The 52,366-nt window shown below is 39.4% G+C and overlaps 1 protein-coding gene across 2 annotated transcripts; it reads left to right on the plus strand.

Moving 5' to 3' along the window:
* Positions 1-12,240: 12,240 nt before the first annotated feature.
* APOO (apolipoprotein O) lies at positions 12,241-48,284 on the plus strand. Of its 2 annotated transcripts, none has more exons than XM_069873761.1 (9): positions 12,241-12,290; positions 17,708-17,818; positions 20,373-20,492; positions 24,115-24,169; positions 25,242-25,337; positions 28,071-28,162; positions 34,347-34,454; positions 44,893-44,988; positions 47,967-48,284. In XM_069873761.1, exons 1-8 carry the CDS (start codon positions 12,282-12,284, stop codon positions 44,959-44,961), a joined length of 660 nt encoding a protein of 219 aa, XP_069729862.1. In that variant the 5' UTR covers positions 12,241-12,281; the 3' UTR covers positions 44,962-44,988; positions 47,967-48,284. The 2 variants fall into 2 exon arrangements, with proteins under 2 accessions (XP_069729862.1, XP_069729854.1); XM_069873753.1 differs by lacking the exon at positions 12,241-12,290 and adding an exon at positions 15,864-15,908.
* Positions 48,285-52,366: the final 4,082 nt, after the last annotated feature.

Here is a 52,366-nt window from a genome sequence, read left to right on the forward strand (position 1 = left end):
AAATAAAATATTTTTAATCTTTAAACACTCTTGTGTAAACTTTGTAGTACTCAGACTGTTGTGGGCTCTGAATTATTTTCTACAGAACCTTAGAGTTTGCTTGGTTAAGCAGCTCTTCAAAATGTTAACTGTTGCTATAATTCATGATGTTGTGTTAAAGTTATCCCAAGTAGAAAAGCTGGGTGTCCTTATATAGCATCAAGATCATGTCTTTATTTTATAATCTTCCTGATTTTGGTTGTTTTAGTGCTTTCGTATCTACTCTGCATTTCAAGCTTGCAATCATGTCCTGAGTTGACTTCATTATTACATTTGTGACTTGGTGTCAAGACTAAACGTGGTGTTTGTCAGCTGCCAGGAGAGGAGACTGTTCCCTACTGTCAAATACACGGAATTAAGGGCTCTGAGACAACATGTGGTTACCCCACACTTCGACCTTGAAGTGCCAGAAGTCCAAGTCATACTGCTTTACATTTCCTACAACAGGAAGGGGAAAACTTCATGAGAACAAGATTGAGTACCTAGACAGGGGTAGGGCAGGGTAGGCAAGTAAAACAGGAGGTTGTGATCTTATTTTCCCAGGCGCACTGATGAAAGCCTGCCTTGTCAGTTCCTTGCTATGCTTATCTTTTCTTCCACTATTTTTCAGCAAGTCACTTGCCAGATCAAAGCCCCTAGTTTAAAATTTTACTATCAAGAATGTTTGTAAATGGTCTTTTTTTTTTAATATTGAGTTCTGAAATAGCATTTTAATTTTATTTTAATACTCCGAATGACTTAAAACTTTATTTGCATGAAGTAGCTTTTTCTCCCCTCCCTGTGTTAAATTGATTTCATCCTACGCTAAGTAGTACTGTTTAATAGGAGACTGCTGTGGACAATTTGTGTTGGTCCTAGTGGGATGTGTCTTAGAAGAAGAAGGGCCTCTTTTAATTGTGATGTGTCCCCACTTTTTAGTTCAAGAGGAAACTGAATGTATTAGACTGATGCAATGGAAAGGAGGATGGCATCAGTCTTTCCACACTGTACATCTGTTATTTACAATTATTTTTGCTCATCTTTTTAATTTCCCTTCTCTGTGGACCAGGTTGTATTTTTGGCAATATCTTTCATCCAGGATGCTCCACTGGCAGACTTGACTTATTAAGCACCTCTATAGTTGATAAGGAATCTCAAATACTAGTTCCATTATTTCACTAAGGAGAGCTCTCTCATTTTAACTGGTTCATAGTTGCTCATATCAGATTCTTCACTTGTTTTGAATATGTGGCCTTATTGTTTAAGCTGTAGTTCAGTCATCCATGTTCACTTGTTCTGTGTTCCATGAAATTAATGTTAGTTTGACAAAGTTGGGTTTTTTTTCAGTTAACTCGTTCCAGCTGGTGTAAGTCTGGTATTTCCTTTGGTATAAGTTATCCAGCCTTGTTGACTTGAAATTCTTAATTTCAACAGATCTTCCCCCTTTGTTACAGATTGGGGTTTAGGGGTTTTGGTGATGTGGGTTTTTTTTGGTTTTTGTTTTGTTTTTTTTCTGATTCCATCAGCCTCATAATATGGAAAGGAAAACTGTTAACTTTGAGTGTCACACAGATTCTGTATTAGTTCTGTACCTTTTGAGCTCATAACATACATGTGGACTTGCCCCCACCCAGTGATGTCAGTGTTCATAGCAGTTCTCTTTTATGGATAAATCATAGAATCATGGAATTACTTGGTTCGGAATGGACCTTAAAGATCGTCCAGTTCTAACCCCCCTGCCATGGCCAGGGACACCTACTACGTTCAGTTTTCTCAGTGCCTCATCCACCCTGGCCTTGAACACCTCCAGGATACAGATCCACAACTTCTCTGGGAACCTGTGCCAGTGCCTCACCACCCTCACAGGAAAAAACTTTCTTCCTAGTATCTAATCTCCCCTCTTTCAGCTTAAAACTGTTACTCCTCATCCTGTCACTGCATTCCCTGATCCAAATGTTGCTCAATAATTGGTACTGAAAAAAATATTTGTTTTCTAATGAGATGGGTATTTTTAATGGTTAACCCTTTTGTTGTCCTATTAAAAATTTTACCCGATGGGTCTGTCTTTGGTCTGAATTGGCAGCCTCCTTCCCACACCTGTTTCAATATGTCCTCAGCCATGTTTTAAGCATTGGGGTTTTTGCCTTTTTAGTCTTGTGGCTTATCTCAAAAGTTTGAGTTACACCAAGCATATCATTGTTTTTCTGAGTGAGAATCCTTTTGTCCTGTGGTGAATTGTGCATTTTACAGATGTGTTTATATGTATTCAGGTACTACCGATGAGGCTTTCTGACTCTACCACCCCTTCTCTGTCAAAAGAATTGCATAATGCTAACTGAAACCCAGTTTTTCCCCGATGTTCAACTTCATAGTCTCAGGGGAGAAATTCTGAGGTGGTCAGTGTATTCCTCTTGTGTTCACCTTCCATGATTGCTGAAGTCCTACAAAATGCGTGGGATTGTGCTTGTGGTGGTGGCACTGGTGTCAATGTGAAGCATGGCCTAAGCACTTTCCCCTATGTTAGTGTAGTGTTGGCCTTCATTGTCATGCCTGGAAAGCAAGAAGTTGATCTACTGTACTCTTGCACCTCTCAGAAAGCCCCACTGGCTAATTTATTCTCAAGGTGGAGTTCTAGTTACTTGAGTATCCTTGGTCAGCTGTGGTGTGTTCCATGGGATTTGCCTTATGTAACACATGCTCTCACTTTCTCTGGCTCTTACAGGTAGTTCTGGAAGGTTTCATCTAACACAGTTGGCAACTTGATACCAAGAACTGATTTTAACTTCTGATGATAATTTTTAGGATTATAATGAAACCAAACACAGAAAAGTTAAGTTTCAGAAGAAGATATTTTAGAGTGCAAAAGCTTTCTTCCCCCTCGTAATTCTCAGTTCACTTATTGCAATCAGTTGCTGTCAAGTAATAGTTTTTCCTTCACTGTTTCTCCTGACATTATCCAAAATACTGAAATTAATAATAGAAAAAAAAGTGGTGATAATTAACTAAACAATAACTTTTAATTTACTAACTTTTCTTAAAGCTGGGATCTGATTCAATTAACGACCTTATTGAAAGTGTTTTAGCTGATTTCTGGAAGAGGTTGGTTTTGGCTCAGTACTGTTCTCTGAGAACAAGGGGAGTGAGGCTGGCCTCTATGTAAGTAAAATAAACTTAATAGTTCAGCCAAAGAAATCTCAGTACAAAATTGTTAACATGCAAATAGTCCACCAGCTGTACAGCATAGAAGTTATGAACCTTAACAAAATGATCACAGCTGCTTGGTTTTAGTTTTGTCCTAGCTTTGCGGTGCAGAGAGTTTTAATTAACTACAAGAATGTATGGTTTGTTAAACTCGTGTTAAACCAGTGTAGGAAGCCGTGCTTTCAGATTTGCAGCCTTGTTCAAGGCAGAGCAGAATGCACTGAAGTGACTAGAAGGCTTAGCAGTTTTCCAGTGCCTTAACTTCTGACGATTTATGCATCTGCTGTGGATGGAAATCATCCAATATCCTCCAGAGATAATGCCTGGGAGCAGGCATACAATTTACCTTCTTCATATTCCCATTCTTCTATAATAATAGACTGATCCTCAGGCTTTTCAGTTTGTGAAATTGTCGTCCCGTGACGTTCTGCAAAGTTGCTCCTATTTGTAAGATCCAGTTTCTGTACCCATATAACACCATGCATTGTTACACACATACAGGGGTAACAACCTACTTAAACACGCTTGAGAAATACAACATTTTTCTCATCCATTAAACTGCCAAAGCAAGGTAAAGCATTGTTTTCACTTGTGCCAGCACTATATTGTACTAATTTACAAGACTGGAGTAGTAATTTTAAACGCTCAGCTAGAGAGAAAGGGTTAAAAGTAAAGACACGGTCAGTCCGTGCATCGCTATCCTGTGCCCCTTCAGTTCCAGCACGTTAAGCTTGAACTGTGCCAGCCATGGGCCTCCTCTGGAGGGCGTGGGGCAAAAATGACTTCACGTTATAAGAAATAGCAGGTAATAACGTATGAGAAAGATGTAAGGGTGCCAGTAATCACTGGGGCAAAATGTCTAGATGACAGTTTTAATTAGTGATTGTGAAAGAACCCTGAAACGTGTCTTAGGGTTTCTTAAATGTGTGTCAGGAATAAATGTGTTTGAGGTCAGGTGTTACTCCTTTGTGGAAAATGCTCCCAGAATCATAGAATAACCAGGTTGGAAGAGACCCACTGGATCATCGAGTCCAACCATAATGGTAGCAGAATGGTAGCAGTAGTTGAAGGTACCAGACATGGTGTGTTTGGTGAATGTGAGATGAAGGAATGGAAAGGTGCCAAATCGGCCTGGACAAATGCCACGGTACCAAAGAGCAAGGAACTGTAGTGGGACTTACTGGCTAATGAGTATTCTCCACGGAAACACAGGATTATGTCCTGAAAAGGGCATCTCGCTTCCAGTTTTGCCTCATACCTCTCATTCTCTCTCATTCAAATATGCCCTTTTAATTTTTGCTGGCTTCTTTCACTTGAGAAGAGCAGTGTGTTGGCTGCATGGACAACACAGTGAACCACAAAGAGTAAAATGAAGAGGTGACTAATAAATTGTATGCAAATGAAGATCTAGAAGAGAAAGTATTGAAAGCTAAATACAAGCTTTTCCTCTCAAAAGGAGTGTTACTCTAAACTGAACAAATAAAGCCATGAAATTAAAATCTGGTTTCAGGAAATAGAATAATTAAGGTTTTTGGTTTTGCTTGTCTTGTGTTGCATCAAATGATGGCGGCAGCATCAGCAAAGAAGTATGGATGATTTTTCATGTGCTACTCAGGTCTTTCTCCCTTCTTGTTCAAGCTGAACAACAAATCTCTGCGGAATGGTCTGCTGCTTTTCTGATCCCTAGGATCCTGTAGGGCTTCAAGCCCCAACCTAGGGGCTTCATGGGGAAGCAAGTCAGAGCTTAAGTGAAAGTTAAATAACAACATAAGTATAGGCTTCCCTACTCAAGTACACAATTCTTTGCCTATTTCTCAATAACGTGTATCATGCAAGATGTCACACAGCAAGCAGTGGTACCTGCTGCATTCTCCAGCTGGTCTCTGTGCATGAGTGGGTACGTCCCATGGACCTCACTGTAACTTCTTTCACTCTTACAAGTGTATATGGAAACTGTTAGAAACATTAAAATGCAATTTCCTAACAGCAAATGAAGACGCTAGAACACTTTCAGAGTAGTAATCCTGTAATTATATATCTATATGCAGTAAGGACATAATGCTTTCTACTTCTCGTTGATGGGAGACCTACATCATTTTTTCTGGTACAAAATAAAAGAGAAATGAAAACCCTTCAAAAATTACCATCCTAAAAGTCAGTTCTAAGTAACAAAGAAATCTCAGCATGTCACTTTTAATTATTAAAGAGGCAGCACAGTAAAAAGAGGGAATGCATGCCTTCAGAAATTATTTGGTAGACCTAGAAACTGTCATTCAAGTAAATAAGGTATTACATCTTTTTTATATATATATATATATGAAGTTACCAATGTCAATACACGTATAGGCAAATTAGGTAAAGAAATTCACATCTTCCTAAGAAGATAAAGATTACCGTGAAAATATTTTTTAAAGTAAAAGTATTCGATGCACTAAATACCTAAAGAGCCTGGCAATGGATGCAAGACCTTTCACCTTTTATCTGCAGTTAATTTCCAAAATATATCCAGCTCAAGGGAAATCTGAGATACATTTGAATTATCAAAGGAGTTGGACTTTGCTGTGATGAGTGCTTGAGAGCATCAAAAAGGTGTTTGTGTTCTCACTGCTACTAGTAGGTATATTTGTGCTTGGAAGACAATTGCTACACCACTCGTTAGCAGACATCTCTGTTGTTAGTATCAACAACTTGTTAGCAGAGGAATTATTCATGGGTGCTGGAAGGGAGTAATTGAAAAACTACTGCAGTGAGAAGTCAAATATTTGAGTTAGGGAGGGAACATTTGGGTGTGTTGTGGTTTAACTTGGCAGGCAGCTAAACACCACCCAGCTGTTTCCTCACACCCCCGGCCCAGTGGAATGGGGGAGAGAATTGCGTGGGGGGAAAGGAAGTAAAACTCGTGGGTTGAGATAAATACAGTTTAATAGGACAGAAAGGGAAGACAATAATGGTGATAGAAGAATATACAGAAGAATATACAGAATATATAGAAGAATGTACAGAATACACAGAACAAGTGATGCACAATGCAATTGCTCACCGTCTGATGACTGATGCCCAGCTTGCCCCTGAGCCATAGCACCCCCTGGCCAGCTCCCCAGTTTATATATTGAACACGTCATATGATATGGAACATCCCTTTGGCCAGTTGGGGTCAGCAGTCCCAGCTATGTCCCCTCCCAGCTTCTTGCACACCTCATGGCATGGCATGAGAAGCTGAAAAAGTCCTTGGCTTAATGTAAGCACTGCTCAGCAACAACTAAAACATCCCTGGGTCATCAACGCTGTTGTCATACTAAATCAAAAACATAGCACTATACTAGCTAGTAGGAAGAAAATTATCTATCTCAGCTGAAACCAGGACAGTGTGTTTAACCACGGCGATACCAAAAGTGGAACTATATGTAGTTGGATTACACTGGGGTTTTTTGCATGATATGTTTCTCTTTTCTACCTGTCCCCTGTCTTAGAATATAGGATCTTATTTTGAAAAGCACTAAGTATATTTTAGGTGCTGTCAGAATGTGGCAAAGCTGATGAGGGCACATACTGAAATACAAGTACTGGTTTATCCCAAAACGTGAATTCAATAATGCCTTCGCTGCAATTAGAGGTAGGTCAGTAGGAAAGTACAAAGAGCTCCGCAATGGCATCTGTCTTTAACATTATTTACTTTCTGAATGTATGGCTTCAGAGCCCAGAGCTGCCAAAACAGCACCTCTGACAAACGTTGAAAAATGACACACCTTAAGTATGAAAAGCAAAAGCACAAGGTAAGTTTCACTCTAAATAAAACAGTAGTTAAAACTCTGTTCAACCTCCTTTTTTTTTTTCCTTCAGTTTGGGGAATGAATAAAGTATAAAGAACGAAAGAGTATTCTTATGAATATGTGAACTATGCTCCCTTCATAAAGACCCTGGAAAAGTCCATCATCACGCACCCCTAGAAAAGCCATTTCAATTAGCTGTTCAACAAATATGTGCTAAAAGTGATGGGAACATGAGAAATGCATTGCGTGCTTTGGAGACCGACCTAGAAAAGCTGTATACCTGACACATCACTTCCAACTGTGCTTTGTGCAGAGCATTTAGAAAGCCAGGCTCATGGTGATGGGTGAAGCTGCTTAACTGAAAGTTTGGTTTATTTGAGCATTTGTTGTTGTGTATTTCCTGTTAGGTACAAAATTTAAAAATAATTTGGAAGGAAAAGCAATCTGCAAAGGAGCATTTTTTTAACTTAAAATATACACAGAAGCTGTAAGAGCCAGAAAAGTAACTTATTTTAAAAATGAGTTCTAAACAGGCTGGCAAAACTGTAGAGGCAAGTCATGGTATTAAACAAATCATCTTAGTGAAGAAAAGGTACATGGAATTCTTGGGTTTGTTTGTTTGTTTGTTTTTTTTTTAAATGTATAAGATTTATCATAAAAGAGAACATCAATATAAGCCAGTCTGTCAAAATCAGGTTTTTCAGTGTCAGTAGGTAACTGCACTGATATTTAATGGGCAAATGTTATAAACTCACATTTTACCAGGAATGTGCAACAAATAATTTTTTTTCTGCTGTACCTATAACTTTGTGGCAAATAACAGTGGATGTATTGCTAATGAAGGAATATTCTTATTTTCCTGACAACAAATTAAACTGTAAGTAAGCAATTTAATACAACATGAACAATATGAATGCTCAGACTGTAATGGCTAAGGCAAAGGATTATAGATCAAGTTTCCTAAATTGTATTTCTGCCTGGACTGATAGAGTTTATGAACTGTGACAACATTTTCAAGCTTCTCTGAGCTGCAGATTTCTAAAGGAAATATTTCTTGCACAAGAATTAAAAAAAAACAGTTAGCAAGGAAAGGGAAATCACTTGCATGCGGAATAAAACTGAAACGTGGTACAGGTTCTTACATTAGAAACAGCCAGGAGTCAATCATGCCAAAGCTCTTTATTCTGTGGCCTCAGCAGCAGAAACTTCAGCTTCTTTTTAATTCTGTCTGACAATGTTTTGGATTGTGCATAATCCGTTATGGCATGTATTATCGTCATACCAGGGAAATTTTGCGGAGACAACCTTCTCCAACAGTTCTTCCTGCCAGCAAAGTATGCAGGGCTTTCAACCAGATTACTGGTAGACTGTAGGAGAACAATACACCTACATGAAAGCTAATATATTTTTATGGTTCTTCTCTCTAAAGATTTTTTCCATTCTTTTTAACCAGTCATATCAATCAATTTAAAAATTGACTTCCGCGTTGAAGACAAAATGCACTGAAGATGCTGAAGATGATAAAATAGTTAGGTTTAAAAAATTTTATGTAAAACAACTATCTGTTCATCAGATGTTTGTGTTACAAAGTTGTATCAATAATTGCTGTGTAGTCAATGAATATAAATAGATCACAAAAATATGTAATGTACACACCATTGTATGTCCAGAATCAATGGTATTTTATTTAATGTTACTGACAATCCACTTGAAATATTCTTATCTTTGTCTTCTGTAAAACTGGGAAACAGCAGGTCCCACCCACAGCCTGGGATTGAGCTTCGGTTGAGAACTAACCAGAGCAGGTGCTGTTATTCACCTCAGTGCCATTGCTCCTCTCGTGGGTTCTCCTGTCATTTTGAGCTTTGAACATTTTCTGCCTCTAACAAAACACCTTGAATGTGAATAAAGTGCATCAAGAAATGTGACTGCTTTGCAAACTGTTCAGTCACGCTCTCACAAAGCTGATATAAAAATACTGCAAAATCATTTCTCCACAAACATTTGCTGCATCCTGGCTGCTTATTTTCCATAGCTATAACCAACTGCTCAAAGCATAACACAAAGGTGAGAGAGCCCCATTAGCATTCTTCACCCACCAGTCATTTAGGTATGCTTTAGATATAACCCTTTCTTGATAAAGAGGGAATCTTCATAACTAAAGCTGTAATAAAATATCAGAGAACATTTCCTACATGCCTGTAGTCTTTCATTGTAGCAACGTCTGTTTATCATATGGGTTTGGAACTGGAGCCCATCTTGTATCATTTGCTCATGGTATTTCTGATATCCTGTTAACTAACAAGCATCAGCTGCTCCCTGCAAAACACAGCAGAAAAATACAATAAAACTTTAAAAAGAAAAGGCACAAACCTAAAGTATTCTTATTTAACCTCAGATTGCTCCTCTCAGTAATCCAATGTACCAACAAACAAGGACTGTTTGCTAATTTTACAGAGAGCTTGTTGAGAGGCATCACTCAATTCTACAGTGCAAAGGTTAAACACCCCTCTTAGTCTGAGAAGGACTTGTTCCTGCCATAGTTGGCTCTATCAGGCCTATAAAGTGACTGCAATAAAGAAATGCAGGAATTTTCTTGAAGAGGGAACAACAAAAATTATTATCACAAAGAAATTTTAACATTATGAGGGAGTGTGTACCTTGTCTGTCTTTCCACGATGCCCTTCCTGGTGAATTATCTCCTTCCACATTCTTCAAGTGCTTTTCCTTTTACATAAAAAATATTTTTATTGACATTTTCCAGGAATAATAGGAAGTTATTTTTCATATTGTAAACCCAATGTTGACTACTTGAAATTGCTGTAGTTTGAGACGGGGGGAGAGATGACAATGACACAGGTTACCCAGGGAAGCTGTGGATGCCCCATCCCTGGAGGCCAGGCTGGATGGCGCCCTGAGCAGCCTGATCTAGTGGGAGGCGTCCCTGCCCATGGCAGAGGGATTGGAACTAGGTGATCTTTAAGTTCCCTTCCGAACCAAACCATTCTATGATTCTATGTTTCTCATTTGATGGACTTACATGCTTTTCCTGCTAATTTATTTGTTGCCTTGGCCTCGAGTGTTGTGAAAGATGCTAATCACAGAGAGGCAGAAACTACTGACCAGGAAATCTGAAGAAGCAAAGCAGCAGTTCATTAACTGATGCTATGAGAACAGATTTCCAATGACTTAAAGTAGAACAAAATATTGCCTCAGTTTATCTCATCTGACAGGAAATTAGTACTCGTTATGTCTGATGTTCTGCCACTGAGTAACAAGTCAGACAGCACAGGATGGATACGAGACCCTACCAACAGCAGATGTCGGTGGAGAAGACCTTGCTCCTGTCTACCTTCCCCAAGTGAGCTGGAGATGCTGCATCCTGAGCTGGAGATCATTGCATCATAGAATCATAGAATGGTTTGGACTGAAGGGGACCATGAAGTTCACCTAGTGCAACCCCCCTGCAGTAAGCAGGGACATCTTCAACTTGATCAGGTTGCTTAATGCCCCATCCAACCTGGCCTTGAATGTTTCCAGGAATGGGGCAACTACCACCTCTCTGGGTAACCTCTGCCTGTGTTTACCACCCTCAGTGAGAAACAATTGTTCCTAATATCCACTCTGAACTTCTCCTCTTTTAGTTTAAAACCATTTCTCCTTGTCCTATTGCTACAGGCCCTGATAAAACATTTCCCCCCACATATTATAAGCCCCCTTTAAGTATGGAAAGGCCACAATGAGGTCGCCCTGAAGTCTTCTCTTCTCCAGGTTGAACACCAGCATTCCCAGTAGATACTCATTCTGGGCTGCACAAACCAGAGTGTTAAGATATGGTGATACATGTAGTTTTATTGTGTTAAACTTAGTATTTTGATGTCAGAAAGGCTTGGAACCCTCCCTTGATCATAGAATCACTAGATTGGAAAATACCCACAGGATCATTGAGTCCAGCCATTCCTATCAATTACTAAACCATGCCCCTCAGCACCTCATCCACCTGTCCCTTAAACACCTCCAGGGAAGGTGACTCAACTACCTCCTTGGGCAGCCTGTTCCAGTGCCCAGTGACCCTTTCCATGAAAATTTTTTTTCTGATGTCCAGCCTGAACATCCCCTGGTGGAGCTTGAGGCCATTCCCTCTAGTCCTGTCCCCTGTCACTTGGGAGAAAAGGCCAGCTCCCTCCTCTCCACAACCTCCTTTCAGGTAGTTGTAGAGAGCAATGTGGTCTCCCCTCAGCCTCCTCTTCTCCAGGCTAAACAACCCCAGTTCTTTCAGCCGTTCCTCATAAGACTTGTTTTCCAGCCCCTTCACCAGCTTTGTTGCTCTTCTCTGGACTCGCTCCAGAGCCTCAACATCCTTCTTGTGGTGAGGGGCCCAGAACTGAACACAGGATTCGAGGAGCGGTCTCACCAGTGCCGAGTACAGAGGGAGGATAACCTCCCTGGACCTGCTGGTCACACCGTTTCTGATACAAGCCAAGATGCCACTGGCCTTCTTGGCCACCTGGGCACACTGCTGGCTCATATTCAGTCGGCTGTCAACCAACACCCCCAGGTCCCTCTCCTCCAGGCAGCTTTCTAGCCAGACTTCTCCTGGTCTGTAGCCCTGTAGCCTGGGTTGTTGTGCCCCAAGTGCAGGATCTCCATACTCTTATCCCCATCCAAATTGTACCAGCACTGAGACATCTCTGAACAGCCAAATATCATAGAAACATAGACTGGTTTGCATTCGAAGGGACCTTAAAGACCATCCAGTTCCAATCCCTCTGCCCTGGGCAGGGACACCTTCCAGCAGCCCAGGCTGCTCAAAGCCCCATCCAACCTGGCCTTGAACATCTCCAGGGATGGGCCATTCACAGCCTCCCTGTGCAACCTGTGCCAGCGCCTCATCTCCCTCACGGTGAATAATTTCTTCCCAATGTCTAGTCTAAATCTTGCCCCCCCTCCAATTTAAAGCCGTTCCCCCTCTCTCCCCCCGCCCTTCTAACCCCCCCCACCCCGTTCCCATTCATTCCCGGCCGCAGCTGGAGGACGGTCCCTGGCACCACGTGGCCCTAAGCCCCGCCCCCCCGCGTTGCTAGGAGACCGCGGCGCCAATGGCCGCAGTTCGTCGTTCACGCGGGCCCCGGCGGCTGCGGCGGGCGGGGGGATGGGCGGGGCCCTCTCAAGCCCCGCCCCTTCCGCGTTGCCAGGTGACGGCGGCTCCAAGGGGCGCGGTTCAAACGGCCCCGCCCCCGCGGCGCGCGGCGGCCCCGTGACGTCACTCGCCGCGACACGCCTGGCGCCGCCATGTTGAAGGTGAGGGACGCGCTCGTTCGCCCCCGGTCTCCGCTCCGGTCCCTGCCCTCCCGCGGCCTGGCCCGGCCCGCCGCAGCCCGGGGCCCGGCAAGGGGCTTCCCCCCCAGCCCGGCACTCGTCCCCGGGCCGCGGCTGCGCGGCGGGAGGCTGCCGGTTGCGGCGGTGCTGGCGGGGCGAGGCCGGCAGGGGGCGGGCGGGGAACGCGGGCCGAGGGGGGCGTTTCTTCCCCCTCTCTTGACCGGGGTTCTGTCACTCATAACAGTGGTTTGGGTTGGAAGGGACTATAAAGCTCATCAAGTTGCAGCCCCTCACTGTGTCAGGGGCTCAAAGCCTCATCCAGCCTGGCCTTGGTCACCTCCAGGATGGGGCAGCCACGACTTCCCTGTGCCAGTGCCTCACCACACTCACTGCATACGATTTCTTCCTAAGATTGACACTGAAAATACCAGCAAATAAACTCCCTAAGACTCGTTTTGAAGTTATGGAAAGCAAGCAGGCTTTATCGGGCCTAGGTAACATGACAGAGTGATCTCCATCAATTGTGTGCAGCAAGACAAGAGCTGGGGACAGAATATATTTTCCACTCACACATATATATATAAATTCTCCCAAAAATCTTATGCACATTCAATTATTTCCCAAGGTTTAATTTTAATGTTATTGTGGACTTCACAAAAGTCAAATCTCTTGCTAATTTGGAGCTTTGGAGCAAGCTCTCTGCCTGACCTTGTCTTTGAGATAGGGAGGGATGCCAAACAGAGGTGATTACAGAAGTCGCATCTGTTCAGCAGTGTTCAGACTGAACACAAGATGTTATGAAGATGTTACCTCCAAAGAATGAGCAGTGCCCTGAAAAACACTGGAAGAAAGCGTGCAATCAGAGGGACGTTCTGTCTGACTTCCAAAAAATACAGTTACTTAGGTGAAACTTAACTCTACTTTGGCTTAAATAAAAAATATTCCAATTTCTATAATAATAACAACTACTTCTTGTATCAAGAGCTAAGCTAAATCTCCCCACAGCTTACAAGTGTTTCCCCTCATCATACTGCTGCATTCCCTGATAAAGAGCTCCTCAAAAACCCTGATGATGTTACCAGTGAATGATTTCCATGTTTCACCTAAAACTGTTCTGAAATACATATTGTCTGGTAACAGCTGTAGCTGCATTATTTTGCAGCTATTATTTTGCAGTTAATTTTACTCTTGTTGAGACAGCATAATTTCTATTTTTTAAATATTTCAAAATTGAGTCCACTATTGCAAAAAAAAAAAGAAAACTACATGAAGAGACACCCTGTTTGTTATTTAAAATTACATCTGGAGTGTTGATGTAATCACAGGATTAATACAGAAGTAATCTGTGATATAGAAGCAGCATGGAGCTGTGAGGTGGTGTCACTGGAGAATTTGGGTTTGTACAGTCTTGAAGGTCCTCGTCCCCTTAACTGCCTGTGGGTTGTCAGCAAAATCTTTGAGCAAGAGGGAACGTGGGTGATCGGGGCTCAAATCGGATAATTGTCTCAGAGGTCTTGGCCTCTGGTAAGAAGAGCCCCAGATCCCTTCAGGCTAAAAGCAAGTTGTATGTTTTCATCAAAAGGTTGTCATGACTTCTCAAGAAGCTGGAAGTTGTTTTGAAAACAGGTGACACGATTCTTGAAATTCTTTTTCCTTTATACCTTTTTTGTTTGTCAAATATTGATAATATATCAATATACTGAGCATTCTGTGTTCACATTTCTCTTGCTGCAACTTAATTCTTTTTTGTATTTTAATGTTGGGGCAGTTACTGGAATTCTTAATTATTAATTTTCTCTCAGAATCATTGAGAATTGTGTAAATGATGCTGAATTGTCTATTAAAAATGTTATATATGAAGTTGTGGGTTCAGGTACTATGCAAAATATTAGTACTTTTATACAACTGTTGTGGTTAGGCAGCTTCCAGGCCTTCAGGCCAACCTAATTTTTGCCTGTAGGAGCAAATGGGGAAGGTGGTTTCTTGTCCTTGATAGTTGTACTTCAGGAAACAGGAGTGCTTAGGAGTTTGTTTGGTGCACCACCTCACAGCTCTGTGCTGCTTTTTTTTTTTTTGTTTTGGTTGGGGTTTTTTTCGTTCCTCTCTATAGAAGGAAGAATGGAAAGAGAAAAATGAAGCAGCTTCATGCATTAGGACAAATATCAGCCCTCACTAAAGTATGATTAAGGATTGTTTTCCTTTTGTTCTTCCTTTCCCCAGTTTTGACAGACTGGTAGTAACAATAACAGATGACAAAAAGACAAAAGTTCTTGTTAATGCTTACCTTCCCCCCCTAACTTGTATTGAGATGTAACGTGATTTGTTCTTCCCAGAGGCATTTTTTGGTTAATAACTTAGAAAAGAATTAAGGACTTAGTAAACAATTAAGAACAGCAGTAAAACAAGACGATAGAAGATAAAATTTGGTAGTATTTTTTCCTCCAACTTTCAGACAGGTTTTGCTTATGAGTGATTTGATGTCTACAGATACAGTTGAATCCTTTAGCGGGAGAAAAGGATAAATCGAGTACTTTTTTTACTTAAGGTAAATGGAGAGCATTGCCTAGAAAGAAGAATGTCAGCTCTACTTTTTTGGTATCAACTGAGTAGCTGTAAGACAAAGTGGACTGAAGGCACAAGTCAATGTAGAGAGCTTCTTCTTGCACTTTTAGTGGTTAATTTCATTTTGTGTAAAATGTAATTATGAAAACCTTGGAAAATGTCTGCACTTCAGTATTTGGCTAATATGGTGTTCTCAGTATGAGTAGTTCAGTCATCACTGATACTTGTTTGTGAAAGCAAGGTGGTTTGATTCTTGTACTCTGCTATTTGCTTGTATCTTTATATACAAATCTCAAATAATAAAAACATTAGGATTTACTGTTTCTGCTGGTGACATGGTGTTGAGTAGCAGCAAAAAAGCCCACTTATTGTTTAATACAGCAGACTGGATTTATTTTTCCTAAACAGAGGTTATCAATAATGAATTTTAATTGAAGTGCTGCTTTTCAATGTTGTTATTGTGTTTTTTTCTGTGGTTTATTTTTTGTTTTTTTATCCTGCTAGGGACACTGGTAGAAATGTTAATTAGAAGATGTAAAAACTGTGCATGCCTATTCATGTAACAGAATTTTGCCCTGTTCAGTAATTAAGTTTTAGATACTTGCCTCTGAGTTGCTGTCTCAGAAGCTGTGTTTTTCAAGGCTTATTTCAAAAACCTCCTGTAATACCAACTTCTAATTTAGTAGCTGATCTACCAAAGGTATTTGTAGTTTTAGACTTGTTTGAAATTTAGGCTCTCATGAAATATTTGCACTGAATGTGGCTGTTGAGGCAACTGGTTGTTGCAGTTTAAATAAGGTTTAAGCTGCTTTGAGTTTGAGCTGCTTTAAGTGAATGGAGTAGAGAATGTCTTGACATCTTTTCTAGGTGTGTGCTTCATTCTTAAGCATTCAAAAAAACTCACAGGAAGTAATAATTTTCCAAAAGCATATTTTTCAGAATGAAAGTGCATTTCAGATTTCTGCCTTTTCAGTGACAGACAGTTTTGCAGTGGAAAAAGAGGAAAGAATGAGGAAATGTATTCTACAGTTGTTAATGGTTAGTGGCATTCATGTTTTCATCTTGGCTAATGGAAGTATGTGAGTAGTCTTTGTTTAAGGAAGATTCTTCATTTCTTTCCTTGGCTGTGAAACAGAGATGATCCGGTCATTGTTGTGTTTCATTGTAGTGCTGTGATAATGAGTCCATAAATACAAATAAGGAAAAACTTCCATATTAAGCAAGTTTTTCCATACCTTTTGATCCACCAGATCCCTTATGTCTTTCCGAAAAGCAATCCTATGACCTAGTTCTTGTGTGCTGTTTCTCTACACATAAATGAAAGTTATCAAAGAAGTTTGACAACTACATAGTCTGGTTTTGAGTTTGAGGAACCCACTTGGTTACGTTTAATAAATACTATAGCTGCTAAGCAGTGGAAGAAATTTCAGCTGCAAAAACTTCAATCTGGATGCAATAAACATGTAGTCTGAATAATTTTGAAGCGGTTTTCTAACAGTTCTGCAATGGGCAGAAGCAAAGATTTGGTGTAATTGTCCTGTGGCTGGTTCAGTTACCACCATAATGGCATGAAGGATGTAAAGGTTTGACCAAGGCTTCAGTTTCACAAGTGGCTAGGTCAATGTAATGTACCCTTACTGTTTCTGAAAAGGAAGAGGGCTTGCTGCCTTCTCCTTTTTCATCCCCTCTTCCTTGGCCACGGTTCCTTTGGCTCTTGTCAAGACAATTTCACGGATGGGTTCAATTTGCTAACCCAGCACAAAGCTCTCAACTTCTTTTTCAGGATTAATCTTCTGCCAAGTTGGCGAGGTGAATTGCCTCGTGGTGGAAGCGTCCGGCCACCAATGCTAGGGCAAGGTGAGCAGCAGGACTTCTGGGAACAGATGCCGTGGGCAGAACCAGACCTCTCCAGTTTGGTGGCCGCAGGCTGTTAGATCTACTCACCCTGTAACCTGATACAACAAACCACAGGCTCTCATAACTCTGCACATGTTTCTCTGAGCAGTAACATGAATATGAGACATTGAAAGGTTTCCCATGGGAACTACTGTTTCTCAGGTTAAACCTTGCTGTTAGTAGGGATGTGCATTTGTTGGAAAATACTTTTTCTGCATTCTTGATTTGCTACACAGCTAAGCTTTTTATCTTCTGTTTTTTTTTTAAACTAAAGCAGTCTCTTCTGTTAAAAAATAGAATTTAGAAGAATCATATTCACCTTCCACACAGTTGTTCTTTTGTGTGACTGGATTTAATCTGAAGCATTCAAAACCAGTCAAGTATCTGTCATGAATTCATGTATCTCACAGAAAAGTAGGAGATGTCCCTACAGTGACTATGCTCCAATACTTTGAACTGCAGGTCTCATTTTATTCCTGAATCTAGATGCAGACGATAGCTAGAAATAAAATGCTGAACTTTTTGGTGCTAATTATGATAAGGTTGAGGTGTTAATGGACATTCACAAAGTTGTTCAGAATGTGAATATAATGTTTTTAGTATCTATACTAAGAAAGGTGACAAAAATTGTTTCAGGTGTGAGAAAACTGCAGATCTTTTTGTGAGATGAAAACTGATGAGATTAACATCTGTATTTACTGTCTCCCTTAGCTTTAGGCTTTTCTGAATACCATCTGAATAATTTAGGTGTTACCATTTGAGTGCCTGAGAGCATTACATTGTGTACCACTGACTCCCCTTTCTCCTAACTTCCAAACATCTTGATATATCACTTGTTAACATAAACATTGGATATGAACGTTGTCTGCGTGGCTGTGTTGAAACGTGTTGCTCTTTTGTTTGAACTTAATGGTTTACATCTCTTCCTCTAACATTTCTAGGTAATTCGACTGGGGACTGCCCCTGTTAGCTTGAGCTTGCTCTCTATCCAGGTTTATGCTTCCTCTTCAGAGAAAGAGACTTCCAAAAAGGAGTTGCTGAAAATTGAGGAGGTTAGTATGGTCAGAGCTCTGGTGCTCTTTTGTCTGTATGGAAATAACTACAGAATTCTGAAAGACATTATGTTTTGATGTGTGAAAGCATTTAGCCACATATCTTTACTTTTTGTATTCTTGCCTTTCAACTTGCTTCTCTATTTTCAGTAGTAGACATGTCAATATTATTTTGCCTCAGTTACCTGAGGGCTGCATTTGATGCCCTCTGTGTGATAGCATCAGGCTTGTTTGTGTGCAAGATCTCTTTGCTACATTAAAGCATTCTGATCTTTATTCAGAAATTACCTTTTCATGTTTGTAGCTTTACTTGTTATATTTCAAGTCCACAGGAATATTTTCTTTGCTTTTTATTCAGATGACATCATGTATTTTCTATTATAAGTACTGTTGGCAAATTATAATAAAAATTCATTTATGTTTTCAAATAAAACAGCAAATCAGAAGTTTTTATTTCTAAGAATATTCTCTTTTTACAGGCAACAGTTCTTGTCTGGCAATTCTTTGAATCCAGTAGAGCGGCCTTCAGAATTTTGTCAGTTTTCCCTTTCTTTACAGCATTCAGACCTAAGCAACAACACATACAACAAGTGGTGATAATAAAAACCTGTTACTTTGTTGTTTCTCTAAGGTGTTATAATATCTGGGTTATATCACCCGCAGAGTTTTAAAACACCCTGTCAAACTACAGCCTCACCAGCATTGTTGCGTAGGCTTTTAACCGTCTCCAACATTTTAAAAAAACACAAGCAAACTAGTTTCTAAGTAAATACAGATTTGTATCCATGAGAGTTTGTAAATGTTTAAAATTTTAACACTTCAACTGAAACTGAAGTGTTGTTACACGAGCAGTGAAAGTAATGAAACGTATTTTTGTACATACTTAGGTCTTTAGGATGTGTTTGCAGGGGTGGTTCACCTGCATAATAGGAGAGGATCAATCGTTGAAGCAGTCTCCTGGCTTCAGCCTGGTGAAGTAACCTTAGCTTGGGCAGGCGTATGCCCTACACCACTGCTGGCGTGAGTCAGTAATGAGGCAGCAGTTTGAAGCTGTGTGTGTGCTGAATAATTGGCTTGCCCATCACCTTCCGTGAAGCAGAATGTGCAAGCCGTGGAGTTTTGCCTGCCCTTCTTAGCATTCCTGATGTATGTTTGTTTGGATCTCTACTCTGTCAGCTGTCTGGTTTTGTAAAATGGATGGCGATTTCCTTGTCTGTGTGACTTCTGCGCTTGTGCCAGACGTGGCTGTTGGGTTGTCTAACAGGGTCAAAATTTGACTGATTGTGACTATCATGGCCAGAGATGACTGCATTTCTTAGGCAAATAAGGATTTAAAAGTCTTATGGGAGATCCAGCTGCATGAGTTACCAAATTATTTGACAACTTCTATCATAGAATACATTCATAGAGTGGGTTTGGCTGAAAAGGACCTTAAAGATGATCCAGTTCCAACCCCCCTGCCATGGGCAGGGACACTTTCCACTAGATCAGGCTGCCCAAGCCCCCATCCAGCCTGGCCTTGAACACCTCCAGGGATGGGGCAGCCACAACTTTGCTGGGCAGCCTGCTCCAGTGTCCGCCACCCTCATCGTGAAGAATTTCTTCCTACTATCTAATCTAAATCTCCCCTCTTCCAATTTAAACCCATTGCCCCTCATCCTATCACTACAAGCCTTTGTGAACAGCCCCTCCCCAGCTTTCTTGTAGACCCTTTCAGGTACTGGAAGACTGCTGTGATATGAAAGATAAACTCTTTATACTGAACATTAACATGGTATATAAATGCTAGGAATTTTTAACAGTTTTTAGTTTGATCTGGACATTGCTGTTTGTTTTCAACAGTACAGACTTTGATCGTCTTTTTTTTAATGAGATAAAATTTTAGATATGTTTAAGTAATCATTATAAATATATTGTGATGCTAAACCCTAAATATGGTCTTTTAGTATATATTATGTGAAGATGCCCACTGCTTTTCAGGTGGTAGATGTTACAGTTCCTATTTGCTCAGCCTTGTGGTGCTGTTAATGCTGTCAGTTGCTGATGTGCCTAATGATGTCAACATTGGGATGTCATACCATTTTTCTGCTCAGTAACAGACAAATTGGTATTGGATGTTACCTTTGTTAGAAACTACTTAGATGCTTTAATGATGGCTTGTGCAAATATAGAAAATGATTGATTGTGATTATTTTAGAGTTCTAGTACATTTAGTGTGCTAACTGGGAACCAGATGTGCTGATTAAGACCAGAAACATTTCTCGCAATTATGTTTTGTGTTCTCATTAAACTAGTTTAATATTATTTTATAACCTGTGACTTGGATCATGTAGCAGCTATGGATGAATTGCATAGCAATTAGAAGTCATCTTCATCATAGTATATAATTAAACTTTGTTCATAATGGTTGTCTCAGAGCTGTACCTGAATTTTTATTATGCATTGTTTATGTAATGAGCACCGTGTTAGGTGTTCTCTGGTTAGATTGCTTGTGCCCTGAAGACCTACACAATTACACCTTTGTTTTTAACCTCTTGTCTGCTGATATTCACAGCTGTCACTCTACTCCTCTCCAGCTCGTGAGACTAAATATGTGGAGAATCCACAAACCCAACTGGAAGAGGGGGTTTCGCGTTTACGGCATGTTATGGAGCCATACACATCCTGGTGTCAGGTACAATGGTTTTGTGTCACATCTGATAGTGCCTCAGTGGTAAGGTTTGACCTGGGATTTTTTTTACACAGAATTAATAGATAGCAGCAAAGTAAAAGTTGATAGGTGTTCAGTGCTGCATTACTTAAAATTTTCTACAGTTTGGGTCATAATATTTACCTCCTCCTCACACAAAAGCAGTTGTTTCTTTCTACTAATTTGCTGAACTAAATACCTGCTTTTTCACATTTTGTATCCCTTCAAAAGAATTAAAAGAAAATTAACTAAAGCTTAGAACTGCTATCTGAAATAAATTTTAAGCTTAAAGATATCTGGGGGTATCTGGATTTAGTAATGTCTTGTGACTGAGGAATACAGGAGAGTGATGGAATTTTCATTTGCCATGCTCAAGGAGAATTCCATAGAAGAACAAGCTGTGTGTTTGTGGCAGTGATACAGAGTTGTCCTCACTCTAACTGTGATACAACACAACTCTGCAGAAAACATATCAGTATTTACTGAACTGGAATGCTGAGGGAAGGAACGTGGTGCTCTGGGAGAGAGAAAATCCCAGGCTATTAGTAGTGGCAAGCCTGGCCCCAGACCTTACCCCAAAAATGTCTTACATATTTTATTAGGTAGCATGTTTATGCTAAACAGTCATTGAATACAGAAGCAGTCTTTGGAGGATAGAGGTAAGCCAAGATCTTTGTAATCAAGACCTAAACTATTGATACTAGACTGCAGAGTTATATGATAGCTTTCCTCCTCGTTCCCGACCCAGCAAATGTTGAGGTTTACTTCTGAAGTGAGGGTATCTTTGTCATCTGGTTGCCTCTTTGCAACTTTAGGTAACTCTCTGCTTTGTGCTCTGGCTGTTTGTTGTAAATCCTCTTCTGAAGCTCTTTTTCCAGTTGTCTATAGAAAGCCAAGCTGTTCAGTTCAGGGTGTCCTTTCTGCCTGGAAGTTCTGTGTTCTGGTACTCACCTTTACCAGTGCTGTAACATTTATTCAGAAATACTCAAGGTTACTCAGTCTAGTGATGCGATTTTAAAGTACCAACAGCAGGGGTACTGACTATCAGTTTTGAAGGAGAAGGGGGATTTTCCACAGTATGAACTCATGGGTTCTGTTTGGTTGCCTGCTGTAACTGTAACTAGGAATGAAATTTTAGACGAGGTTAGTTGCCCATTTGGACTGATTGCAGGTAAGCCTTGAACAGTGCTTTATGTCTCACTGGCCTGTTGTCTTCCTATTTGCCTTATTTTTTGTCATTGTGGTGTTGACTTACATAAGATGTGCTCTTCTGCTCACACATGACAAGCCATTTCCTGGCAGTGGTTTACTGACTCATTTTATGAAGTGGGCATGTAAATTTTATGGGTTTGGGGTCATCTTGCTTGCCTAGCCGTAGTCAGAGATAGTTTTAGTTCTCCCTCACCTCTGCTATGTTAAAGAAAATAACATCTCAGGTGTCTCTCAGTTTTCTTTAAAATAAAAACATAACCCAGGATAATGAGAATAAAATTGGTTCTGCTCATGCATCCATTTTACATTTTCAAAATTGCTTGCTTAATCGTGTGGAAAACCAAAACACAGATGTTCACCATCCCTGGAGGTGTTTAAAAGGCGAGCAGATGAGGTGCTTGGGGATATGGTTTAGTAGTGGACAAGTACAGTTGGACTCCATAATCTCAAAGGTCTTTTCCAACCAAACGATTTTATGATTTAAATGAGCCAGTTATGTGTGGGCTATGACAGAAGATCAGACTTAACTCTGTCTCTGGGGTCTTTAGAGCATGTTCTTTGTTAATTGGCTTTTAATAAGGCCAACATCCATTTAGAGTTACGTTGTGTGTCATGTGCTAACACTTTTTTTCCTAAGTTTATTTCATAGAGTCATAGAATAACCAGGTTGGAAGAGACCCACCAGATCATCGAGTCCAACCATTTTAAAGCCACTCATGCCAGTGAGGAAATGAAAGTTCTGCAGATGTTATCCACCATGCAGTGTCCTAAACAAATGCTTTGACTTCTGCACGGATACAGCTCAAATGCTATTGTGAGACCATTCTCTGCATTGGCTTTGGGCACACGTGTTTATGAATTTGTTCCCTAATTGATACACAGTCTTGCACTGTCTCTTTGAAGGATTATTAGCATAACAATTGGCAGGGTTGCTCTTACTGGGGTGTTTCATTCTTCTTTGATAAAAGGCATTGTGAATTCTTTTACTACCTGCATATTTTCAGTCTTAGAAAAAATCTAGGACTAGTTTGTGGGGTTGATGCAGTGCTCTTTGATTTATTTTGAGCATTGTATGGATGTCTTGTTTTCCAAGTCACTTAAAAAATGCAGTTTTGTTAGCCTAAGTTTGTCTCTTAGAAAGCAGAATTTATCCCTTTGCAGAATGAGTCATGTACCCCTGTGAAGCGCTAGGAAGGAGTTTATTGCAGTGTTGTACTTTCATTCTTTGCATCAACTCAAGTCTTTTTGTGGTACGTATGTACACTGAGAAACCTGAGGTAATCCTGGATTTCAGCTCCCTGATCAGGAACTCAGTGAAATGCTGAAGTTCATTTCTCTGTTTTGAGGTATTATAATTCATCTGTCTCCAAAAACTACTTTGAGAAAAAGCTGTAGGTTTTCATAGAATCATAGAATAGTTTGGGTTGGAAGGGACCTTAAAGATCATCCAGTTCCAACCTCCCTGCCATGGGCAGGGACACCCCCTACCAGACCAGGCTGCCTGAGGCCCCATCCAGCCTGGCCTTGAACACCTCCAGGGATGGGGCAGCCACAACTTCCCGGGAAACCTGTGCCAGTGTCTCACCACTCTCATGGTGAAGAAATTCCTCCTTAATGTCTAGTCTAAATCTGCTCCTTTCCAGTTTATACCCATTGCCCCTTGTCCTGTCACTACATGGCTTTGTAAACAGTCCCTCCTCAGCTTGCTTGTAGCCCCCATCAGGTACTGGAAGGTCGCTATAAGGTCTCCTTGGAGCCTTCTCCAGGCGGAGCAAGCCCAGCTCTCTCAGCCTGTCCTCGCATGGAAGGTTCTCCAGCCCTCTGATCATCCTTGTGGACCTCCTCTGGACCTATTCCAAAATTCCATGTCCTTCTTACGTTGGGGTTTCCAGAACTGGACACAGTACTCCAGGTGAGGTCTCACAAGAGAGGAGCAGAGAGGCAGAATCACCTCCCTCATCCTGCTGGCCATGCTTCTTTTGATGCAGCCCAAGACACGGTTGGCCTTCTGGGCTGCCAGCACACATTGCCAGCTCATGTTGAGCTTCTCATCAACTAGTACCCCCAAGTCTTTCTCTGCAGGGCAGCTCTCAATCACATCATCCCCCATACTATATGGAAATCGGGGATTGCCCCAACCGAGGTGCAGGACTTTGCACTTGGCCTTGTTGAACCTCATGAGGTTATGCCAAATGTAATGTTGAGCAAGAGTAGCCCTGTCAGTAAAGGGTGGAAGTGTAAATAAAAATAAGTTATTTTAGGGATGCTACACTTCTTTTTTTTTTTTTTTTGCCTATTTTCTTTGTCAGATCAGTCAAAACCTGTAGTTAATATTTTACTTACTTGATATCTGTTTACTATTGTGTTCTCTTTTTTTTGTTTTTGTTTTTTTTAGGATCTTTATGCCAAAGCTATGCCCAAGTTAGAAACAGCTGTTGAGCATGGTAGAGGTAAATCAGTTTAGTTTTCTTAACTAGCAATTTAAAATGCAGGACTGTGATATATCTTCTCTTAAAAGGGAATTCCGTTAAGCATCATTATATAGATATAGTTTCTAATGCATTTAAGACTGCTGTATTTGCACTGTGTATGTGTTGAAATTTTCCTTGTAGGTCATTATGACACTACATTTCTAAATAAATGAAGTTCAAGACCTGTATCTATGTTGACCAATGTCACTAAAAATGATAGTTATGCAAGAAAAGGAGGGAAAAAGCCTCACAATTTATTTCCAGCCAGTGGTATTTGCTTTACCCTGCCTAGTAACTGAAACTTTCTGCAATGTTTATTACCCATTGCAAGTGTTAGTTTTTTTGTTTGCAATGCCTAACCTTTTCATTTTTTTTTTACTACCTTGGATCTCCTAAGTATTATGAATTAATACAAAATAGTCTGTATTTATTTTTGTTTTGGGAACATCCTTTTGTACTTGGGCTCATCAGGACTAGGCATGGATACCATGCAGAGCTTGTTTCAGATAATGCATCTCTGTTCTATAAACTTAAGTCTCAGTTTTTTGAACTCTGTATGGAAGGTTTTTCATAGTTTGGAAGGTTTTTCATAGTCTTCCGTTCCCCCATCAGGCTCTCATCTTGGAATGAGCTTTGTTTGTGCTGTGTCTTTCCTTTGTTCTGTGATTTGACTTTTTTGTACAGTGTCATACTGAAACTAATTCCTGTAACATATAAGTGTGAGAATCCATTTTGCAAAGGTTTTTAAAACTAATTTGAAAAAGAGATAATCAAGATGCAAAAGAGTGAAACAAAACAGATGGCCCAGGAGCAAAGGCAAAAGCTTCTATGAAAACTGGTAAATACAATACGATGTGCAGTTTCATTCATGTGTCACTAGAGAAAATCGCAAAGGCTTTGAATTTTATGCCAGCAGATCTAAAATGTGCATGATAGTTAAATGTGTTTTGATAACTTTGTTTTGTAACAGTTGCCAGCATGTGTTGATGATTCCTTATCACAAAACCACTTTCACATTACATTAAGGCACTTTGTTCTGACTTCTTTTCAGAGGGCTTTGAATTTCTCCAAAACCCCCCTGCTGGATTTTATCCAAGGCTTGGTGTGATAGGTTTTGCTGGAATTGTTGGATTGTTTCTTGCTAGAGGTAAGTGGGAACCTTTCGAACTGCTTATGTGATTTTGGATAAATGATTTAGTTGTAGGTTTTTGCATACTAATTTTTAACTGCTGTGATGCATGAGATCTGATTTAACTGTACAAGCATGTTTCTGCAATTATAAACTACATGTAAGAGGTATGTAATAACCATCAATTATTGTTCACGAATACTGTATTTGTTACTGGAATCTATTCTTTGATCTTTTCCAATTCTAGCTTCTTACAGCAAAGTAAGTAGAAAAGGATTTTTCTTTTGTAGCCTAAAAAGTTCTTGATCACAAATACATCACAGTAGAAAACTACAGAGGAATAAATTACAGTAAAATACAGGGGTTCTTGAACTATGTGCAAGTAGTTCTATATTCAAGTTCCTTCCAAGTTTTGTGTGTCCAGGCACAGAGCTGCTGTAGATGGTGATACTCGGCAAAAATGAATACTCTATGTTAGTATAGTACTATAAATATGTGCATGTTTTGTGCTATAGAAATGTGATACAGTTAATTTCATCACAGTAATTGAAGAAACTAATATGTTTACAATTTCATAGGAATAAATGTTATTTAAGAAATGTTAATTGTGAAGAAGTGTTTTATGTTTACATTAAGATGTTATTAATGCATTGAAACAAAGTAACACAGAAGGAAATCTCATAGGTTACAGAACTGTAAAGTTCTAAAGTTTAAATACTAGTGAGGACTTGCTTTGGATAAAAACACACTTTCATGGGGCCTGTATGTGTTGTGTGCTTCAGTATGTAGAAATAAAAGGCATTATGTGATTACATGGACTTACGAATCCAGTTCTCAAAGTACTTAATTTTCCAATGAAGACAATGAAAGCAGGACTTGCTTTTCTTAGCATAGTTTTTTAAATGAAAAAACTTTACTTACTTTATGTTCTTTCTCTTCAAATTTTGCTTCTTGAGTTATGCAGTTATGATTGAGATCAGTTTCCAGCCTTTACAACTGTTAGGAGAATTGTGAAGGGGGAAGTCTCGGGGCTGGATGTGGAAAATTAGAGAGTCTTAAGTTTAATGAAAATAAAAATCCCTCATAATACAGATATTTGACTTACGAATCTTTCAGGATGGGAGCCTTAATTTTTAAACTTTCTCTAATTATAGTTTACAGTACTTTTTGGAAATAACAGTCAGTACACAAACTGTTGAAGGAAGAACCACTTAATTTTGATGCTACAGAAAGTTAGAACCAAATTTCTTCTTTTTTGATCCCTTTTCCCCTTTGTTCTCACTGGACGAATTGCCCTTTTGGAAGATACAGATAAAATCTCCCAGATGTAACCATAAAAGCTTGAAGATACAGCTGCCCACTCGGTAGAATTTACAGTGCTCCGAGTTTTAATCGTGACTATTGTGCAATTGCCCAGCTTGATGTAAAATGCTGCTGAAGGTAATTTTTTCTAACCTTTTTGAGTAGTACTGGAAAATCCATGGGAGTATTCCGAAACTTTCCTCTACTGGGTAACTCCAGCAGGTAGCAGCCTGCTGTAAGCCATTAATATCTTCAACTATTACATTTATTCCTAAAGTGATGTTGCAGGTACACTGACAAGCTATCAGTAAGGAAGATTTCCCCATTCCCAGAAATAACAACAAAAGTGTAGTTTTTCTGGCTGTAAAGAGGTGATGAAGCTTGCCTTTTTTGTGCTTTCTTACAGCTAATTGGTATCGATGCTCTTCACAAGAGCAGCAACATCGCTTTATGAGTGTGTGTTGTTTACTGTTGATTTTCTCATGTCATTAGGAGCATGTGCTAGTGGAAACACTAAACACTTCTAATACGCATTTCCTCATCAAAATGCATTATTCTTTTATTTGAAGCACACGTGGCTTCACATATAGAACAGGCTGTTCTATGAGGAACAGAACTACTGCATCCCAACTCCTATATATCTGTTCTATGGCTGCTTGCTTGTACTGCTTGCTTTTCTCCTTTACTTGCTCCCTTCTATGTTCTTTTCTGGATAAAGTGCAGCATGCAGTGATGCATATTGTCACTGGCCAGCAAGGATACACAGGCTGTGGCCAGCTGTGGTAAGAGGATGGACTTTTCAGGCAGTTAAATTATTTTAGACTTGTAGAATTGATTAGAGAGTTAAAATTGATTGAGAAGCTCAAAATTTACTTGGGGATTGAGAAACAGTAGGTGTGTCATATTAGTGTAAGTACTTCAGTTTAAAAGTACTTCCAAGTGCTTTGCAAATTCCTATAGTGAATCAAGAAAAAAATATTCTTAAGAGTGGTTGTGGAAGAATCAATATTTATGAGTCAAGGTAACTTATAAACTTCGTAGTGGAATGTCTCTTATTCTGCTTGATATATGAAAAGAATTCTGTCCTAACTTCTTTTTGTCTGAGTTTTTCCTTTTGATTTAGAAAAGAGTATCAGTTGGTATGATCCTATTAAATATCTCCTAACTATGACTTTTACTTGAAATTATGTATTACTGCAGTAGATATGGATGTAACGTAACTTCCACTACGGAAAGATGTCAGTAGAAATATTCTCTTAAAAAGATTGACAGACAAATTACTGATCAGAATAATCATGTTTCTTAAGAAACCAATTGGGCTGCACAGTAAATAGGCTAAACTTTATTCAATAAAATTGTTTTGATTATAAATAAAAGGGTTGGGCCATTCAGCTTTCTTGGTTAACATATAGTCTAACAATGTTTTGGGGTTTTTTTGTTATGGAACAGGCTCAAAAATAAAGAAGTTAGTGTATCCGGCAGGTCTTATGGGTATCGGCGCCTCCATGTATTACCCTCAGCAAACGGTGTCTATTGCAAAGGTGAGTGATGATACCTTTCTTGGGAGGAGTGTCTTTTACTTTGATTATTGCTGCCTTCAAATTAACTGGCAATCCATTTTTAAAAGCCACGTCAGCGTGCTTGGCACTTCAGAAAATGAGAGCTATTTTGTCAAAGAACACACAGTCTAAGCTGAAAGGCGGTCAGATATTCTCTTTCTTTCAGTGACTTCTTTCCCCTGACACCTGCAGGTGTGTTTTAGATTTGAGGAACTTAGCTAACTTCAAGTAATTCTAAATTAATATAAATATGCTTAGTAAGTGCAGCTTGTATGTTTACTTACAATACTAAGGAGGCCTGAAATATCTTGAAAGCAAATGAAAACACGGTTTGAAAGAATGAAAGAAAAAGAAGGGTGGATAGAGAAATTGTAGAAACAACATTTTGAGATAAACCGTTGTTATTGATGTTTTCTGCTTTTTGTTGGATAGAGTTTTAAGAAAGATACCATGCGTGTTCTGGAATGGGCTAAGAATTCTACTGCTTACTAGGTGCCTTTTCTATTTATGCATTTGTAATTTCAGACACATAAGAAACATGTTAACTTACAGTTGCCTAGCTGAGTTTCCTGTGAAAGAAAGAACTGAAGAGACCAGGCAGTTGCTTACAGCCCCTACTGATGTCAGTTCATTTGCCTTGTACTTAATTGCACCAACAGATTCCGCAGTACTCCACCACATTCTTTGTCAAATCTAGCTGTTAATGTCTCATAGTGCAATTATTTTATCATGTCAGAAATATTTTAATTTTCATGCTTTGGTAAATTGGTCATCCAGTTACTGGTGACTTGTGAATGACACTGAGATGTCGGGATGAGATGATTATATTCTCAAGAACATATGATGTTATTTGAAAACTGAAAGTTCATTGACTTAGGGAGAGCTGGAAATGCTTTGTTTGAACTCTGCCAGCCTGCTGATACCCTGATCTTTGATGGAATCTCTTTTTAGTGCTTCCAGGTTTCAGATGCTCTAAATACAGAGAGTTCTGTTGACTCATTCTCAGAGTGAAAGTTATGCAAGTGACATGAAAAAAAATCATAAAAACATAAGAAGCTTAGAGATTTCTGTTGGAAAATGTGTATTGAAATTCTAATTGCCTTCTCCACAGTGAAGGGGGAAGTGATTGAATGATGTTCAGACTAATGTTATTGTTTTCAAAGAAGCTCAGTTCAGTCTTAACTATGGATTTGCTACTAACAGCTTCACAATACCTTGTTTATTTTGCAAAAACTTTGAAGTGCGTGATTACCCTTTGATTAATTCACAGTTCTTAGTTTCACTGTAACAAAAAATCTGATAGGAGACCATGAGCCTGAAGCTTGCTTGGAATAGGTTTAGCTTTGTTGACTTGGTCAGGACACTTGATGTGTGAGTTTGGAAACTTCCGTGGAGAGTGTGATATCCTAGACACTGTTTTGGTTCCTCTGATCTCTCTTGCGTTTTTCTTAGAGAAGCAAAGTTTTAAGCATATTTCTTACTATCCATGATTTTTATGCTCTAATCTGAAAATGGGAGCACTTTCCTCTCTAGTAAATTATTCTGCAATGTTTCATAGGCCTTTCAAAAATTCTGTAAGATGAGAAAGGGATGCCCACAGTACAAAGCTCACTGGCCAAGTTAACAGAACAGAATCATAGAATTGCTTGGATGGAAAAGGCCTTTGAGATCATAGAGTCCAGCTGTACCTGTCCACTACTAAACCATATTCCTAAGCACCTTGTCTATACATCTTTTAAACAGCTCCAGGGATGACTCAATCACCTCCCTGGGCAGCCTCTGCCAGTGCCTGAGAACCCTTTTGTTGAAGAAATTTTTCATAGAATAACCATAGAATAACCAGGTTGGAAGAGACCCACCGGATCATTTTGCTGATGTGTAATCTGAACCTCCACTGGTGCAGCTTGGTGCCATTCCCTCTCGTCCTATCGTCTGTTAACCTGGGAGAAGAGACCAACTCCCACCTTGTTATAACCTCCTTTCAGGCAGTTGTAGACAGTGGTAAGGTCTCACCTCAGCCTTCTTTTCTCCTGGCTAAGCAACTGCAGTTCCCTCAGCTGTTCCTTATAAGGCTTGTTCTCCATCCCCTTCACCAGGTTTGTTGCTCTTCTCTGGATGCAGCTCCAGCCTCTCAACATCCTTCTTGTAGTGATGGGCCCAAAACTGAATACAGTATTCAAGGAGCGGTCTCACCAGTGCTGAGTACAGGGGCAGAATCAATTCCCTGGTCCTGCTGGCCGCACTGTTTCTGATACAGGCCAAGATGCCAAATAACAATATAAGAACATACATTTTAGATTTTTAACTTGTTCTTTATATTGTGTTCTTCTTCCTTTTCTTCCACACGTGAGTGCTTCATCACTGATTTTTCATTTGCAGTGGGGTATTTCCCGTCATTTGGTAAAGCTTCAGATTTGACCAAGGCGTGGTTTGGGTGGTTTTAGTAAAAGTGTGAATTAAGAAAAAAAAAAACAAACTTGCCATTGGAGAGCTGGAAATAAAACCAGCAAACTGTGTTTGCAGTTGAGGTGAAGTGCTTGATGCATCTGTCATGAGGAAAACTTTTTTATTTAATTATAATATATGAGTTACTAATGAAGTTCTAGGAACAGAGTTCATGATTGGTCATAGTGCTTTTCAGACACTATTCCTCTCACTGGAGATGGAAGAAATGCACAGACTAATTACTAATTTTTTTCCTGTTTAATAATCATTCTAATAAATGACAGATTTGTAAGGGATTTATTTTTGCACTGCTAGTATTACTTTAATTTATATAACTTTGAAGAAATGGTCAGCCTTTACATGTGGTAGGGGAACTGAATTTAATACTAAAGTTTATTTTGTTCTGGTGGAACTTTTACCAATGTTTTGGAACTATATTCCTTTCCAAATAATCATAATACATTCAAAATACTGTGAGTTTAATGTGGTTTATTTTCCATCTGGAAAATCTTCCCATTGTGAAGTTACTTAAATCGGTCTCTTTATCATTGGAATTAATTTTGTTCCTTGTTCTTAGAACTGAAGTAGTTTAGTAGTTCTAAAGTAGTGCGTTTATCTTCTTGAAAGAGAAGAAAACTTCCTAATAAGTAATTCTATTTCTTTGACCACAAAATAAATTATTTCTATGTCTTTTGAACCTATACCTTGTTCGTTGGCTAGTTCAGTCCATAAGGCATAAACAGTTGTGCTGGCACAACTGAGAACATGACTCAGTTACAAGAACTGTGGATTGAAAAGGAGGAGTTGGAGTCGCTCAGTCCACGTTTGCTGCAGGATGAAATGCTTGTGGAGCTGCACTATGACTGCTTTGTTGACAGTATCAGTGTTGAAAAGCCAGCAGAGCCTCAGTTTAGTTTCTCAGCATGCAGTGTAGGTAAAGAATTGCTAACCGTAATTGTCCTCAATAATCTTGACGCAGAACACTGACTATACCATATGCTATATGCTTCTGGTCCTGTATGGAATTAAAATACGGGAGCTTGCTCGCTTGCATGTTAGGCCTTAAAGCCTGCTGATGCTACCCCAGTCACATCTAGTGCAAGCGTTTGCAGCCCAAGGTCACTTTCAAAGTATTTCAGAGTCCCTGCTGAGAGCCACTCGATCGGGCTTTTGAACTTGTTTGTTCAAATTTTAGTATACAAACGTAATTCCAGTGCTGCATTGAACAGAGATGGTATTTTAGCATGTTGTAGTTTAATACAAGCTGGAAATTTTTATCTTCCAGAAATTAAGAATTCCAGATGACTGAATGGAAACATTTATCCCTCTTTGAAAGGAACTTTTAACACAAGCTGGAAATTTTTGTCTTCCAGAAATTAAGAATTCCAGATGACTGAATGGAAATATTTATCACTTTTTGAAAGGAACTCTTTGTATGAATGTTTGATTAAACATTGCGAACAATTGAATGAACTATTTGTATTATGATTTTTCCTTTTACTTTTCCTGGTTGGATCTGCCACTCTCAAGAACAGTGGTGGCTACTGCAATGCCTGTCTGCTTTCTATTCAGCTGCTCTGTGAGAGAGAGAAGTATAATACACAAGCCTAATGTATGGCTTCAGTGTTGTGTTCATGGGAGGATGCATTGGGTGGTTATAAACATTTCTGGACTGTGTTCCTGTTGATCCTGTAATTTGAAGCTTATGGTCTCTCTAGAACTGTATTCTTCAACACATATAAACTGTGAACTTGTGTGTGGATTCCCAGCTCTAGGAAGTGTGTACAGTGCTGAAAAGCTCATTGGCTGTGGCAGGCTGAACTACTTGGGTTGCTGTACCTTGGGATACGGCTGCTTTATTCCAGTAGTGGGAATGCCCATTTTCTCATTAGTGCAATTCATAACTCACTTGATCATATGACTCCTGTAATAAGAATATGTTTAAGTTGGTACTGTTATGTATTTAGTATGGTTTTAACTATTTTAATTGAGTATTTTTAAGCAGGAACAAGGAATGGCTTATGGATAGTTGTTGTTTCACGTTTTATGTTGATAACTGTGTCATCAGTAAAATTGCAGACAAAAAACCCTCTCTGTTTGTTTGTTTATCGTGGTTATTTTTCAGTCCTGGTTGGTTTGTACTGCTTGCACAACTGATCACACTGTCTTTTCAGATGAGCCATGGGCTCCTCTGACTTTCAGAACTAGTTTGTTGAAGTCCTTGAGAATGAACAATTCTGAGACTGAAAAAGAAGATAACTGACTATACTTGTAATATTTGTGATTTAACACATTCATCCCTGGAACAATTGCTTTTTTTTTTTCCTGATGACCTTTGTCACCTTCAAAGACGGGGAAAACTCAGTGCATCATGTCAATTTGTTTAAAACCAAAGTTCAACTGTAATTGTCAAGTGTGGTGACAAATATGCTAGTTTTTTGTCTTTAAAACAGACTGTGTTTTGAATTTAGTTGAGACTTGGAAACATATTTGCTGGTTTGCGTTGGTTTAATTTTAATTGGTTGGTTTCTTTTAATTCTAATTATCGAATAGCCTATTCTGTAAGATTTCTGCCCAGAAGCACTTCCCTTACAATTGTGGTATGTAATTTGTGTACTTGATTTTGTTCATACAGAGGGGATCAGTTCTTTGCAGCAAGTGTGCCCAGCAGACCTGGCAAAGGGTGGGTGCTGAATATTTGCATGGGGCTCAAGGGGAAGTACAGCAAATTCATAGGAAGGAAATTCCTTGGGCATTGTTATCCACACAGAATTCTCTGGCTCAGGACATCTCTAGCAACAAAATGTTGGAGACAGGAAGAAACTTAAAAAACTCATTCAGAAACTGGTTCAGAAACATCATTTATACTTGCCCTCTTCTCAGAGTTTTGGTTTTCCAGCTTTACGTGCTATGGGAGATAGGGTGATACCTTCTTATTTCTTGATTTCGTAAGTTTCTTAGTTTAATAGCTAGTTGGCCAAATTGTCCATTTTGGCTGTTCTTTATTTGTTACAAAACTGATGGAGACGTGAAAGTGAGTACTGACCTGAGCCTGAAGCTGTTAAAATCGTAATGCTTTTAAAGGATGCTATGAATATTACAGTTTCACATAATGTAAGGAGGTACTTCGACTTAGTGATTTTTCCTGTTGTAAAATTACCTGTTGGTGTAATATAGCAAACGCCGTCTTTCCTACCTGTGTTCTGTTTTGAGAATTGACAGCTGGTTATTCATTACAGCTGTGGATCAGCAAATTAGGTCAGTATTCTAAATAGCAAATAAAAAGAAATAAAGGGACACTCTAACTGTTCTGTCAAAGCAGTGAATACATAAAATTGCAGAGTAGTGACAAACTAAGCAGGCAATTTATTTTTTGTCTTTGAAATGGGTATGGTCAAATTAAGAAATAATTTGCATATGTTAAATCTGTTGAATGTCAAATACTAAGAAAACCAGAATTGTTTCCAGGCAGCTTTATTGCAACCCTTTTTTTGCGCTGATATATTTTCAAGTAGTTTTCAAACAGTTTTTTAGCAAGCTGGCTTTTCTTATTCCTCGTATCTTTTTCTTCTCAAGGTGTTTATTAACGCTGCACACCCTGAGCTTGAACAGAAAGATATTAAAAATCTCGTGTTTTGCAACCTCTTCCACTTAAACAAGAAGCAAAATAATATTTTCCAGGTCATTAACTTCATGCTTTCTAATATCTTTTGTTTTAAAGGTTGCTGGCACGCATCTGTATGACTGGAGTCTTCAGGGATATATTGCTGTAGAATCTCTCTGGAAGGATAATTCTAAGAAGAAGAAATCTGGGAAAAAAAGTGATAAGGTGAGAATTCTGAGGAACTTGCTTTCCTAATTTACCACTGCATTTCAGGTAAAGAATATGCAAACGCAGTGGTTTTTTTCCCACTCTAACCCAACTTTCATTTCTAAAGACAAAGTTGTCACTACATCTTTCTAAGCTGTGGAAAAATGTTAAGCTTATTTCCAGTTAAACTTTCAGAAATGCTGTTTAGAAGTTTCCTTTACTATAATCTACCAACTGTTTAATAGGAAAGGTAGGAGTATTGTGATGAGAATGCTAGGGATCAAGGCTCTTACAGTCTTGATTCTTTAAGAACCAGCTGTTTTTTAAAAATATAATTTAATTTTACAAGCCCCATCTAAAAAATATGGAATTTTTTTTTTAATTACTTATCTCCTCTTTGAAAGAGAGGAAATAGAATCTTGTTCTAGCTTATTCCCTTTTTTTTGCCTTTGAATGTTCATGAATATTTGCTGTAGTGTTATGATGTCATTGTGTGCTGCTCTAAAGTCACTATCTAGTCATAAAACCAGCAGTTTATAGAGATATGCAGTTCTTGGGGATTTGGTCGTAGGTAACTAGTTGTGTCAATAAAAACTGAGCTTCTTTTGAATCTGCTTTGAATTGGGCATTCTGGTGAGGTACCAAACACAGTCATTGCTGGGCGGAGCATGGATTGAGAATAGCCATGCAGAGAAGGATTGGGGGGTGCTGACGGATGAGAAGCTCAGCATGAGCTGTCAATGAATGCTTGCAGCCCAGAAAGCTGACCGTATCCTGGGCTTCATCAGAAGAAGTGTGACCAGCATATCAGGAGGGGTGATTCTCCCCGTCTACTCTGCTTTTGTGAGGCTTCAGCAGGAGTGCTGCATTCAGTTCTGAAGTCCTCAGCACAGGAAGGACATGGAGCTGTTGGAGCAAAGCCCAGAGGAGGGCCACAAAGATGATCAGAGAGCTAGAGCACCTCTGCTACAAAGACAGGTTGAGAGAGTTGGGCTGGTTCAGTTTGGAGAAGAGAAGGCTCCAGGGAGACCTTATAGTGACCTTCCAGTGCCTGAAGGGGACCTACAGGAAACCTGGGGAGGGGCTCTTTATCAGGGAGTGCAGTGGCAGGACAAGGGGTAACGTTTTTAAGCTGAAAGAGGGGAGATTTTGATTAGATAGTAGGATGAAATTTTTTCCTTTGAGGGTGTTGAGGCACTGGCACAGGTTGCCCAGACAAGTTGTGGATGCCCCATCCCTGAAGGTGTTCAAGACCAGGTTGGATGAGGCTTTGAGTCACTATGTTATGTAATGCCTTGATCATGACTTATAACCTGTGCGAAGCTTCTGGAGTTAAGTATCTTAATGATGGTATTGGTTTTTATCTAGGAGACGTTTCTGTTACCCCACAGGAGCAAGCTGGTTTTGTAGTTGTACCTCTCTTATAACAGATAAGCAAACTGACTTCTAGGAAGTACATGCAGATGGCTCAGTGATGCAGAGTGTAACAGACCAGAGAACTGTGCAAGTTGATTAAATATGTGACAAGGAGAGCTTGCAGGGGTTTGGGGGAATGTTTTTCAACTGCTGCTTAAAGAAATGAAAGGTCAGGTGTGTAACATAAAGCTGCTGCGGTTTCAAATTCACTTCTAAACTTACTGCATCTTTAATACCTGGTTTCTAAGCAACTGTGCTTTTTTTGTTGATACAAACTCCTGCCCTAGCTGCACCCTGCTTCCCATCTCTTATGTTAGTGGTTTGATGTAGCCTGGCAAAACTGACAGGCGATTTGAAAACAGCTTTGAACAAGCAGGTGGTTTTGGTGTTTTACTGTGAATCTCCCGATTTGCGCCCCAGCTCACAACTGCTAAAGGTTCATACTAGGTTGACAATGACTTATAGCTTCTGGGTTGTTGGAAACCAGAAGTCATATCTGACCAGAACACAGTATTTTCAACCCACAGGCCTAAGACATAAGAGGGAGAGCCACTGAAAGAGAGATGTTTTGGAGAGACAATTGCGCTTGAATAGATTGTAGGTATGGGACCAAGATCTCTGCATAAGTCTTGGTGTGGGACTAGTTCCAGATAAGCTGGGCTGGAGAAATGCTTGTATGTCCTATTGGCTATAGAGTCTTAGGAGGATAGAGACTTTCAGTAGTGGATACTCGTCCTGTATTGGCCTTAGGAACTTCAGTAAATGCACTTGTCTAGCTCTTTGAATAAATAAAGATTAGTTAATGATACTCTACCTTTCCTAAACCCTAAGCTATCAAAAATTATCTCAAAAAAATAGGCAACATTAAAATATTTCAGAAAGACAAACTGACAGCATTAGTAAAAATCAGCTGAGCTTTTTATTTATTGTGTCCCAGGCTTTCAAAAGGAGACATGTGGTTGTTATTGGAGGGCAAAAACTTTTGAAGCTTTCATCTTATTATGAGGCTTATTCAAGCACTTGCTACCTCAGCAGAAAAACAAACGACTTGCAGAATTGCAGAGACCACTAAGTAAACACACTTCTTTCTCTTCCTCCTTGCGGAATCTTTAAATCACACCCCTTATTTGCCAAAATATGTTATTTGCTCAAAGGAGTGAAATGCAATCAAATGGTTTCCTCCTGAACTTCATCTAACTGATCAGTTATTGTTTAGCATTAACTGTTGTGATTTAACTTCATAGATTAGGCAAAAGCCAAAAATCTGTGAGTCAAGCAGAAGCATTGTGCACTGGATGAAATTGCCTGCTTTTCAGATATTCAGTGGCCACTGGAGTAGACAGACTCATTGTTCCTTTGTCCTCTGGAGTTGTTGAAGAGAGGGTTTTGCCTCCTTGGTGTCTGAAGAACTGAACAGCAGTTGTGAGAAGTCACATGCTTTTTAATGGGAAAAAGTCTGCTCTGAAACTTCCTTTGGTCTGCTTTGGTGAAGCAGTATTAAAAACATAGTTGAGAAATTGTGGAGGTTTGGGTTTTTTTTGTTTTGGTTTAACTGTTTTTGGGATTTTTTTGTGTATAAGATAATTGTTAAAGAAATTAATTTCCTTTATCCTAGGTTACCCCAGGCAGAGTCTCAGACAGTAAATACTAAAGGCTAATTTAGTGGTGGTATGGCATCAGATTACAGCTTGAGCTGGATGCCTCTGGAGAGGGACCCCAACAAAAGAATTCCTGGGCAATTATATCCTTACAGTCATGTCTCTGTGTGTCTCTGTTTGCACGCCCATCCCTATATACACATGCTGTACATGCAACAGGGTTCTTTCCTTGTCTTTAGGCAGCCTGTCTCTCTTCTTATCTTTAAGGTCTGGCTTATCTTCTGGCTTGAGCTAGCTCTGGAGTCTTCTTGTGTGTAGCTCCAAAATAGTTGAGCATAAGTTCATCGTACCTAGGTGCAGGTTCACTGCTTGCGGCCTAAAGCTTCATAAATTCAGCTGCTGATGCTAAGTGAGGTCTTCTGTGTCACACTGCACTGTCAGGAGGCTTCATCTACAGTTGATTTCTACGGCCAAATGAGAAGCAACCATCTCTAAAAGGCTGGATTGATTATATTTCAGACTAAAATTAATATTCTTTAACAGTAGTGTTGTGATGTTCTGTCAGGCTATAACCACTCACAGTTAATAATGACAGTGTCTACCTTTTTTTTTATATACATAAAAGTACTGGTGTGTCCCTACCATGAGATGTGAGAGCTGAAGTCCACCTTAGAAAAACTTTTTCAGTCTGGCTCTAGTGCTTTGTGGTTATACTAGTGCAAAAAAAAGTATTTTTTTTGTTCATACGGATGATTAGGGCCATCAAACCAGTATCAACTTTTCCAGTAAAAGAATTTCTGTTCTAAATATAAACTGCATTTTTATTGGAGCTTTTACAGAAGCATCATGGAAGAAAACAAATACTTTCAACTATCGTGTACTAAAATTGGCAAAGCATTCTAGGATAGATTCTGGGACTTCTGTTGTAGTTTCACAGCCCTATGAAAGAATTGGGTTGGTTTTGTATATTTATTTTTACTGTCATACTAGGCAGTTAGATTAATTAACTGATGAAGGCGCATATAAATCTTATTCTTGATTTTTTGTTACAGCAGATGTAACCCATTTTGTGAAACAATGCCAGAGCAAAAGATGTTGTTTTTTCTTGCAAATACTCAAGCAATACATGGGTGGCTCTTCTTGGCTTGTGTTAATTTGTTGTGTTGCTCATAATTTGTTTGATAGTCATAGGTACCACAGCTGTGCATAACTTTGTGTTTGTACAGCAATATGTCATTAAAATAGATGTGGTATGTTAATTTTCTGAAGGTTTTATGAAACAATAATCTGTGCCAAATTGAGGTCATAAAAACTGAAATCTGAGTTCTGCCAAGAAAGATGAATTCCAGAACCTTCTGCTGCTACATTGCAAAATGCGGTGGCTGGAGCTCCTCCGCAGAGCAAGTTTGTCCGATAAAAGTTTGGAATATGCTGTTTACAATATAGCATTCTTGTATCCTGAAGCTGGCATGTTGGAGGAGCCAGCTTTTCAGGATGTCAGGATGAAAGCCCTCTGCTAACACTACACAAGTACCTTCTGTAGAAGTCAGCGTTCACGCTTTTATTTCCAGAAGAATGAAACATTTTCCTAATAAGGGACAGCAGGAGTAGTTGTTCAGCTTCTGTGTGCTTTATCTCGATATAAAGTGGACAACATTTCTTCTTCACTCAGGTAAAGAAGATGGGTAGAAGAAATGTACCCAACTTGTAGGGAAGCTGGTAAATTTTAGGGGTTTTATCTTCTGAAAATCTTTTGCTTACTTGAATGATCTTTACTGACAAGAAGTAGTTCCACAAACATTAGAAGAATTTGTGCTAACATTTATATTATCAGTTTGTAAATTTTCAGGGGAAGTGATAGTGAAATGGAAGCTGTGTTGCTCAAACCTCATTGATCTTAAATGTAGTGTGTAAAGTTTGTAGAGGATTATAACAACTTATGCTTTTATACATAGGTGTACTTTTTAGAATGATTTATTTGATACTCTTCTGAGTTTCCTTAGGTGGCATCAGCTTTCATTACTGGGGTTTTGCAGTTATGAAGGCTATTACCCTGCATTGCCTTCAGCTTGTCTTTGTGAGTAACTGGTCCCTCTGCTCTGACAGTAATGCATAGTGCATGTAAGATCATCTTTTTCTGCATTTCTTTTCTTCTACACTTTTTAGCCTTCCAGTGCCTACGAAAGTCTTGAGCTAGCTGTGAACTGTTAAGCCTATGAATTCCAGCTTCTTTTTTTCCTTTTTTATTCTAACCCACAGCAGTCTGTTTAATACTGGCTGAGTTTATCAGGTTTAATACCTGTCCTTAGGTCAGAGGGAAGGACGAACCACAGCAGCTTAAGGATTTTGTGCAACTACATAAACTTAAAGAATGTGATTTTCTATATAAACAGTAACTTCTTTACAGAAAACTGCTTAAAGATCAGTATTTCGGACCCACAGTTCAGTGCAGACGAGCTGTAAGTTTCTAACAGTCAGGTCCTGTTTCTCAGTCTGCTCATTTGATGTTTATTTTTACAAAATGCAGCCTTTATGCCCCTCCTCTTCTGCCTCTGGTTTCTACTTCCATAATTTGTACTGTTGCATTGCGATGTAGGCTTGTTAGCTCTCGTACTGTGATAGTTTCATCTTCAAGTGATGAGGGCTTGTGTTATGGCACCAAGTAACTTAAACCCAGGTTTTGTTTCAGCCAGTGAGCGAGTATGTACTGAAACACATAGAAAATCTATTCTCTTTACTTAGTTCTCACTTTGTCTTGTCGTTATATCACTCAAAGACTTTTACTGTATTTTCAGCTATTCTGGATTCTCTTTCTTCCCCTGACGCTCAATTGGGTCTGTTGATAGACACCATCTGTGACTTATCAATGCTAATAGATAGTATGTGTCTATTTTTAACCTAAATGTATCTATTTATTACACAGATAAAAATACATATATATAAAAAATATATCTATATGGCTATGTCTGGGGGTTTTACTAAGTGCTGGCTGGTGACGGAGTGTTTCCAAGTGCAGAGACTGCTCAGCTTTGCGTGCAGGTTTCCTGTACTTGCTCAGAACAAGCATCAAAGAAACTATGGACCTGAACTTCCCTCACCTGAAAGCTTTGGTTGCATTGTCATTGTGTTGACTGGGAAGCTTTACCATTATCATCGTATATTGTAACCATAGCAAACCTTAAATTGTGTTTTAAGAGAAGAGTTTTTAAGTCACTTGGTGTTTTGAGCATCCTTAAAAACACAGCATAAGCAGCTGAGAGAGCTTCTTGCTACAGCAGGTGCTTGTAAGGCTTGTCCTTGGTGGCTTTTGAACAGACAAGCAAGAGTTTGTTCATATGAACTGAAAGATTAACATCTGCTTCTGACAGAAAATACTGTTCGCTGTTATATGCTCTCCTTTTATTCCTTGGTAGTAAGAATGACAACTGAGTAAACTTTGTGAAAATTATTACTTCTTTTGGGTTGTATCCTTAGTATGGACATTGGTGAATTTAAATGTGTTAGTAGTGGGAAAGACAGAATCTACTCCACAAAAATCTGGGCTTTTTAGGGCAACATAGAATAACACTTTTAAAAGTGCTTCATTGTTAAAGGATTTTCTCCAGACAGTGGGTATCTTTTTGCAATTCTCTAAAACCTCAGCAAGGGGCGTCCCCCTTTCAATGCTGGGTGTCATTCCCATCCTATTAGAGTATGCCACAGTCAACTGATATTAGGCTTCTGCAAATTTAAACGCAAGAGATTCCTAGTATAAATCTAGTTGGAATTACCCAAGCTCAAGTCTCGCAGGTGGGGTCACCTGCTTTTTGCCGGCAGTTTGAGGACTGGAAACGGGTCTGTCTGGAGGAATATCTGACTCTGATCTTTTGTGTCCTAGAGTCCTATCTGGGGTGTTAAAGGATTTTCAACAGGCAGTGAGTGACTCTAGGCCTGCTTTATTCTCAACTCAAAGTTGAGCCATCACCTCAGTGAGTGGCAAAGGCCCCCACAAAGTCATCAGATACTAATATATTTTAACATAGCATTGTACAGTAGGTGTTTTCTTTGAAAAATTCTTGATGTTTTTCCATGTGCTTCTAGTTCTTTGTTCTTCATTAACCTGAAAGTCCACAAAAATCCACCTTGATAATTCATCTGCACTGTCTCGTTTCTGTTCTCCCTTAGAAGTGATGTTTCAACAGGTCATGTTCCTCCCCTAGTCATGAAAGTCACTTATCTTCTCTATTGAGACAAATCTATTCACCTTTAAACTTCGAAGTAAAATCTTAAGCTGTTTGATTAACTTGTACCTATATCTAATCTATGCCTATACTCAAAAATAGGTGACCTTTTAATCATCAGTTATCATCAAATCTAATAACTATGTTCTATGTCTGACATTTGTTTCACAAATTGTTGATTCAACTGGACTGGGTTTTAACCCAGCTATACATGGGGCAATTGAGCGGGGTTCTTGTAGTTGTCGTAAAGATCAATTTCCAGTGCCTGATCTTATTATAGTCTTAATACAATACTCAGTTTATCACAATCAACTGTCAATAATATCTAAGTCCTGCATGGATATATTTATCGTATCTCCTCATTTCCCTTAACATTCATATTTCTGACAGGTAAGTTAAATTCAAACTCAGCTGAAAATTAAAGGAGCAGAGTAAGTTACTAATTAACCGGGAGAGGATGAATAAGTTAAATCAGCAATGTTCTCTCTTTCTAAGCAATACATTGCAAACAAAAGAGGGCAGAAGAAAAGGTAAATTATTAACCTGTGAACCCAGATGAGGCTTTGTTGTTGGGAGTTTTTTTTGCAGCTGTTGTTTGTTTCTGGTGGCTAGACTCTGCCTTTCCAGAGTTTTCCATGAGCATAACAGAGATGTATACCCACCTTTGGAGTTATATTTTCTAAGATTAGGTGCCAGCGTAGAAAGGCCTGGCCATCTGCAAGGCCTTGTTGGAAGGAGCGACAGGAACCAACATCTGCATCAGAGTAGGCTGTAATGTGAGGAAGCCACCCCACATCTGTGTTTTTGACATGAGGCTAGGTTGCTTTGAGATATGGAAGGAAAATTTTCAGAGAAGTCATTGCATTTTTCTAAGTTAAAGATTTAGATCTCAATGTATCTCTACTAGGTGCTTTGAGCTAAGCTGGGGTGTCTTTTAATCACTTGTACTGAGACCTAACAAAAAGCATTGTGTACAGTCCCCTTAGCGCCAATATTAATTTCAATTTCAAATAATGGGTTTGTTTTTTTTTTTTAATCCCATGGAATCCAAATGTATTGAATACTTCACTAATAAATATGTTATGGATCTTATCACTCACCTTTCAGCTGAAACTGTCAGATGCACAAGCATATGTTGCAAAATATTTCCCCTTCCACTGGGGGATAGCGACTGGGATGCCTGAACTCCTCTGGCCACCCAGATACATTATGGAGTGGTTGTGTTGAGCCAGAAAGTAGAAGGACTGTTTTGACCATGTGCCTGCTTCTGGGAGGGCGTCATGGCACAGCGGCGGCCTGTCTTCTGCGTCATTGGTCTAAACACATTTTCTTGCGTCTGATCTGGTTTTGAGTGTGATTAGAGGACCTTGACACTTTGTTGTAAAGTGAGGTGTGGCTATGCCCTGTGTTAGCTCAAAGGCCGTCCTTTTCTGGCCACTCGTGTTACTGCTTGGTTGGTTTTGCCCAGGACTGCTGTTTATGTAGTGGGCACATACAGTGGATGGAGTTAAAAGAACTTATTAATTCTTAATTCAAAGGAGTTTGTGTGAGGAATGACAGTTTAGCAGTAGATTGGCTTGAATTAGATAACTCAGGCTTAATAGATCTGGTGAGGACAAGCCCTGTGATGAGATCTACTTAGCTCACACAAAACTAACTGAACAAGAGCCCGTTTTTTCTGTATGTTTATGTACGTGTTTTGCTTTGTTTTTATTTCCTCTTTCAGGATGAAAAAAAAAATAAATCTTACCTAGATGTCATTTGCTTTTTACAAGTTAAAACAAGCAAGTGGAAAAACATAGAACTCTCTGTGAACAACTTATTTTTAGTTTTCAAGATTGAGTAATCCCTGACATGAGGCGTTGTGAGTCAGATTATTCATTATAAATTACAATAAAATGTCGTAACTTAGTTCCTGTACAAGAAAAATTGTGGAGTAGATCATTATTTTGAAATGGGTGTGGATGTGATTTCCTATACTATGAAATATCCGGGGGAGTGATTAAAACAAAATGAGTTTTTGAGAGAAAGAGTTACCTTTTAAAGGTATTGCTAGGTATATTTTGAATAAGAAATTTAAGAATTTATCTTCATAACTGAATCTTGATGTATTGAGTCTGGCTTAGAATGTGCAGGGTCTCATAGACTTAGTGCCTTACTCCTAGTGTTTAATTTGTGCTGGGACATAAATTTGACCCATTCTGTGAGGTGTTTGTTTTCCACTTTCCTCTGGCTTTTCTTGTTACATTTTTGATCACACTTAAGTCATGTCTTTTTAGAATGAAAAGAAAATGCCATTTTATTTTAATGTGTAGAATTTAAGAATAATTGAGGCTGGGTGCGAGCTCTGATAATTTCTTCCAGCTGCCTGTTCAAAGCAGAGACAGCTTCAAACTTAGATTTGGTGGCTCAGGCCTTCTGCAGTCAAGTGCTGAATATTGTAAAGGATGGAGATTCAGAAAAGTCCTCTGGAAAACTTGCTGCAGTGCTTGTGCCATGCCTCTGTGTCCTTTTGGTGTGAACCTCTGCGAAGAGCCTAGCTCTTCCAAATATGTAAATGCCCATTAAGGAACCCAAATATGTAAATGCCTGTTAAGGAATGGTGGGTAGCAATTAGGTTCCCCCTTTGTCTGATCTTCTCCAGGCAGAACAGACTCATGTCTCTCAGCCTGTTTTTGTATGTCATGTGCTTCAGTCCCTTTCAGCCATGTGTGGGGCCTTTTAAGTATTTTATTGATATCTATTTAAAACTATAATCAGATGCCTGTTTGTTATAGCATACTTGGCACATAGATAGACCAGACACTCGAACAATCCTCTCTTCCTTCTTTGATCGTTTATTCTGGGGAAAGTATGAGAACCCTCTCTCAAAGGATATGTGCTAAAAGAGACCTATTGTATAAATCCTCACAGAAAGAAAATGCAAAATAACAACTCCTCTGTGGGAATTCATGCTCTGTTATTAGTGCAGGCAAAATGAGTCAATTAAAACATTTCTGCTGAACTATTTGTTCTTTCAAATCCTTTATTGCTCAGCTGACAACAGGAAGAGTAAAATCTAGAAACCATTGGGGAGTAGATTATGTTTGATTATATTCCACTTAATTAGTCTCATAAAACACTTGATTTTGCAAGTAGTTTTTGTTGAGGGTTTCTGTTGTAGCAAAAACATTAATCATGGATTGCCTCGATTGAAATTTTGTGCATGTTTCTCTCATCCAGGGTGATGCAGAAGGTGACAAGCCCCTGGAAATCCATGCTGCTTCAAATGAAGAGCGAGCCCGGAAGTAGAACATGAGATCATTTGGTATCAAACAGGTAAAGGATAAAGGTTAATAGTATGTGGCTACAGGAGCAAAATAGAATAACCTGGAAAAGCTGAACATTTACAAGTTTGACTTGTAGTTATCTTCATATTGATGTAGAAAGAGGGGAAGAGAGGTAATAGTTTTGTGCATTTTAACATTTCTCAAGAACGTGTGTGTTCCTTAATGCTATTTAACTTATCTAAATTCCTCATCTTTAGAGTGTAGCAGGTAAATGTGTGTCTCCCCCAAGGGTTCCAAGTTAATTCAGCAAGGCTTTGTTAAGATGTTGTAACGTATTGGGGATTTTTCCGTTCTTCCCTTTCCATTTCTGTCCTCTATACCATAAACCTCTTTGCCTTCTTTGTCACACCTGTGTAGGCATGAAGGAGAAGAAATAAACTTCTTTCCTACTGATATTCTCCTCTAAAGATTTGTCAGTGCTAGGGTGCAGCATTATCTTGCAGCCTGTAACAGTCCACAATGTGCCTGACCTTTCATCTTGATGCACCTCCCTAAGGAGACATGGCTCATCAGTTGGGAATGAATGTGGAGGAAGTGGAGGCAGCATTTTCCAGTTCTCTGAGCCAGAAATCTGAGTTGAGACACCAGTTTTGTTTCTGATTTGGCCAGTGGGCTGCTTCAATATGTCCTGTGATTGGTACAGTTTCTGGAAAACAAAAACACCTTCTCAGCTTCTTTGAGATGGTTCAGTTTCACAGAGCAAAAATTGCTCTGTATTTGAGGCTTAATATAATTAATGATAGTGTAATTGATGCGTTTTAGTACAAAAGCAGAGAATATCTACTCTGTTATGAGTTGATAAAGGATGTCTTTTCCAAATGCACTTTCTAGTGCTTATCTTTGCCCTGTATTATTTTCACACTATATTAAAAAACTTACTTTTCATCAGAAAGTAATCCTGGCATTGCAGGGACTCCTCATTATTCTTGTATGGAGTGTTTTATTTACCAATAAAATTCTTTGTTTTCCTAGCTGGCAACTGGGTAAATAGAGTGTGGATTTAGAGAACTGCACTGTCTTTTTTTCTTCCATGCATCACCACCATCACAAATGTTTGCAGATATGATTGAATGCACGTCTGATGAGCAGCAGTGTTCCACTGTAACGTAGTCAGCTTTAAAAACAAAACTAGTTTCTAATGGTGTTTCCCTTAATGTATTTTTAATTGCTATAGCTAATTCTTGCAAAGACAAAAAGGTATGTTGGACGAGTGTATCAGGTTTTCCTTCGGACATATGAATATTAAGTCTTTAAGAATGCATATTTTCCAAGTATTCTGTAAAATAGTCATGTAAAGTAAAAGTTACAACAAAAAAAAATAGGAAAAATGGTTTTGTTTTGAGTAAAGATACCAAGGGGAAGAAAAGCTTCTCTAAAATTTGCTAAAATATTGTGCTTATCGTGAACTAGGACAGAGCTACTAAATGATAAAAAGCCAGGAGAACTGAACTTTTAATTATGTATGTGAAACACTGTACAAATATCAAGGTTCATTACAAATAGAAACCTGTAAATAGCTTTCATTTTCTTTTAGCATTTCTTATTGTGTGAATACAATTTCTGGTAGGTCATTATTCACTTGTTGAAATGCTAGCAGTTTTCGCCTAAGGTGCGTTTTCTTTTTAGGTGTAGGTAGGTGGAAGGAAAGGAACAAAGCTTTCAGGAAAATTTATACTAAAGTTGGTATCCAGACCCTTTTTCTTTAGGATTTTAATCATAAATATACTTACACTATATCAGTAAGTTTTGAGGAGAACCTCAAAAAGAGCTGCTGTTGCACATGTGCCACTGTCTTTCAAGAGTGAAGACAATTGCTCAGGTGCTTGAAGTGCCCGGGTGCTGCTGGTTTTGTAATCTACTTACTTCCCCATGTGTTGTTTCTGGAGGAGGTGCATAAATGGAACTACTAGATTTTTGACCTGGAGCAACCAGGTGGTGGAAGTTCAGTTCAGTAACAATTTTCAGCTGTTTTGCGGGGGTGGCGATTTGTTACTTCTGCTTGAAATCAACTCCAGTTATTTAACTCCGTACCCCAGTCCAGATGTTTTCTTGGATTTGGATGATCTCAAAGGTTGCAGAATGCTGCTGTGATCTTTGAAAAGACATATGTGTTTATACTGAATGAGATCAGTCCTGAAAGTCTCGCTGTATTTTCAACGGTTGGCAGTATTCTGAGTTGAATCTGATTACTAAAATAAATACCATCTCATTTTCCTCATAAAGATTTGCCTCAGCATGGGTCTCTGAATTGTGAGTGGTCGGCCAAGGACAAAATCACTTTGGGTTGGAGACAGTAACATTTCTCCATTCCAAAAACCAGCAGCGTTGCACCTCCTTTGTTAGAGTATGTTTGTTGTCTATATAATTAAATGCAAACTACAGCTGAAACCACATCCCATTGTGGGAGAAGCAAGCTTTAATTCTATCCAGCTGTTGTGCTGAAGAATTGCACAGAAGGGACATGGCTTTGTGTTTTTCCGTGAAAACAGCATATCTCATTTTCACTCTGTTTAGGTTCTGTATTTATGTAATTCCGTTTCTTTGAGTCAAAGTATCCTATCTTTACACCAGAATAACTGAGACTAGGAAAAAATGCGGTTGATGGGAATGAAACAGAATTGTATTTGAGAAAAGTTGTTTACTACACAAGATTCCATTTGGGCTTTTTGTTGCTATGGAATGCTCTTTCTTTTCTTTTCCTGTACAGTTCAACAGCAGGGAATTAAGTTGTCTAGAGCAGACGTAAACATTAGTGCTCTGATGTCAGTAGTATGAAGAGTTATATCTCTTTGCTACAAATAAATTGGTGTCGAGAATTTTCTTTCATGTGGTGATTTGATCAAAGTCTATTTGAGGAGCAAAGTTTTAACTGTACTTTGACTATGGAAAGAAAAAGCCTACGATATTTAATTCTACTTTCTCCCTCCCTCTCTTCCTTATCCTCTGTCCTTCTTTCTTTGCTTATAGGTGAACAAAAAATACAGACATAAGCAACAATTTCCCAAGAAAAAGAGAAAAACCATCTGACTCCATTATGATTTTGAATGTGACTAATCTGCCTTCTGCCTCAGGAAAGACTGACAATGTGCTGCTTGCGCTTCTGGTATGGAATCTGTGAAAGGACATTACGTATTTTGGGTCAGTCTTGAAACCTTGTCCTCAATTCTGCAGTGGGACTGAAGTCTACCCATGCTTGTCCCATTGCAGCATCAGCATTGCAAGTAGCCAGTCTCAGAATTCCTCAGTTATTATTTATATATAAAATAAAATTCCAGTTACACAAAATGGTTCTGTTTTTTTCCCCTCATCCAGTCTTCCTTAAACTCACACATGTGACTTTTGCACAATCTGTGAAAGGTTCTCAAGATGCTGTTGACAATGCCTGCATTTTTTAACAGTGGGGAAAAGCTTGAAGTAGCATGATTTTTGGCTAACATTTAGCTAAAAGAATTACAAGTGAGAACAATTATAATGACTCTTGTGTTTTGTCTGAGTCTCCCCCTCCTTTCTATACAAATCTTCTGCCTCATCAGTGCCAGCAGGAGGTATATAATGAAGCATCTGTGAGTTCCTGTCCTGTAGACGGATGGGAATGGAGCTGTTGATGTCTGTTCTTGTTTTTGCTTGAATGCACAGCTCAATGGGAACCCGAACATTATGGTGGTGGGAACCAGCCATAGAATAACTTGGCTGTTTCCTTGTTCCTATCCATAGGAGGGGAAGAAAAAGTGAAGCGAAGGGAAGTACAAAAGGATTTCCAGCATTTTGAAATCTTTGCATAATAAAACCCTTTAATCATTTGTTGCCCTTTCCATGAGCCTCTCTTTTGGGGCATGATGCTTCACAAGTTACTGTAATCCAAGTAACTCAGAGCATTTAAAGCTCTATTGCCGAGTCTTAAATGTGCCTAAATTAATCAATGAATGTGAAGAATGGGGGAAGAATGGAATTAAATGTGTGCTTTTACTATACGTTAACTTTCCAGAAAGAACAGGGAAGAAAATACAACGTACATCAGATTCAGCATGCTTTTAAACATCGTTGTTATTGCTTGTTATTCTGACTGAGCGTATTCAACAAACTTTTAGAGAAAAGCAAAAGATCTTGGCAATGCAAATACCAGTCTGTGTGGGCATTATGAAACAGGCCAACTTTTTCTTTAGTACAGGCATAAAGCGTGTGGTTGCCTCAGGCAGAAAAACAGTATCCCCCAACATGCTTTTATGATTGTTTTAAGCTGGTAAAGATGGATGTTGATTTAGCAAAGGGAGCAGAGTTCTTATGTGGGGTCTGGGGTGGGTGTGTGGTTTGTGTTTTACTTTAAATTTCCCAACTTAATTCAGATAGGCTTGGGAGGATCAAAGTCATGTTTTTGTCAATAGTGGAATGGAAACTTGGGAAATATTGGTCATAGCTGTAACTGCTCTGTTACACCACTCTTGCAATACAGGCATAGCTTTGTTTCTTCCCTTAAAGACAGACCTTCACTTGCGCATTCCCATATCCTATATAAAACTACTACCATTGAGTTAGGAATTCAAATTTAGATGCCAGTATTTTTTTTCAGTAATATTTGGCACATGACGCTTTAGTATTGAGGAATATAATTACTTGATATGTCAGGTATTTTCACCCCTAGACTCCACTAAGATGTGGTTTCCTCATTCTTCTTTTTGATGCAGTTTTTAGCGGTTTCTTTTACTGCCTGTGAGAACAAAGTGAAACTTTCTGTGTCCAGTCTGTTTCATTAGCTAATCCTCATTCAAACACAACAGCTTTTCATCTTTGTTTACATAAATATATGTGTGTGTTTAAAAAAGGCTGATTTAAATAAGTATCACTTGGCTTAAATGCTTTTTACTTGATCACGTCTTCATATGATGTATTTACACTGCTGCTTAAAAACATCCCAGATGATAGCCATAAAACCAGAATGCTTTTATCTCACTGGAAATGGCTGTCTTTGAGCACCTGCATATACATGTGACAAGGAGATGGCTCCAAAATGTGAGCAAGAGAGCCCTAGCTGAAATCCTTTCCTTATGTCCTGTGTTTTTCACAAGTACAAGAAATAAATTTTTAAGAGTTTCATGCTGGTAGGAGTGCAAGACATCATAAAATATTCAACTGACTTGGTGCAGACTTTCCTAATGAAGCACAGGAGGGCAGTTGACCCTTGTTCATATACATACGTATGTATGCACACAAACACAGATGCATGGAACTAATTTGTGCATGCGTGTGTTATCTTTTGCCAGACTTTGCCTGAGGGTATTACAGCATTAAGCTAAAAACAGTATATTCCCCACCCAGATTTCATGTCAACAGTTTGCTCATACTTCTACTTGAAGTCTTTCAGCTCGGTAACTGGAGTCTCTGCAACTGAGGAAACGGTATTCTCATTCCAGTATCCTCAGCCATAGTGTCCCTTAACAGATAAGTTGGGGCCAGGTTGCAGTGCTCTCTCTGAAAAACACCATCTTTAATCTCTGTAGCCTGTGAAAATTGTAGAACTGGAGATCCTCAGGTTTGCCTATCTAGCCCTCAATTCTGGCATGACAATTCCTGTAAGGCAGTGTGTTGTCTGAATAGAAGTGCACAGTGTAGCCTCTCCATTTGCTAGAAAGAACATCACCAACCTGAAGCATTCTTAGTTGCATCTGTCACCTTCGAAGACAGCTTTAACTGCAGAGCCAGAACAGGCAAGATTGGTAGGGAGGAAGTCATATTTTAGAGCTAGAGAAAAGAATGCTCTTGAAGTTGAAGGGGTTTGCTTCTGCTCTGTTTATTAGCCCTGGCAGAAAAATCTCAGTGCGAGCACGTTTGCTTCAGAACAGATCATGAGCTCCTCATGCATATGTTTCTTTTTTCTTGTTTTGTAAAAGTTATTTCTGTACCTTCTCATAAATTCCAATCTCCTTGTAAAGCCAGTTTTATCATATAAACTGCTATTGACAAAGAGCTTTTTGGCTCTTCAAGCATGCCGGGAAAACCTGCATAACTTCCCACTGGACCTTCCTGGGTGGAACATCTCAAAGCAGGGTCAGCTATTGCACCTGGATGGCCCAGCAGCTGGCTAGGTCACCCCACTGTGGGGTGGTTTTGACAGAAACAAAAGCATCTTGTTTACAAGGAAAACCTTTGATGTCAATATCTTAATTACAAAGGAGATAATGTTTTAGCAGAAAAAAAAATGTTTCTAGTTATGCAACAACCCCCTGTCCTCTTTAATCTGGTATTTTTTAACTGTGTATGTTTTTAATGTGACTGAAGCTGACAGCTTTCTCAAGGTCTGTCTGGAAGCAACGCTGGTACGTGGATGCATTTGTGTTATTTTCTTCCTTTTCAGGCCAGTGAGGTTTGTTACTGGCCATGTCTGGTTGAAGACCGGAGTCTAATCTGGACTTCTGTATCTTACCTTGAAGTTCATGGTTTCCACCAGAATGCTGCTCTCACCACTGTGTATTCAAGCTGGTGTTACTGGTGGCCATCGCGTTGGTGTTGAAAGCTGGTTACTGATCTTCTTCCTCTAAAAATACCTTTCTGCATGGGAAATGGAGCTACAATGCCTGCACCAGACTATGCTGTCAGGCTTTCCTGACTCCTCCTAGCCTTACTTTTGGGTGCATTTAAAGGTTTAAATCTACCTACTAGCACATAGCCAGGCGGTCATGTGGGCCACATCCAGGTGTGGCAGGTAAGCTGGATGCAGTGCTCCATCATTTATAGGAATGGTTGGACTCGATGATCCGGTGGGTCTTTTCCAACCTGGTGATTTTATGATTCTGTGATTACCAGGGCCAGTTATTGAGTCATGATCTTGTTACTGGTAAGCTTTGCTGGATCTTCTGGAGGGGAAGATAGATCCTGAGCGACTTGCAGGTGTGTGCCTGGGAATAGCCATGCAGCAGCCTGAGCTGTGCTTGGACTCATGATCCCAAAGTCTTTGTGCCCACCATCAGAACAGCAGTGGAGGCAATGGGACAGCTTAGGCAGGGAACTTCTCTTTTTGTTTGTAATGTGAATATAAACTAGCACAAGACTAAAGAATTGAATTTGATAGAGACTAAAGCTAAAGGATGTGATTTGCGTGTAGTCTCAGCACCCAGGTCTTGGTCAGCAACACTAAACTAACAGACGGGGGCATGAAGTAGCAAGGTGGGTCGCTTGATACACACTTATTGGCAGTAAAGGCACATGCTGTGTCAGGAGGGATGTTCTGCTGTCCTGTACCGCTTGGGTTCATCAGTCCTCCTACCCAAGGAAGGCAGCTTGCAGCCCTGAGACCACTGCGCAGGTGAGCACTGGAGGCCTCGTGTGAGCACCTTGTCTTGCTTCAGGGGCTTGCTCAGTGTGCATTTTAAGAT

This window comes from Phaenicophaeus curvirostris, chromosome 1, assembly GCF_032191515.1.
Source record: "Phaenicophaeus curvirostris isolate KB17595 chromosome 1, BPBGC_Pcur_1.0, whole genome shotgun sequence".
Classification (NCBI taxonomy): Eukaryota; Metazoa; Chordata; class Aves; order Cuculiformes; family Cuculidae; genus Phaenicophaeus; species Phaenicophaeus curvirostris.

What these genes read in the sequence shown, in the direction of transcription:
- APOO (XM_069873753.1), top strand. Translation starts at nt 15,879, where the DNA reads ATGAGGAAATGTATTCTACAGTTGTTAATG. An exon ending in AGTTGCTGAAAATTGAGGAG is followed by an intron (nt 17,819 to 20,372) that starts GTTAGTATGGTC and finishes TGATATTCACAG; the next exon opens with CTGTCACTCTACTCCTCTCC. An exon ending in CATACACATCCTGGTGTCAG is followed by an intron (nt 20,493 to 24,114) that starts GTACAATGGTTT and finishes TGTTTTTTTTAG; the next exon opens with GATCTTTATGCCAAAGCTAT.